The sequence below is a fragment of the Trachypithecus francoisi genome, unplaced genomic scaffold, assembly GCF_009764315.1.
Source record: "Trachypithecus francoisi isolate TF-2019V2 unplaced genomic scaffold, Tfra_2.0 Lachesis_group10, whole genome shotgun sequence".
NCBI lineage: Eukaryota > Metazoa > Chordata > Mammalia > Primates > Cercopithecidae > Trachypithecus > Trachypithecus francoisi.
Window position 1 is genome coordinate 30,149,589 of NW_022681455.1, and position 65,688 is coordinate 30,215,276.

At 45.2% G+C, this 65,688-nt stretch overlaps 2 protein-coding genes and 1 pseudogene across 8 annotated transcripts; all 3 read right to left on the minus strand.

The window, feature by feature from the left end:
• Positions 1–288: 288 nt before the first annotated feature.
• On the minus strand, positions 289–29,653 carry TRIM26 (tripartite motif containing 26). Of its 7 annotated transcripts, none has more exons than XM_033219599.1 (10): positions 29,416–29,548; positions 24,337–24,466; positions 16,925–17,028; positions 14,586–15,070; positions 14,349–14,444; positions 12,117–12,347; positions 5,466–5,488; positions 4,872–4,987; positions 4,621–4,653; positions 289–2,348 (listed from the first exon to the last, which is right to left on the minus strand). In XM_033219599.1, the coding sequence occupies exons 4-10, from the start codon at positions 15,021–15,023 to the stop codon at positions 1,666–1,668; spliced, it is 1,620 nt and encodes a 539-aa protein (XP_033075490.1). In that variant the 5' UTR covers positions 15,024–15,070; positions 16,925–17,028; positions 24,337–24,466; positions 29,416–29,548; the 3' UTR covers positions 289–1,665. The 7 variants fall into 7 exon arrangements, with proteins under 7 accessions (XP_033075490.1, XP_033075491.1, XP_033075493.1 ...); XM_033219600.1 differs by having other exon boundaries at positions 14,586–15,073; XM_033219602.1 differs by lacking the exon at positions 24,337–24,466 and having other exon boundaries at positions 14,586–15,073; positions 29,416–29,561.
• LOC117088272 lies at positions 2,365–4,606 on the minus strand (annotated as a pseudogene).
• Positions 29,654–48,697: 19,044 nt separating the features above from the next.
• LOC117088375 (keratin, type II cytoskeletal 8-like) lies at positions 48,698–50,472 on the minus strand. Its single transcript, XM_033219615.1, has one exon. The coding sequence runs from the start codon at positions 50,404–50,406 to the stop codon at positions 48,955–48,957; it is 1,452 nt and encodes a 483-aa protein (XP_033075506.1). The 5' UTR covers positions 50,407–50,472; the 3' UTR covers positions 48,698–48,954.
• Positions 50,473–65,688: the final 15,216 nt, after the last annotated feature.

Here is a 65,688-nt window from a genome sequence, read left to right on the forward strand (position 1 = left end):
TTGCTCCAAAACGCTGGACCTCAGCTCAAGGGCACCACTGCAGGAGGAATAACAAGGTGGAGCCACGCAACAAATGGTCTGTGTCCCGCTGTAGGCTCTTTTTGAGGGACTTCCAGAAATGACAGCACGTGTGCAAACAGAGAACAAAAAGCAAAGTTACACAGTTACAGGAGGCACAGAAGGAAAACCTTCGGCTACTGCCATCAGTGGAATTTCTCTGTAGCCAGAATGAGGTCTGGTGGCATTTGAGATACAATATAGATCCTACAGATATACATCTCCAGGCCATTCATTCAACAAGTCTTTATTGAGCACCTACTCTGTGCCCAGCACTGCACTAGGTGCCATCAGAATACAAGAGTAGTATAAGATGTTATCCGCCCTCCAGGAGCTTACAAAACTAGAGGCAGAAATAAGATGTACATGTGACTCAGGTAGCATGTGGCACACACAAAGTGGGCAGCTCTGAGACAATGGTGATCAAGAGACCACTGAGACCCAGAACAGTCTCTTAGAACAGGGTGGAGGACTTAAAACTTGGATGAACAGGGACTGGCAGAGCATTTGGAATGGGTAAGGTCAAGACTGGGAGATCAATTTGGCTGGAGCAGGGGAGCTTGTGTTAAACTGTGGCCATGAGGGGCGCCTGGACAGAGGCTGGGTCCGTGGGCAATGAGAAGACACGTTACTCCCTCTCTTGACGTGAAGACCTGGTGGACTTGTGGCCTCCTGCTGCCTTCCTTTCCCTGTCTTTCCATGTCCACTCTCTCCTAGGAAAGTGGAACCTGGATGCTGTGTAGGGCCAGGGACAGAGGATTAACACCCTGCTGGGGAACGTGGATATTTGTCTTGGTGTTTTTGGATGTGCTAATCAAGAGCAAGATGTTCTGGATTCTTACAACTCCCCCCACAAGGACCAATCCAGAGATAAATTGATCAGTGATCACAGCTGGTACCCCAAAGCTGTGTATGTCTGGATCCTTCTCTAAGACCACAGATAGCTCCAGGGAGTCCCACATCCTTGGCTACGGAAATAGCTCAGTCCTGGTTTCAGAGAAGCCTGGACTCCACTCTGGACCCCATGAGATGATATGCGCTGGTACTCCAGGCCTTAAATGGCTTGGGAAGCCTCAGTGGATTTTCATTGTTTATTTTCAGCATTGCCGTGTATGCTTAACTCTGAGTTGGGGTGGGGTAGGTCTGTTTAAAACGCCAGGGAAGGCGGGCAGCAGAGTGGATTTGTGCAAGAAGGAACCTGTGAGGTTTAAGGACAGCAAAATGATCTTAGGCGTTATCAACTAGTTTTTCCAAGGTCTTGCCACGGTGGGCAAGAAAATGCTGTGTCAGGCCCTTACTCCACAGAGAGTGCAGAGCTGGGGCCAAGGTAGTGGTCAAAAAGGAAAGGAGCCCTCATGGACTCCAGGGTCAGAAGTTCCCTCGGGAAACCAGCAGGTGGTGGAAGAAGAGCCCCATTAGGGCAGTAGATGGAGCAACAGCACTGAGTGAGATCTCAGGGGGCCAGAGTGACAGGGAGGTGGCTGCCAGTGGATATGGGGTCCCCTGCTCCAGGTGCTCAGGCCAGGCATCCCTTCCCCTCATTGGGAGTCCTGAATTCCAAAGAAGTGAAGCATCTTAGGGTGTGGGGCCAGGGGCAGATGTCAGGGTTCAGGGTCTCAGCAGGAGGCGCGTTCCTGGCCACTTAAGCCACAGGAAGGGGACCAGGCGCCGGGTGAAGGTGGCAGTGAAGGTGTAGATGAGTTCCTGTGACTCTGCGTTGGTGAAAGTCACAGTGCCCCCTTCATAATCCAGGGCGATGCCCACTTTCCGGGGCCGCAGTGCTGGGAAAAGCTCAGCCTCGGGGCTGGTGTTGGCCCAGATGCCGGAAGAAGAGAGGCGCAGTGCCCACACGCCATCCTCTGGCCGCAGGGAGAGGTCTCCCTTCCTCTTCATAGAGTCTCTGGCTACCCCCACCATGCAGCTTTCCAGAACTTCCTCCTCTTCCTCCTCCTCTTCTTCCTCTTCATCGCCCAACGATTCCTCATCTTCGTCTGTTTCCCAGTCGTCGTATCCATCCCCATAGCCGGCCTCCTCTTCTTCTTCCTCCTCTTCTCCTTCTTCCTCCTCATCCCCCTCTTCTTCATCCTCAGACCAGCCCTCCCTCTCCACTTCCACTTCCCAGTAGACCTTGCCCCAGGTGAAGCCCTTGCTGCCCAGCACCCCAGGCTCACAGTCAAACTGCTGGGGGTGCAGGTAGGCACTCTTGTACAAGCTGGTGTAGGTCACGCACTTCCAGTCCTCTGACAGCTGCAGGTACCCACTGGCCGACTGTGGGTCCAGGGTGACACTCACTGTGGGGACAAGGGAAAAAAAAAACAAACAACATCATTGTTTTGTTTTGTTTTTTAAGTTAGAGGGAATAAAATTTATTTTGGCAGACAGTGTTAAAATTAAAGTTGCATATATTAGTAACATAACTTAACATCCTTAATTTGGTGTAAGTGTGACACATTTTCTGGCTTTGTATTCTGCTAAATCACCATAACTAAACTGCTTTATAAACATGATATACTGAAATTTAACTTTACTGTTTTCGCTTACGCTCTGACTCCAAACAAAACTTCATAAGCTTCCTCTATCTCTGGATCTCTGGGTCCAACTCATCATCAATATCATCCAAGTGTGGATCACCAGCCCCTGATAAATCTGTTCCACTTTCTTCATAATCTAGAAAAAAAAGTCCTCTTTTTCAAGTAACTCTTGATATGCCTCTTGGGAATCTGGATCAGCTGCAGTGAAACGAACACTATGAGATGTATAAAATGCTGGTTCATTCACATAGCAATTGGGATCTTTTCCGGGTGTTGCATTTCTGTATGATGAAGTTGCATGGACTCTACCCCAGTTCCTGCACTGGAGCTCTACAAGCTTCAAGAGCATCTGCTTCACGTCTCTGCCACAGTTTGCATCTATAACAACATTTTCAGTTTCCTAAATAATTTCTTCCATATCAGTCCCTCCTTTTTCCTCCCAAGCATCTTCCAAAACGGACCCTGTCAACTTCAGCAATTTTATTGCACAAATTAAGCTGTCATCCATGGGATTAGAAAAGAGGGCATTCAGGCATTCGGCAACTCCCAAAGACCAACCTGAAGAATATCTGCCCTTGTAACCTGTCCATTTGTTCCTCTGATCTCCAGGTTACGATAAAGCTCTCCCAGAAAGGGTACAAATGCATGAAATAGTTTTGGAGTAACTTCATCCCCTTTTGCAGCTTGATCTTTAATGTCATATTCAGTCCAACATCCTTGAAGTAGAAATTTGCGGAAGGTGCTACTCTATGTGCTGTCAGATGATGGGCCAGGTCATTACACAGGCGAGCTCCCATGTAAGAGAAATTTGGGGCCGCGCACAGTGGCTCACGCCTGTAATCCTAGCACTTTGGGAGGCCGAGGCAGGTGGATCACAAGGTCAGGAGATCGAGACCATCCTAGCTAACAGGGTGAAACCCCATCTCTACTAAAAATACAAAAATTAGCCAAGCATGGTGGCGGGCGCCTGTAGTCCCAGCTACTTGGGAGGCTGAGGCAGGAGAATGGTGTGAACCTGGGAGGCAGAGCTTGCAGTGAGTCGAGATTGCGCCACTGCACTCCAACCTGGGTGACAGAGCAAGACTCCATCTCAAAAGAAAAAAGAAAAAAAAGAAATTTGGGACAGATGTGTCCTCTGAGTTCCACAAGTTCTTGCAAAGAATCATCTGTTGTAACACAAGCATTCAGGGTCTCTGCAAACTGTTCAGTTTCAGTTTCAAAACCACCAGGCTGCTCTGTAAGATGGTTCAAGAAACCCTGAACATGTACTGACAGAGTGGGATAATCCTCACCATCATCCTCATAGGATTCTCTATAATTAGAATAACCTGATGGGTAGAATTTGATGGTATTCACAGACAGCTTAGACATTAATAAAGAAGCTACAACCACCTAAGGTTTAACCACTGCTAACTCAGTTCTGCTGTGGGATTTTATCCTGTGAACTAGATGGAGCTCTCAGGGCCTCGTTTGCTCCCAGACAGTTCGACATCCTCAGTGGTTCTCAGGAAAGCAAGTGTGAAAGTGGGCCAGGAGGAGACCACCAGTCTTCACAATCCAAGGGGCACCACTCACATCTTGGTCTATGCGGATGGTGCTCCTTGGTGGTTGGTATGCAGTGTACAAACTAACTGCAGGGCTGAGAGGAAGCACAGTAGTGGGGCCTCTGGTGGATATGGCCTCTGCCCTTAGGTTGCCCCTGCTTTTGCTCTGAACATAGGAGCCATGCAGACAGGAAGATGAGAGAAAGCTCGGCCACAGGAAAAGGACTGGTGGTGGGACCTGTGAGGATAGGAAAAGGAAAAGCAAACACAGGGCAGAGAAGGGTCAGACTAGCAAGCAGAGGCCTCAGTAGACTAAAGAGTAGGCCAATTAGAAAGTGCAAGGAGGGAGGGGGGCTTCTACCCTGCAGCTGGGAAATTCTTCCTGTTGCAAAAGGGGCTACCTGGGGAAAATGGGGGCACTCAGAATCTCTGCAGGCAGAGTTTTCTATATTTGATGTACATCTGGGAACCACCCTCTCGACACTCACCTGTCTTATATTCCAAGTCTCTCAGCAGCTTCCCTGGGGAGAAAAAAGGACAGCAATGACTCAAGTCCCGCAAATGCATGAGCCCATTTCTTGCTTGGGCGGTATCAATTTCCTGATAGGGATCCATTTCTAAGGCAGGAGGCCCTCAGAAGAGTGAGACTCGACAAGGTGATGGAAAGGAGCCGCCTGCCCTCTTTCTACGAGGTAGCCCTGCTCTGACTCCCACCCTTTGTGCGCTCCCCAACCCTTACCCTGGAATTCCCTCAGGCCTCGCTGCAGAGAGAGGAGTTTATCTGAGAATTCTCCGGTCTTTTTTTTAACCACTCGAGCGACGGGTTTCCCAACCCAGAACTTCTTCCGTGGATACCTGAGAAGATGACAGACGTAACAACCTGTTACTCAGCTCTTCTTACTTTCCTTCATATTTATCTCTCAATCCTCATGGCAATTACGAAGCGGAGAGGAAAGGTATGATTGTCCCCAGACAAGTGACAGAAAAACAGTGGCCCAAACACACCAGCTGAGCCAGGGCTTCAGACCATCAGTAGACTCCACATCCAGGGTGCTCTGTCTCCTAAGCCATGTTTCTAACCTCTCTGCTCTGTCCCACCTCAAATAAGGCCAGTGGGCCAAGGAGCTGGGGTTACACAGAAAACTCATAAGGAGGAGAGCAAGTCTCCAGTTCTCAAGGATGTGTCCTGCTCCTCAGAAGGGCATCAGGATGAACCATGGGATGTGAGTACTTCTGGCACCATACCACTCCCCATGATTCAAATGGACCTGGTCAGAAGGGGAGGGAACATCAACAAGGGGGATGAGGTACGCCGTGGAGAGGAGACTCTTACCTGTTTAGGAAGTCTCTCGTGTCCTAGAAGGGAAAAAAAAAGCACAAGTATCAATATGAATCAAACAAGACTTCAATGCATCTGCACCCAACACTGTAGCAGAGGTGGGACATATCAGTGAACAAAACAAATGTGGTCCCTTTTTTATGGAGATGACATTCCAGTGGGGTCACTGGATAAAACAACAAGAAAACAAACAAAATCAGCACAATGACAGAAGCCACCATGGCTGGGGAATGACAGGGGCAACCTCTCTGGGAGATACCTGTGCAGAGAACTGAGGGATGAGAAGTACTGGCCAGATGGAGAGAGGTAAGGTAAAACAGGAAAGGGCTTGGTGAAAGCGGCAGGGGCCAGATTGTGCAGGGCTGGATACGCATGGTAAGGAGTTCGAATTTTTCTCCATGTACAGTGAAAAGCCACCAAGGTTATCAAGTAAGGGCATGATATGTGTGATCCGCTCTACATGTGGCTGAGACTGCTGTGTAACCTCCAGAGTCCACTCTCTCCTTCCTCCTTTTAACAACAGAACCCCTGGAGTTACTGCTGGTCAGATGGCCACCTGGGAAGACTACATTTTCCAGATCCCTGATGACAAGGTCTGGTCATAAGACTAAGTTCCAGCCAATGGAATGTGACAGAAAGCAATGACCATAATTCCGGGCACTGTCTTTTAAAAAAAGAAAATTGCTTTCTACTTCCTCTTTCCCCCAACTGAATTTTGGACATGGTGGTGGTGAGCCCAACTTTGACCACACAGCAGAGGACAACATCCCTAGAAGCTGGTAGAAGAACCACATGGAAGTAACCCAGTCAGTCCCCTGGATGAGCTTACGTACAGCTACTGTGATAGCTCTAGACCCTGCACCTCTGACCTGTTACTAAGGCAGAAATAAACTTCTCTTCTGTTTGCGTCACTGTACAGCAGCGAGCCAAAACCCTAAGTGACCACTCACTTGGCTGTCCCACAGAGAAGGGACTAAGGAGGCAACAGGAACACGGGGAGGTTGGTCCGGAGGCTTTTGCTGTGGACCAGGGGAGAGCTAAAGATGGCCTGAACTAAAGTGGTGGCAGTAGGGAGAAAAAGAGAAGCAATATATTCCAGGTATTTTAGACAGATTCAACTGGACATACCGGTAAAGGATAATCAAGAACAGAGCATGGCTTGTACAGGAGGGAGAACGGGGGTGCTATCTCTGTGACAGACAGGTGGTAGGACAGGGTGAGTGGGAAGAGGGTTATTCTGAGATATTCAGATTCCCTTTTGTGAGTCAAAAGCCTCCATAAAACTCTGTATTGATTTTTGCCTTCCTTTCACTCATTCCACAAATATTTATGAAGTGCTTCCTAGGTACCAGGCACTGATCTAGAAGCCTCAGAACAGTTTAAAAAAAAAGAGGCCGGGCGCGGTAGCTCAAGCCTGTAATCCCAGCATTTTGGGAGGTCGAGACGGGCGGATCACGAGGTCAGGAGATCGAGACCATCCTGACTAACATGGTGAAACCCCGTCTCTACTAAAACTACAAAAAACTAGCCGGGCGAGGTGGCGGCGCCTGTAGTCCCAGCTACCCGGGAGGCTGAGGCAGGAGAATGGCGTGAACCCGGGAGGCGGAGCTTGCAGTGCGCTGAGATCTGGCCACAGCACTCCAGCCTGGGTGACAGAGCGAGACTCCGTCTCAAAAAAAAAAAAAAGAGAGAGAGACAAATCCCCACTTCTGTAGAGCTGACATTCTAGCAGGGGGAAGCAGACAATAATCAATGTAGCAAATACATCACACCATGTGAGTGATACGCACCACGGGAAAAGAGAGCAGAGTGAAGAGGGATGGGAGCAGGGGCTGGTGGGGTGCAGGCTGGCTTCCTGGAGAGAGTGAGATTCGGGAAACAAATGGAATTCACAAATTGTGGCTGCTGATGACTGCTTCAGAAAGTTGGGGAAGAGTGGTGAGTTTTACTCCAGAGGAGCAAGACAAGAAATCAGAGGCACATCCTGACCCCGCATTATGAAGCAACTAAGTGCCCAGAGACTGGGGGCAAATTTCTGGCCAAGTCCTCTAACACGCCCCTCAACACATGTAAGTCCAAGGCAGCTTCAGAGGACAGGCAACAAAACAGTGTGTCCTGACAGCTCTGCTGACAAAGGTGGCATAAAAGAGCAAATGAATGGAGCAGTAGCTAGAGTGGGGGCCAGGGGCCCAATTGGGCATATTTCCTAACATGAAAGTCCTACAACAGTAGAAAGGGAGAGAATCACACAGGAGAAAGAAGAGTCCTCTAAAGGTTAAAGGTTGTGAGCAGCCCAGAGAGGGTGGGGTCCCAAGAGCCAGGGCAGGGCTGGCCCTGCCGAGAAGAGGCTGAAAGACTGAGAGGCCCCCATCCACAGCCACATATGGGGCCTCTGGAGGGAAGTGATCAGCCCATGTCTCCTGGAGGACTCTTCTCACCCAAGACATCTGAGGCTGTCATGAAACAGACAGAGCCGAGCAGTGGGGCCACGGCAATGAGTCATGGTAAGCTCCCGGAGGGGATGTGCCCAGTTACTAACAGAGAGTATCAAGAAAGTTCTTCACGGGGGTGTACAGGAGAAGCAAGGTGCAAGCATGCCACCTGATCCTGCAGGGCCTGCCCGGCTTAACCAGGGCAGGATGCAGTGTCCCTCTAGGCCTGTTCTGTCACCCCAATCCCTTTCACGTCTTCTTGATGCTCCCAGTCCATAGGTTTGTCTTTCCTTTACTATCACTTCTACCAAAAGTTCTCTTCTATTTTACACATTTTGTCCTGCTGCTTCTCCCTCTCACCTGTATTTCTATTTTTTTTTTTTTTAATTTTTTTGAGACAGGATCTTACTATGTTGCCCAGGCTGGTCTCAAACTCCTGGGTTTAAGCAATCTGTCTGCCTCAGCCTCCCAAAGTGCTGGAATTATAGGTGTGAGCCACCGCACCAGCCTCACCTGTATTTCTCTATCAGACTTCTGGACCCTATTTTAGGTCTTTTTCTTACTATACTTTGACAGCCAAATAATCTCTGGGAAAATATTAATGCTAATTAGGGAGTTAGCTGTCCAGTTCCCACGCAGTACAATCAACTCAAATAAGCACACAGACAAAATCTACCAATACTATTTTTCTGCATATGGTTGGTTACCCAGTTTTCCCAGCACCATTTATTAAAGAGACTGTCCCTTCCCCCACTGTATGTTCCTGGTGCTTTTGTTGAAAATCAGTTGGCTGTAAATATGTGAATTTATTTCTGAGTTCTCTATACTGTTCCATTGGTCTATGTGTCTGCTTTTATATCAATACATGCTGTTTTGGTTACTACAGCTTTGTTGTGTGTGTGTGTGTGTGCACACACACACACATATATATATATATTTTAAATGGAGTCTCTATTGCCCAGGCTGGAGTGCAGTGGCACAATCTCGGCTCACTGCAACCTCTGCCTCCCAGATTCAAGCAATTCTCCTGCCTCAGCCTCCCGAGTAGCTGGGATTACAGGTGTGCGCCACCACGCCTGGCTAATTTTTGTATTTTTAGTAGGGATGGGGGTTTCACCATGTTGGTCAGGCTGGTCTCAAACTCCTGACCTCGTGATCCGCCTGCCTCGGCCTCACAAAGTGCTGGGATTACAGGTGTGAGCCACCACACCTGGCTGTAGTATATTTTGAAGTAGGATAGTGTGAGGCCTCCAGTTTTGTTCTTTTTGCTTAAGATTGCTTTGGCCATTTGGGGTCTTTTGTGACTCCCCATGAATTTTAGTTTTTTTTCTATTTTTGTGAAGAATGTCATTGGTATTTTGATAACAGGGACTGTATTAAATCTGTAGATTGCTTTGGTTAGGATAGTCATTTTAACAATATTAATTCTAATCCAGGAGCATGGAGTATTTTTCCATTTGTTTGTGTCCTCTTTAATTTCTTTCATCAGTGTTTTGTAGTTTTCATTATAGCAGTCTCTCACCTCCTTGGTTAACTTAATTCCCAGGTATTTTATTTTACTTTTGTAGTTACTGTAAATGGGGTTGCTTTATTGATGTCTTTAGCTAGTTTGTTATTGGTGTATTAAAAATGCAGTAGACTTTTTATGTTGATTTTGTATCCTGCAACTTTACTGAATTTGTTTATTAGTTCTAAGAGTTTTTTGGTGGGGCCTTTAGGTTTTTCTACATATAAGTATAGCCGTTATGGAAAACAGTATGAGAGTTTCTCAAAAAACTAAAAATAGAACTACCATATGATCCAGCAATCTCATTACTAGGTATTTATCCGAAGAAAAGAAAATCAGTATATCAAAGGGATACCTACACACTCATGTTTATCGTGGCACTGTTCACAACAGCTGAGATGTGGACTCAATCTAAGCATCCATCAACATATAAATAAAGAAAATGTAGTATATATATACAATGGAGTACTATTAATCCATAATAAATTTGAGTTCATGGAAGCAGAGAATAGAATAATAAGGATTAGAGGCTGGGAAGGGGGCTGGGGAGAGGAGGGTAGGGAGAAACTAGTTAACGGATACAAAGTTATAGCTACATGGGAAGGATAAATTCTAGTGTTGTGCAGCATTGTAGGGAGAATACCATTAACTATAATTTACTACACATTTTCAAAAAGCTAGAAGAGAGGATTTTGAATGTTCCAACACAAAGATATGGTAAGTGTTTGAGGTGATAGGTATACTAATTACTCTGAGTTGATTATTATATATTATATACATGTATCAAAATAACACTCTAGGCCAGGCACGGTGGCTCATGCCTGTAATCCCAGCACTTTGGGAGGCTGAGGTCAGGAGTTCAAGACCAGCCTGGCCAACATGATGAAACCCTGACTCTACCAAAAATACAAAAATTAGCCAGGTGTGGTGACGCGCACCTGTAATCCCAGCTACTTAGGAGGCTGAGGCAGGAGAATCGCTTGAACCCCGGAGGCAGAGGTTGCAGAGGCAGAAGAATTGCTTCAATCCAGGAGGTGGAGGTTGCAGTGAGCTAAGATTACACCACTGCACTCCAGCCTGGGAGACAGAGCGAGACTCTGTCTCAAAAACAAATAAACAAAAACCTCTATATCCCATATATACATTACATAGCACTAAAAATAAAAGAGAAAACACAAAACAAAAAAAGAAACCAGTACCAATAACATTTCCTATACTAGTTTAAAGCAGACACCATTTTCTCTCTCTTCCCTTAACCTTACCCCACCCCAGGGAGAGCTGCAATTGGAGTGCTCTGAGTCACTGAGGGCCAGGCCTCTGCTCAGAGGGCCACTTCTCTGAGTGCATTAGGAACAGGCACCCCTCTGGGCAGACACAATGGATTTCAGCCCCACCATATCCTTAGCTTTGTGCCTCTGTTCCACACACAATAGGCATCCACACATAGCAGGCGTGTGGGGAGAGGAAGAACAGGGGCAAAAGGAGACGCAGAAAATGACCCAGTCAGAGTATGACGAGAGAAATCTGAGGGAACAGAATGACATCTGGAGGAAAAGAGGGGGCCAGAGAGACATTCTGGACAAAATAAGAACAAGAGCTCAGAGCCCAGGGGTCAGGACATCTGGGCTCGAGCTGTGACCTGCCACCTGTCACATGGCCTGGGACAAACTCCTTCCACTCTCTGGACCTCAGTGACTTCATCAGGAGGGGCTGGACTGGAAGGTCTAAACTCCCTGCCAGTCCTCATTCTGTGCATCTGAATTCACAATGAGGAGCAGGTGGCGGCTTCCTTCTGCACTCTGTCCTGGTGCACACACTGGGGAGTCTGCCTTGCGGTCTCTCCCTCCTGGCCCTGCCATTGGCCTGAGACCCCACCTTCCTAGAAATCCTGGGTGGTTCTGCTGCTGATAGACAGACCCAGCCACCCTAAACAGTGCAAGTGGGGGAATACCATCAGAGAGCCCCTCTCCTCCCAGCCTGTGAGGGCAGGAAGGTTGAGCCCTCTACCCCTCCAAAGGCTGCTGGGCCCTCTTCAGGGTAGTGTGATCCCCAGAGGCTCCCGGGGGAGGAGATGTGGTGCCATTTCAGCTTCACAGCCAGTTTTTCAGCCCCAAAGCCTCCCTTTCTCACTATCAAAGCCCCTTCCCTAGGAGGCGCCCCGAGGCCCCCTTGTCTGCTTTCCATCTTGTTCTCTGTGTGGTAATCCCATGGGCCCAGAGAAAACCTGGCCATCTTTGTCTCCCTTCCCCAGTTTCCCTATCTCTTCCAGATCCTCCAGGTCTTTGAGAGGAGCTGCTGGTCAGCCCTCCCTCAGCCACCCCCAACCACAACACCATAAAAAGCTTCCACCAGCTAAGTGTCTGCCAGTGACTTGTTAGAAGGGCTCGTGATGGCAGTGGTGAGGATGGAGGATGGTAAATGATAATAATTAATGGTATTAATAATCTTCCCTTCCATTTTATGCCATATCATTTAGTTTTTTGAAAAGTTTTGTATAGAAAGTTTACTTTTTGAAGTGACACCATGCCAGTTATTTCATTTTATGCTCATGCAATCTACAGAATAATTGGCAGGGGGAAGGATTATCATCCCCATGTTTCAGATGACGAAACTGAGCCCCCAAGTCTCCTAAGTCCTGCAAGTGAATGGCAGAGCTGGGACCCACCATCCTGGTCCCTGGCTCCCTGCCCAGGGATGGCCTCTCACCTGCATGAGCTCTGCAGCTGGCTGCTGTGCCTTGCCCTCCAGTTCGGAGATGACCAGGGCCAGCCGGGCGAGCTCCCCGACGCCCCGGCTCTTGAACTTCTCCCTGCCCTCTGTGAGCTCCTGCTCCAGCTTCGTCAGCTGTTCCAGCAGGTGTTCCTCCCGCTCCCTCAGGAACTGATGACCCTGCTCAAACTCAGCCACAATGTACTGCCTCTGGTCCTGGAGCTTCTTCTGCAACGGGCAGGAAGGGGAGAAGGGCTGACACCTCTGCTCAGGGTGGAGGGCCCAGCACTGGAGGTGTGCAAGGCTGGTTCATTCACCTCGGTACCCTTGTACAGGATTCTACAGGATCTGGAGTGGGAGGAGCTATAGAGGGCTCCTGGTCCATGCTCTTCTTCTCAAAGAAGACACCAGTAATGAATTAGTTCAGTTCACCCCACCACTATATGATCAAAACCCTGTCTATCTGACTGGTCAGCCACAGTCTGTTCTAGCTAAGCTAGTACACTCTGGGGCCCCTGGAGAAACTCTGTGGGGCTCACTCATGAGCCGGCGCACTTTTCCCTCCTGGACAAAATCTCTGTCACCTCTTCCAGGAAGTTTTGCTTGATTAATGTCATCTAAGCCTGACCAGTCCTCTCTTCAGCACCCCACTGTTCAGTCTAAAATACCTATGTGTACCCCACCCCTGCCACATAAGACTGTATCCTATTTCCTCAGCAAAACTGTGTGACATCTGTGCTTAGGGACCATGTCTTTTCCTGCCTCCAAATCTCCTTCCCAGTTGGGGTGAGGGGAGTCCTCAGTGGCCCTGTTGACTGGTGTTGGGCTGAGGGCAGCCATGCACACTGAGGGCCTGGAGGGGTCCTTGGACTTAGCCGTCTCTAGCTTACTCTCTCCCTCTCCCCAGGCCTAATGACTCATTAGGGGTCAGGGTCACTGGCCCTGACCCCACTACTCCTCCACTGCTCACTTCCTCAACATACATAGTTCCCCAGAAAATCAGAACCATTTGATCAGTTCCCCGCCAACCCCATCTCTAATCAAGCACATAACGTGCTGCCTGTTTCCCAACTACAGTTGTCCCTTGGTATCAGTGGGTTATGGGTTCCAGGATCCCCTCCCCAAGGACACCAAAATCCAAGCATGTTCAAGCTTCTTACGTAAAATGGAATAATATTTACATATAATCTACTATATACTTTAAATTATCTCTAGATTACTTACAATGCCTAATATAATGTAAATGCTATATAAATAGCTGTTACACTGCATTTTTTTTTTTTTTGGGACGGAGTCTCGCTGTGTCGCCCAGGCTGGAGTGCAGTGGCGCGATCTCGGCTCACTGCAAGCTCCGCCTCCCGGGTTCCCGCCATTCTCCCGCCTCAGCCTCCAAGTAGCTGGGACTACAGGCGCCCGCCACCACGCCCGGCTAGTTTTTTGTATTTTTAGTAGAGACAGGGTTTCACCGTGTTAGCCAGGAGGGTCTCGATCTCCTGACCTCGTGATCCACCCGCCTTGGCCTCCCAAAGTGCTGGGATTACAGGCTTGAGCCACCGCGCCCGGCCTACACTGCATTGTTTAGAGAACAATGACAAGAAATAAAATCTGTATATGTTCAGTAGAGATGCTTTTTCTTTTTTCGGAGTATTTCTGATCCATAGTTGGGTAAATCCACCGGTGTGGAGCCCACAGATACGGAAGGGGTCCCACTATACTGGCAACCATTATCCTGGGTCTGGGCCTCACTACGTACAGCACCATCAGAACTGGCAGGCCTGCCTTAGCTGTTCTCTAGCCCTTCCCTCCCAGTTCTTACCCTGGAGCCAGCTCCCTCCTTCTAAACCCTCTCCACTCTCAGGCAACCTTGTCTCTCTCTCTCTCTCTGAAAGGAAGAATGAAGTCACACCTTCTTCAGTCCCCTGGCAGAAGAGAACCAGCAGCTGGACATGGGTCCTGCCATCAAGGTGAGAGTCACAGAAAATAGAAGGGACTCTAGCTGACATCCAGACGACCCACCTGTCTCTCAGACAAGAAAGAAACAGGCCCAAGACCACATAGCTCAGAAAGACAGCACTTGGGCTAAAACCCAGGTCTGCCACTGCCAGGCTGATGCCCGTCCTCCCTATAAACAGTGCTAGAAACACCTCCCAGCTGCCGCCTACTTGCCCAGGCTCACCCTGCCCTACACGGGTGCACCGCCTCAGGGCTTCCTGAAACAGCATCACTTACCAGCGCGGCCAGGATATCAGCTTCTCCCTTTGCCTGGAAGCCCTGAATTTTGTCTCTGTCTCTCCTTAGGGTACTCAGGTGGTTCAGGATTTTTTCCTGTGGAAAAACAAGCAGTAGCAACAGGTGGATGCTCTGGGCTGGGGCAGGAGGGGAGAATCAGGCTAAGTCCTCTGAGGACTACAGGGCAGAGCGTCCAGTGAAGGTGGCAAGCCACCCTCGGGGGTGAGAAGGGCTTACCCTGTGGGGCTGGGCGGCCTTCTCCATGAGGACGGCCGTGTGGGGCCTGTGCTCCCGGGACTCCCGGCACATCACGCACAGCAGCTTCCCGTCATCCTCGCAGTAGTAATGCAGCTTCTCTCGGTGTCGCTCACACAACTTTGCGTCCTGCTGCTCCCGGGTCACCTCTCCCGGCTGCCTGCCCTTGTCCACCTTCAGCCGCTCAATGTTCTCCACCAGGCTGGCCAGCTGCCACACGGGTCGGATGTTCTCCTTCTTAAAAGGCTTCTTGCAGAGTGGGCAGACAGGGCGGCTCCCTGAGATGGGGCGGACGTCTGTGGTGCAGCTGCGGCAGAAGACGTGGCCACAGTCAATGGTCACAGGGTCCCGCAGGTAATCAAGACAGATGGAGCAGGTTACCTCCTCTTCCAGGCTCCGTAGTGGGGCTGACGTGGCCATGGTATCCTCAGTTCAGGGAGGTCCCCGTTCACTGGTGAGGACTTCTTCTCCTTGGAGACGAGACATAGAGTCAGGCGCAAGCACAGTAAAGGGGCAGAGGCGGCAGCCTTGCACAGGGCTGCCAGCGCCAGCACTCAATCTACAGACACCACCAGCTCCCACGAGGCTCACACAATGTCAAAGGGAAGGGACCTTACAGATCTAGTCCAACTCCCTCATTGTACAGATAAGCACATGGAAACCCAGAAAGATTAGCTTGGTAGAGTGAAGAGCAGGACTGCCAATAGCCTATACCTTCCTGCTGGGAGAGCCTCAACACCCTTCCTTCTATCTGTTGGAAAATTGCTGTAATGCACCAACTGTAACAGAAAAATCACTCACTACCTGCTGGGAAACTCATAATGACACATATATAAATCTACAACGTCTGCTGCAGACACAGTGCTCCTTCACTCAACTGTGCAAAGCACAAGACACACAACTGGTCATGGGGGTCCTGATACAGTCAAGAGACCCCCCCCCTTTTTTTTTTTTGAGATGGAGTCTTGCTCTGTCACTCAGGCTGGAGTGCAGTGGCACGATCTTGTCTCACTGCAACCTCCGCCTCCCGGGTTCACGCCATTCTGCCTCAGCCTCCCAAGTAGCTGGAACTACAGGCGCCTGCCACCACGCCTGGCTAATTTTTTGTGTTTTTAGTAGAGACGGGGTTTCACCATGTTAGCCAGGATGGACTCGATCTCCTGATCTCGTGATCCACCCGCCTCGGCCTCCCAAAGTGCTGAGATTACAGGCGTGAGCCACCGCGCCCGGCCAAGAGACCCCTTTTGTTTGCTCCTCAAGGTTTCAGGTTTCAAGAACTAAGAGAGGGCAGCATAACATGGCTCACCCTGTAAACCTAACACTTTGGGTGGCTGAGGCAGGATGATCACCTGAACCCAGGAGTTTGAAACTAGCCTCAGCGACATAGTGAGATCCTGTCTCTACTAAAAAAAATTAAAATTTTAAAAATACCTCAGTGTAGTAGCATACATCTGTAGTTTCAGCTACTGAGGAGGCTGTGGCAGGAGGATTACTTGAATCTGGGAGGTGGAGGCTACAGTGAGACATGACTGTGCCACTACACTCCAGATTGAGCAACAGAATAAGAGACTGTCTCAAAACAAACAAAAAACCAGAAAACATTAAAAAAAAAAAAAAAAACTAAGTTCTTTACCAAAACTCGAGAAGCATCAGGAAGCTTCAGGAGTCTGACTGTCAGCATTTCCCTTCCTAAGTGTTTCCTTGGGCTATTCTATAGCTTGGGCTTAATTTGCTTCCCCTAGAAGGCTGGACTCTAAACTCAGCCCTCCAGAGGGGCACAGCTTAGCCTCAATGGACTTGTTCTTGGCTGTAACTGCCTCATCTAGTGGAAGGAATCCTCAGGTGGCTGTGGCTGCTATGTGCTGTGAGGCCTTGGCTTGTACAGGGAGTGGGGACACACAGAAAGGACTCTGCTTCTGTTTACCTTTGTAGTCCTGGCCCAGTTCCAGTCTGAGGTTATGAGCCTCAGTACGTCTACCCCAAGAGCAGCCTCCTGCCCCTGACTCTGTGTGACAATACAGAAGTCACTTAAGTACTGAGCCTCAGTGTATCCATCTATAAAATGGGAAGAGTGATACTTACCTTCAAGGGTTTCTAAGCAAGTCATGTGAAAGAATTATGGTAAAAGTACTAAGCACAAGCCTGGTACACAGACGAAAATCTAGAAGAGAACCCAGAACCCCTGGTTTCCAAATCTAGTGAGTGTCCAAACCACAAACAAAGAGTTAAATTCAAAAGTGGCAGCAAGAGAGGAAGTGAGCAGAACCAGCCACAGTGACACATGTGCTACAGAGTTCAACAACATCGTCACAGGGCAGTACCTGGAGGACTTGCTCTCCTATAGATCCATGGAAGGCAACTAGGGCAGCGCTGGGAAGACAACCAGCAGGGCACAGAGGTGACTGCGAGGCTGGAATGAAGCAACCTGAATTACGGGCAAATCAATACTATTAATGATTATGTATGGTGAAAAGTCCATCGCAACAGAGTTCAGTGGCCTTGGTCAGTAGTAACATTAATGGGACAGAAATAAAACCCCCAGTCTATAAGACCCAAGAGTAAACAAAACAGGGATATAATGTTTACTCATTGAGGGTCTAGTACAATAATACATAAAAAGCATTTTATAACGTAAAAGGACTACATAAATATAAGAGACTATTATAGTGCTGATCATAATTCCAACTGGAAGCACTAATGGATCTAGGTATGTGTGACTTATTTAAGAGACATAATGAGGGGAAAATCAAGCACCTGCAAAGCTCAAATGAAGGAATCAAGGAATTTAACTGTCAAGTGAAAGTAGTATCAAGTTCCTAGATGTTAGTAACGCTGGTAGAAATACTAGGAATTGGCCAGGCACGGTGGCTCACGCCTGTAATCCCAACACTTTGGGAGGGCGAGGCAGGTGAATTACAATGTCAAGAGATGGAGACCATCCTGGCTAACATGGTGGAACCCCACCTCTACTAAAAATACAAAAATTACCCAGGCGTAGTAGCATGCACCTGTGGTCCCAGCTACTCAGGAGGCTGAGGCAGGAGAATCAATCACCTCAACCCAGGAGGCAGACGTTGCAGTGAGCCTAGATTGTGCCACTGCACTCCAGCCTGGGTGACAGAGTGAGACTCCATTCAAAAAGAAAAAAAAAATGCTAGGAATTGCCTGGTCCAAATCCTTGGCTTTACTGTTGAGGAAATAAGCCTGGGTCAGCACTTTTTCAGTTGTAACATACTGCAAGTGCTTGGAAAGAGGAAAAAGGAATGGTACTGGGTGTGTCTGTGGGCTTTCAAGCCCTTTATCATGCATGCCTCTTTGCCGAATGGCCTAGAATTTTAAAAGCTGAGGTTGTTTTTTTGTCGAAGGATAGCCTGTGCTATCTTTGGGTTGGGAACTTATTTTGCAATTTACTTGCAAAATAAGAAGAATCAAAGGACTATCAAGAGCTCAGCTACAGCTCTTCTTCCGTGCAAAATAAGACACCTCATCACCCAGGCTCCATGCTGGGCTTTGATGGTCTCTAAACTGAAACCGTCTAAAAATTATTGTACATGTACTAGATACCTAAAATTGTCTGGGAATTACAGAAGAATAATCTTCTGCAAGATTAATCAGCGAATAAGTAGAAGAGGGATAACAGAATTAGAAAATCATTTTGTGACTGCCATTATAATAGCACAAGGATCATCAATAGACGCTAAAACTATTAGGTGAAAGGTTCTGGGAGATGAGATAGTCTCCATAGTGCCAAAGCACCAAGAATGGATTACTTCCTGACATACCTTCATAAGGAAGAGATCCAGTGGTTACCTTAACTAAGTGACCAAATCCAGCGTCATCAGCAGACGGGGCAAAGTGGCATGTGCTTCCCGGCATGGCACTATATGAATCACACAACATTACCTATGAGGTTTTTGTGCCAAAAATGTTTGACTTGAATGAATCTAGTCAAGTCTTTAGATCTAACTTCCAGTTTATACAAAATATAAAGGAAAGGAATACTCTGAAGTATGTTACAACTGAAAAAGTACCGATGGCGGAGTTAAACCACACCATGAGGAAAGAATCAGATAAATCCAGAATGCTGGACAGTTCACATGGCAACTGGTCTAGTCTTTTTTTAAAAAGTCAATGTCATAAAAAAACTTCAAAGGAACTGCTCTTGATTTTTAAAGACTAAAGAGAAATAATAAACAAATATAATACGTGAACCTTGATTGGATCCTGCAAAAAAAAAAAAAAAGGTTATAAAAATAGTCTTGGAACTATTGTGGGAAATTTGAAAATAGACTGGGTGTTGGATCATATTAAACAATTATTTCCATTTATTTATTTATTTATTTATTTATTTTGAGACAGGGTCTTACTCTGTCCCCCAGAGTGCAGTGGAACTATCTTGGCTCACTGCAACCTCTCTGCCTCCCTGGCTCAAGCAATCCTCTTATCTTGGCCTCCTGAGCTCCTGCAACAACAGGTGCATGCTACCACACTTGGCTAATTTTTAAAGGTTTTTGTAGAGAAGAGTTCCCACTACATTGCCCAGGCTGGTCTAGAACTCCTAGGCTCAAGCCATCCTCCCACCTTAGCCTCCCAAAGTGCTGGGATTATAGGCATGCGCGACTGCACCCTGTCTAAAATTATTTTCTTAATGGTATTTATTGAGGTTATGTATGAGAATGCCTATACTTATTTATTTATTTACATATTTATTTATTTTTGAGATGGAGTTTTTCTCTTGTTGCCCAGGCTGGAGTGCAATGGCGCAATCTGGCTCACTACAACCTTTTCTTCCCAGGTTCAAGTGATTCTCCTGCCTCAGCCTCCCTAGTAGCTGGGATTACAGGCGCCCACCACCACATCCGGCTAATTTTTGTATTTTTAGTAGAGATGGGATTTCATCAGGTTGGCCAGGCTGGTCTCAAACTCCTGACCTCAGGTGATCCACCTGCCTTGGCCTCCCAAAGTGCTGGGATTACAGGTGTGAGCCACCACGCCCGGCTGAGAATACCTGTATTTCAAGGCAGTGGATGCTGTAGTATTTAGAGCCTCATGTCTCCCACCCAATTTGAAATGGTTCGGCAAAGCAAAATAAAAAGCTAGAAAAGTTTTCTGTGGAGACGGAGCTATAGTTTTCTATCACATTCTTAAAGGGGTCTGTAGTAACCATCAAAAATGGTTAAATCACTGACACAGAGATCATGGTGCTTGACACCTTGTAGAAGCTCAATACACATTTACTGAACAAGTGAATGGATTCAGGGGAACTGCAGACAAGGTTAATTGTATACAACCATTTGTTTTTGAGAGTCTGCCGTAACTAGATAAATGAAACACAGTACCACTTCTACGACCAATCCCTTCCCTTGCTTATACAGACTCCTTCTGAGGAAACTGAGGCTCAGCAGGGTTAAGCAACTTGCCCAAGAGCACATGGCTAGGAAGCAGTGTCTGGTGCCAAAGCCTCCGCTCAATCCACTACACTCTCTTCCCTACCCAAGCACACTGTAAAATGGGGTCTAATACCAGCTCCTTTGTTAGGAAGCTCAGATGAGGTCATCTACATGGAAGGGCTTTGTAAGCTGAGTAATGCTGACAAAAGAAAAGGGGCATATATTCTGCTGATACTGACCAAAAGCACCCTAGCCTTAGCTATGACTAACTTTCACATATGGAGTGAGCAATAAAGGGTCCCTGTTGGACAGCAGTTTTCTTTCTTAGTGATGGAGGATCTCAAGATTTCAGAATTAGGAGAAATGAGGTTGAGTATGAGAGATGTGAGCAGACCAGAATAACCGCTCCCCTTCCCCATACACAATTCTGTCAGGTCCGATGCAAAATTCACCCTCTCCAAAAACTCTTCCCCAACTTGCCACACACTGCTATGGTTCTGCCTTATTTTTCATGCCTTCAGTATATTCTCTGTGATTATCTCAACAGGTTTCCACAAGAAGAAGTAAAACCATTACCCTTCTCTCCATTCCTGGCTCCTGGACAGACAGAAACCAAAATTAGAGCCAAAAAAAAAAAACCTCAGAGATGACCCACTCCACCCCCACTCCCTTTACCCAGATGAGAATTCTGAACCTGAGGAAGTCTCTTCATGAACTGCCTTGCACCAGAGGTCACACATCCCTGCTGGGGGCAAGGGGGCATTCTTTTGTCTCTTCAATAAAACAGAAGCGGTCAGGCACAGTGGCTTCCGCCTGTAATCCCAGCACTCTGAGAGGCAGAGGCAGGTGGATCACCTGAGATCAGAAGTTTGAGACCAGCCTGACCAACATGGAGAAACCCCGTCTCTACTATAAAATACCAAATTAGCTGGGCACAGTGGCACATGCCGTAATCCCAGCTACTCGGCAGGCTGAGGCAGGAGAATCGCTTGAACCCAGGAGGCGGAGGTTGCAGTGACCTGAGATCGTGCCAACTGCACTGCAGCCTGGGCAACAAAAGCGAAACTCCATCTCAAAAAATAAAAAATAAAAAAAAACCCAGAAGCTAGCTGCAATTCTACAGAACCAGGAAGATGCTGGCCAGGCACGGTGGCTCACGCCTGTAATCCCAGCACTTTGGGAGGCCGAGGTGGGTGGATCACGAGGTCAGGAGATCAAGACCTTCCTGGCTAATGGTGAAACCCCATCTCTACTAAAAACACACACAAAAAAAGCCGGGCGTCGTGGCGGGTGCCTGTAGTCCCAGCTACTTGGGAGGCTGAGGCAGGAGAATGGCCTGAACCCGGAAGGCAGAGCTTACAGTGAGTCGAGATCTTGCCACTGCACTCCAGCCTGGGTGACAGAGCAAGATTCCGTCTCAAAAAAAAAAAAAAAAAGAACCAGGAAGATGCAACAAACAAGCCCTGCAATGTCCTGGTACCCTCCTCATAGGCAGAACTAGAGACACTCCGTATCTTTCTCTAAGAGGTTCCCCTTTCCCTGAAATCCACCCCTCCCCGTTAAGTCTCTGGATCTCATAAATACCTAATCTGCATATGTCAACAGACTGGCCAAGGTGACACTACATAATTTCAAGATGTGGATGCATGCACGATTATTGGCTCCAAGAATAATCATTATGAGCCACAAAAACTAGCTGAGAGCCGAGCATGGGGACTTGTGCCTGTAATTCCAGCACTGTGGGAGGCTAAGGCGGGAGGATTGCCTCAGCCCAGGAGTTTGAGACCAGCCTGGGTAACACAGTGAGACGCTGTCTCTAAAAAAAGAAATTAGCTGAATTAACTGGGCATGATGGCGCATGCCTATAGTTCCAGCTACTTAGGAAGTTGAGGCAGGAGGATCTCCTGAGCCTGGGAAGTTGAGGCTGCAGACAGCCATGACTGTGCCACTGCACTCCAAGGGTGAAACTCTGGCCTGCCTCTGGCTCCCAGATGCCACCCAGAGACGTGCCCTGGTAGACACTGAATCCCAGATGTGGACTCTGGGGTCCAAGAAAGTGAATAGAGAGGCCTGGGTTTGTACCCTGGCCTCCAGGGTACCAGTTCAGGACTCTCTTGAGTATCCCAAGCCACTTCTCAAGCGTATGTCTGGACCTCCAAACAAGAGCAAAGCACCTGTAATCCCAAAGCACTTAGCCTAGAGCTCCACTCCTTGTGGGTACTCCATTTAAGGGCTCTGGGGTCCCAGATTAATGCCTGTATTTTAATCTGAGATAAGCAAACTCTCCATGAGGTAAACTTCCGTGAGACACCTCTAACAAACCCGGAGAAGCCAGAATTCAGGGCAAAAAGCAAGTGATCTGGATGTGCATACTAGAGGAGTGACTGCACCCCTACTGGCCATGTCAAATGCCTGGATCCCAGGCTGTCCCAGGAGATCCCAGTGACTGCATGACACGTTCCTGTGGTCGCACTTGGCTGACTTTCCCCACGGAGCTGAGCATCAGTGGTGCTCTGAAGCACAGTGCAGGCCACAAAAACCACCAGGGCTCTGAATGCCAGAAATCCCCACAGGGCTCAAAGAGGGGCAGGAGGTAGCAGCCAGCTGGCAGGTGGATGAGACAAGGCTTCAAAGTGCCCTGGTCTCGCGGCTGACCCACAGGGGAAAATTGGGAGTTCCTCATATTTGTGCCTGAATATCTGTCTAATGTTGAATCAAGAACCAGGCTCTCTCTTGTCTAAAATATTCCTAAGTATCACTTGGTGCTTTGCACCAAATATAGGAAGGAATCCTTTATCATCTTGTGGGATGGTTCAAACCCTAACTACACATCAGATTTGCAGTCTTCAAACTGGTGAGTCTTCAAAACATACCCAGATCAACTGAATTAGAATCTCCAGAGGTGGCCCAGGTTCTGGTATTAAAAAAAAAAACTTCCCAGGAGATTCTAAAGTCTATCCAGGACTGTGAATCACTAGAACCCCCTTATTTACAGAGGAGGAAAGTGAGTGCCAGAGCCTCGGACTAATTTGCCCAGCAGCAGAGCTGGCTGGCAGCAAGGCCAGTGCTAGCACGAGGTGCGGTGAGGTGCACCTCCCAGCTCTGGGCTCCTTCCACTCCACCATACACTGCACTTTGGTGCCTGGAAAATGAACTCTCCCCTGCCCATTTGCAGTGCTGTGGAGGGTGAGCCTCACAGGCAGAGGAAATCAACTGCTGGAGAAAGGGTAGCGGTGAGTTTGAGGAGCTGATAATTGGCCACAGGTGGAGTGCAGTGAGGAGCGCAGAGGGAGGGTGGAGAAACAGGAGGGAACAGATTATGCAAGACTCTGTGACCCAGGTTAAGAATTTTGGACTTTATCCTAACAGCCCTGGGAAGCCTTTGAGGGTTTAGCAGCAAGATGTTAAAATTTATTCAACAGCTAGCAGATGTTTATTAGGTGCCTACTATGTGTCAGGCACTGAGGTTACAGCAGAGAACAAAAATGGCAAACTCCCTGTCCTACCAGAACTTATATCCAGTGACCTAACTGAGGAATCCTTTAGAAGCTGAAATCAGATCCAACTGTGGGGTCATCAAATCCTCAAGGGTTTCCTGATTTACATAAATCTCTTCTCTCCTTTGCTGCCCCAGTGCTGCAGCCACTCTGGTCTTTTGTTCCTCAAACACACTCGGTCCCATGTTAAACTGCCAATCTGCCCGGGTGACCAACCTGGTTAAACCCCTCAATGGCTTTCTGGCGCTCCAGGAATAAAGTCAAAACTCCTGCCCTTCCTTTCTTCTGTGAGGAGGCTGTCTCAGGAGATCCTAGCTGGATCTCAGATAATCATGGCCCAGGCTCATTTCCTGCCACTTCCCACCTCACAGCCAAGCCAAACCAAACCGCTCTCCATGCCTCAAAGTGCCATGCTCTTTCCTGGCTAAGCCCTTTGACAATGTAATTCCTTCTGCCTAGAACACCATCCCTTTCCCACTTAGCAAATGCCTTTTCTAGCTTGAAGTCTCAGCTGAAAGCCACCTCCTCTGGCAATTCTTTCCTGACCTGTCAGATTGGGTCCACATGTAGTCTAGTAAGACAGCCCCAAAACACCCCATGCTGCACCCTGTACTTCTCTGCAATTTTAAATCCTGACTTACTAGTGTAATTACTCGCTTAACACCAGCTTTTCCCACCAAACAAGGAGAGAGACTGTGTCTGTCTCATCCCCAGAATCTACATAGTACTTGGCACAAAGTAGACAACAAAAATTGAGAAAACAAAGCACAAGCACAGAGTATCTGACACAAGGAAGATGCTTCCTACATGTCTGCTGAAGGAATGTGAACAATCTTAGTCACCTACCCGTTCTCTCCAGCAAGATGGTAGTAAATTGGTAGAGAGAGAAGCAATTTCTTTGTATTCCCTGTAGCAGCAAGAACAGTGGGCTGCACGTCACCATCAAATCATCGTATTCAAGGTTTCGCTCCAGGAACTTACAGAAACCAGAAGAAAAAGCTGTGTCTGAGAAAATGGTTGTTGTGGAGTAAGTTGTAATAGTGAGAATCACTCCTTCCCTTTTCTTTAGTTTTAGACCTAGGTATACACCCCATAAACGACAGAGTTTATTTTCTCAGGTTTTGAGCCTCTAATGAATGGAATTTTTTCCTTTTTTTTTTGCATGGTTTTTTTTGGGGGGGGCTGTCAACATGTTTGTGAGGCTCACTCATGTGATTATGAGCTGATTTTATTTAATTGCTGCTCTATAGCTATACAATTTTTAACGCAGTCTACTGATAGCCATATGAGTTGTTTCCAGTTTGGGACAATGACAAACACTGCTTCTGTGAATATTTCTGCATACATGTCCTAGCACACATGGGTACGATGTATCCTCAGTTTGACTAATCAGGTCAAACTGTTTCCAAAGTGACTGTAGTGCTGTGTAGTATGCCCAGCAGGCTACGAGCACTCATGCTGCCCCACAGCCTCACCAACACCTGATATTATCAGCTTTAATTTTTGCCACTCTGGAGGATGGGATATAGAATGTGTGTGTGTGTGTGTGTGTGTGTGTGTGTGTGTGTGTGTGTATGTATTTAACTTCCCAAAAGGAAAGAGCATGAGAGAGGCCCAGTAACAGGCCAAGGAACCCTATAGCAGTAGACCAGATATTGTGCTCCTCGACCCAACCAGTAAATGTTGTAAATGTTTATCTTTGGGGAGAGACATTTACAAACTCTCTGGGCCCTGGGAAGGGCCAGCCCAGCTTCTGTTCTTCTTTCCCTTGGTAACTTACCATCTATGAGTCAGTGAGATGGAGATATTCTAACCATTAATCCAGGGAAAGGGAGGAATCCAAGCCATCAGCTAGGGAGTTACTGCTTTTCATCAAATTTGAGACACCTGTGACATCACATTTTGGCATCTCTGAAATGTGATCAATGGCATGTCATAATTTAACTGGTAAAATATTTTTTTGATGTGGAGCATAAAATAAGGGCACACAAAAGATTTGGTGGTGCTGTGGTTTGAACATGTCCCCCAAAAGTTCACGTGTTGGAAACTTAATTGCCAGTGTAACAGTATTAAGAGGTGGGGTTTTAAAAACGTGACTGGGTCATGAGGGTTGAACTCTCATGAATGGATTAATGCCATTCTTGCTAGAGACCATTGGCCTCCAGAACCGTGAGCTGAATAAATATGTTATTTACAATTTATCCAGTCTATGGTATTCTGTTATGGCAAGAGAAAATGGATTAAGACAAACAGCATCTTAGATTTGGTGAGATGTGGCATATTTCCTAAAAAGTGCTGCCAGGATCATCCTTCTAGCACACAGGATCTCATCCTGTTATTCTCCTGTTTCAAATCTCCCAGCTGAGGCTGGGTTTGGTGCCTCAAGCCTGTAATCCTAGCACTTTGGGAGGCTGAGGCAGGAGGATCCCTTGAACCCAGGGGTTCAAGACTCTGTCTCTAAAAAAAAATAAATAAAAATAACAATAAATTAAAAACAAACCAAAAAAACTCCTACTAGCTGAGGTCAAAACTGCACAGGTGGCCCAGGAGTGGTGGCTCATGCCTGTAATCCCAGCACTTTGGGAGGCTGAGGCAGGCGGATCATGAGGTCAAGAGATCGAGACCATCCTGGCCAACATGGTGAAACCCAGCCTCTACTAAAAATATAAAAATTAGCTGGGCATGGTAGCATTCCCCTGCAGTCTCAGGTACTCGGGAGGCTGAGACAGGAGAATTGCTTGAACCTGGGAGGCGGAGGTTGCAGTGAGCCGAGATCGTGCCACTGCACTCTAGCCTGGTGACAGAGTGAGACTCTGTCTCAAAACAAAAACAAAAACAAAAACAAAACTGTACAGGCATCCTCCCCTGCCCTGCATCCGGCTGGCCCCAACTTACCCATCCAGCCCCAAATCCCTCCTCATCCTACGTAATTCTCTGGCCATTAGATACACTGAACCAGGAAGACAGCCCCTTCTTCACTCCCCATTCTCCGCCCATTCCCTTGTACGTGCTCTTCTCTCCAGGCAGCTCGTCCTTGAAAGCTTGAATACAATTTGTCCCCTTATCTGTGAGGAGTTTCCTGTGCCCATCCCATCTCTGAGTTGAATGTATCCCTCCTCTGGAGAGCTCCTGCAGCTTTGCATATACTGTATTTCTACGATAGCACTATCACACTGCTTCAGACAGTAGCACCCCCCATTTGCTAAAGACCCATTCGTACAGGAGTCCCCTCAATCCTCAGGAGATGCATTCCAGAAACCCCAGTGGATGTGTGAAACCTATGTTTCTCCTACACATATACACTTGTAATAAAGTTTATAAAGCAGGCACAGAAATAGATTAACAATAATAACACAACAAAATATATATACTGTAATAAAAGTTATATGCATGTGGTCTCTCTCTCAAAATATCTTGTACTGTACTCACCCTTCTTGTGATGAAGGAACAGTGGGAGGGCAAGAGATTTCATCATGCTACTCAGAACAATGCACATATAAAACTTATGAATTGTTTACTTCTGGAATTTTCTGTTCACTGTCTTTGGGCTGAGGTTGACCACGGGTAACGGAAACCACGGAAAACTAAGCCATGGATAAGTGGCTGTAATTGAAATTTTTATCTCTCTCCCACCAGAATGTGAACCCAAAGGTCATGCCTCACTGACCTTTTTATCTCCAATATCTGGCACAAAGCAGGGGGTCTGCAAATGTTTGTGAAATTAATGACCTCCTCTAATTCCAGAGCCCTGCCATCTCCATTCTGCTCCCTTTCACCACACACCCTCCCTTTCCCACATTAAAATTCTGCTTCAGCAGCAGGCTTCCAGGGCTCTCCTTAGACATTCTTGGCCGCATACATTACCTAGATCTCTGCTGGCCTCCCTCCACACACACACAATTTTGGGGGGAAGAACAAAATTCCATTTCTATCAAGCTGGCAAAATCTAATTCATCCTGATGCCAGCCAAATTATGTTTTTGTTTTCTAAAACCAACTTCCCATTCTCCGTGTCTTTTCTATTCTGATCCTGGGGGGTCCAAGTCTGAAGTCCTCCCAAGAAGCCTCAATTCAGACCATGGACTCTCTTCGGGGGTTTGCAGTGTCTTCTGTGGTGGTCACACACAATCTGAGTCCAACCTGTTACTCCCCTGCAGGAAGTGATATCTAAGAAGTCACCCACTGCCTTGGGCCTTCAGTCTCCTTACCTCTTAACAAGGGGGAAATTATTTTGCCAAGTTTACCAGGCTATTTGAGGTTCAGGCAAGGTCACATAAGTACAAGCGTCTCATTAGCAAAAAGCTCTATAAAAATACTATGAAGGAGCACAGGAGCCAAAGTGAAAAGAGCTCCCAACAGCCAAAGCCGCAGCAATTTGAGCAACAAAAGAAAGTAGTATTGGATTATAAACCAAAGTATAAAATAAATGTCCCTGAGTCTACACTGAAATTAATCACTGAATAAATTAATAAGTGGGGGAGAAGAAAGAAACAAATCTTCCAGGCAGAATAACTGCAAATAATAATATGTAGGTCCTTGCCCTCAAGAAGGGGGAATATAACTCTCGTCTCCCTAGGTATGGGCTGCACTTGGTGACTTCCTTCTAAAGATGACAGTACATGCAAAGAGTGGAAAAGAGGGTAACTGTACAGTGGAGAAACCTGAAAAACACTATCTCAGCCAAATCAACATTAAGTTATAAATCATGTTAGTACATGCCCTTGACACGATGGGACGAAAATGGCAATCCACCTCTGTGGTCTTCCTCCCAGTTACGCATAAGCCCAGTCTTAGGAGAAAAACATCAAATTCCAACAGAGGGGCATCCTACAACATATACGACCAGTATTCTTCAGTATTGCCAAGGTCATCAAAACAAGTCTGAGAAACTTCCACAGCCAAGAGGAGCATCAGGAGACATGACAACTAAATGTAATGTGGTAACCTGCATGGGATCATGAAATAGAAAAAGTACTGAGGTAAAAACTAAGGAAATCTGAACACATTATGGACTTTGGTCAATAATAATGTATTGATATTGGTTCATTAATTGCAACAAATGTACCACACTGAGGTAAGATGTTAATAACTGGGGACCCAGCTTGGAGCATATGGGAACTTTGTACTATCTTCTCAATTTTTCTGTAAATCTAAGTGTCGTAAAAAATAAAGTCCACTTAAACAATAAAATTGCAATTTTTGAAACATAAAAAGCCTATTTTTTCAAGGTAATTTTTTTGAACTTGGGGAAAAACAGGGATTGCGATTTCAGCTAAATTTCAGCTAACAGTTAAAAACAGGAGGGTAAGGCATGCATAAACGAATGTCATTCTCCTCTCTTTTGAAGTACACACAAACCGTGGTGTCAAAATTTGAAATCTACTAGAGATTTGGAAGTGTGTCCCTACCATTTACTCCACAAAGTTAAATTTACACTTTTTTTTCTAAGGCCAAATAGAAAATCAGTAAGAAAAATGCTAATGGGCTGGAAGGAGTGAAAGCACAGCTCCAAGTATTTGTGGCTAAACCGGTTTACTCCGAACAAAAAAAAAAAAAAAGAAAAAGAAAGAAAGCATGACACTTTGGTCAGGGAGCTGGATTAGTCGCCTATCTACCAGGCTCCAAGCAACCGGACGGTCATCCAGGCCCTGCTTACTTCTGGTTCCGCAGACTAGAATGGACGGGAGTCTGAGCAGGATACCAGAAAGCGAGAAAGACCCAAGAGGAGTGGGAGAATGGAAGGATAAGCAAACAGAAGGGATCCGGCTGGCAGAGAGGACACAGCGAACTTGACCCCCTCCTGAGCCCGCCCGGGGGCCTGGCCCGGTTTTGAACAGGGGCCCGGAGGCCGCGCTGGGTCGCCCCAAACCCGGGGCGCGTGCGAGACTGTTGCTTCGCTGTACCTCATTTGACACCCCCTACTCACCGGTCCCGAGCTCCGGGCCGCGAATCCCGGCCCGGGCCCCTCCTCTCTCGCGGCGGTCGGTTCCGGGTCCCGCTCCTCCACGAACAACCAGCGCGACAGCTCGTCCCCGCCCCGTAATCTCCCGGCTATTCGGGGCCCTACGCCGAGATTTCTCCCGGACCAGCCCCGGGATTGGCTCCTGCCGAACTCCGCCTTCCAATAGGAACCTTAGTTTCTTTTACGTCACTGATCACCGGGCAAATCCCCAGCCAGCCGCGGGCGGCGGGGCACCAACGGCAGCGAAATGGAAACTGAAATCAGGCGGGACAGAGGCTGCGCCAAGAGCCGCAGCCTGAGTTTGGCGCGTAATCGGGGTGGCCTGTTACACGGTATAAGGGATCAAATCCTAAGGCTTAGGAGGCCCCTACGTAGGACTCTTGAGAGTGCAATAATCCCCTTTCCACCTCTCGAGACCCCTCACTGCCCAACTCTGACCTTGTGCTGGATCAGAGTCCAAGGGCAATTTGAGGCGAAGGTGGCGCTCGCCAGGTGCTCAACATTAAATACGAAGTCCCTTCCCCTAACGTGGCCTAAAGTTGCATCCAGGACAAAGCAGGATTTTAGCAAGCTAATACTCTGAGACTTATTTACTAAAATTATCACTTCCTAGGTAAAATAACGTTCAACCAGCCATTGTCGCCATTCGACGGAAGGAAAAAACTGAGGTTCCAGGAGCTTAAGGGTCTGGGCCCAGTTCAGGGGGGTTGTTTCCGCTCCTTGACGCTGAATTTAGAAACCAGAGGCTGCAAAGCGGGCCGAGACACGGGTTCCCGGGGTCCTTGGTGGGGAGGTTTCCAGGAGGCTCGGGCGCGCCCCGGCCCACGGCCCCGGAAGCTGACGCCGCCAAAGCGTACGCCGCTGCCCAGCCTGCCCTCGTTTCCTGCTCTGCCTGCAGCCGCCGCGTCCAGTCCAGCTGCAGGGCCATGCCCTGTGCTGCCGTTGCTGTGTACCAGGCACCGCTGCGTCAAGATCCCCGTCTTCCCCGGCCAGCCAGGCGGCAGCGGCGTTCAACTCGTGCACTGGGCTGGCAGCGGCTGGTAAGAGGCGGCGCAGGTTCTCCGGTTCAGCCAGTGCCCTGCTCCTAAGGGTGGAGATCTAGCTGAGGACGCTGTTCGCCCGCCTAGGCAGTGGTGAGAGGGTGGGCTACAGTTGTTTGGGTATTCATGAATGGAGGAGCTCAGGGTCCTAGACCCTAAAACCTGCCGAATCTTCACCCCTCCTTCGCTGGGGGTAGGGAAATTTGCACTGCATTTAAGCAAAGTGTGGTGGAGTGGGTGGGACATTCAGAAGAAACCACGCCCATATTTAACATCCCGCGTCCTTCCCTTCTCCCTCAGCCCTGCATTTTGTCTTTTTCCCCTTGGTCCAGCAGTATAACTCACGCTGCCTCTCCGGGCTGGCAGTAGTGTAGACCTCACCTGCTGAGCACAACTCTGGCGGGCCTGTGCTCTGGAGGTGGTCTCAGCACATCCTACCTAGACCCTCTTGATACCTGCTTTTTTAGTTGGTGTTGTAGGAAGAAAGTGTGTTTAAGATGCTCCTTAAATAATGCTGTGCCGCCGGGCGCGGTGGCTCACGCCTGTAATCCCAGCACTTTGGGAGGCCGAGGTCGGCGGATCACGAGGTCAGGAGATCGAGACCATCCTGGCCAACATAGTGAAACCCCGTCTCTACTAAAAATACAAAAATTAGCCGGTTGTGGTGGCACGCGCCTGTAGTCCCAGCTACTCAGGAGAGGCTGAGGCAGGAGAATCGCTTGAAGCCGGGAGGTGGAGGTTACAGTGAGCCGAGATCTCCCCACTGCCCTCCAGCCTGGGGACGGAGCAAGACTCCGTCTCAAAAAAAAGTAGTAATAAAATTTTAAAAATTGCTGTGCCACTAAGCATTCCTCCCTGTTCCGAGGTCTTTGGCCCATTCACAGGCCATTCTGGGCAGATTCCAGCCACAAATCCACCACCCCCCTCAAAATTCTCTATCCTCTCAGCACACTTAGAGGGGCATGGAAGACCCTTGGAAGGGCTGGAGCTCCTGACATAACAGCCCCGCTTAACTCTCTCTGACCTCCCTCAGGCCACTTCTCCCTTGGTACCTGTGCTTTCACCTTTCACCTGGTCTTGAAACTCCCTGCCCCAGCCCCTTTCATGGCTGCCCGCTTCTTGTCAGTCATGTCTCTGTTTAATTGGCATCTCAGAAAGGTCTTCCTCCCTCACCCAGTTGAAACCAGTTCCCCACCATGCATTATTCTGTTTCCCTTTCTTCATGCATTTGTTACCACTTGAAAGCATCTTGTTCATTTCTTTGTAAATGTGTTTATTTTCCATCTTCCTCCCACTCAATGTAAGCCCCAAGAGAGCTGAGACGTCACCTGTCTTCCACTCACATGGCTTCCATGTAAATAAATGTATGTTAAATGAAATGTGGGCATTTCTAAAGCTGCCTGGCCCTGCTTGGCTGGGTATCAGTCATGCACTGAGTCCCTCTCCCACCACACTACATCATGATTGGCGCAGCTTCTCAAGTCCAAGTAAGGGTAACAACAGTGGACACTGGGAACACAATTTCTGCTTTGTGGTGGAAGAGACAGCTTTGTAGCAGCTTCGTAGCTTTGTGCCCCTCTACAGCTTCCTGCTTCATTTAAGGTTCTGAAGCAGAGTTGAAATTCCTTCCTCTGGCCGGGCGCGGTGGCTCAAGCCTGTAATCCCAGCACTTTGGAAGGCCGAGACGGGCGGATCACAAGGTCGGGAGATCCAGACCATCCTGGCTAATACGGTGAAACCCCGTCTCTACTAAAGAATACAAAAAACTAGCCGGGCGACGAGGCGGGCGCCTGTAGTCTCAGCTACTTGGGAGGCGGAGGCAGGACAATGGCGTAAACCTGGGAGGCGGAGCTTGCAGTGAGCTGAGATCCGGCCACCGCACTCCAGCCTGGGCGACAGAGCCAGACTCCGTCTCAAAAAAAAAAAAGAAATTCCTTCCTCTAGCTCTCCAGTTATGTGGTCATGCCAGATGGAGGCCAGGGCAGCATATGGGGCTGGGTAAGAGCGAGCTAAACTACATGGGGTTGAATTCTCCAGTCTGCCACCTTCTGTGAGGCTTTGGGGCAGTTGCTCAACCTCTGTGTGCCACAAGTTCTTCTTCTGTAACATGGAAGTAACTAGATCTGCTTCGTACGGTTGTTATGAGGCTTAAATGTAAAGCTTTGAAATAGTGAATCAGTGCTGACTAGGCCAAAGGGTATGGTATAATTATTTGCATTTGAAATAAATATCTTAAATGGAGCAAGATGATTTAGTAGTTACATTCCTTGAGCAGCTCTGGTTTAAGGAGGAACTAAAGGCTGCTGTCTGAAAATGGGTTTGTATATGACAGGGTACAGGAAGTGCTACCCCAAAATATGGCACCTTGGAAATTGAGAAAACAGCAGAAACACGAAGGTTTCTCTGACCTTCTCTTCCTCCTTTCTCCCCCAAAGCAGGCCATAGAAACTAGAGTTCCCCTCGCCCCTTATTCCCTGAAGCAGGCCACAAAATCTAGGAAGGTCACTCTCTGACCTACTCCCTCCTCCCTCCTTAATCTGAAGGCCCTCATATGACAGGCATCCTCTCCTATGCCCTGAGGGAGGGACTGTCACACAGGTATGCCAAGAAGAAACTGAATAGACAGGCCTTGCTAACTTTTCAGTTTATCACCGTTAGCTCATACACTTTTGTCCATGCAATCATACATCTGCCTGACTGTCCATACCACTACACAAATGTCCCCATTTCTTTGGGTTTTTGTTTCTGAAAGTTCCCATGTCATGTAAAACTTGAATAAAATAAATGTGCATGCTTCTCTCTTGTTAGTCTCTTCTTTTTTATTGGAGTCTCCACATAGACCTTGTGATGGGTAAGGAAAACATATTATTTTTTTCCCCTACGTTTAATATAAATATATTGAGCTAAAATACAGCATTCAGAATCTCAGGATTTTAAGAATACTAGAGTGCTTGGAAAGAGGCCTCCAAACAAAAAACAAGCAAACAAAAAACTTGAAAACATGAAACTTCCATTGGTAAAGATGCAAAGAATGTGTTTGAATCTTTTGTGTGAAGGATACCTTGGTATTAGGGCCAGAATGAATAAATGAATATCTGTAAAGGAAAAAGTAAAAGTTACATCAATGAAACAATTTTAAGCCAACATTTCTGTTTTCTGGTAGAGGCATAAGCTAATAAATAACTTTTGTGCTGCTAAAATCTGCCTGCTTTATGCTAAGAGTTGGCTGCAGGGTAAAAAATAACAGGTTTAACTATCCTTTTTAAAAGAAAAAAAGGCATTTTGAATGCTAATAGCATTAACTACTGGGTTTTGAACAGAAAGCGTAGGCTGAACCAATCTCTTATATGACTTGGAATGTCATTTAAAATACTTTGTATTCCAAATTTGGTGACTTTTAAATGTCTTATTAGCTCAAAAGTTAGTGAAAATATATTGTATAATATATAATGACAAATTCAACTTAAAAAAAATTTTTTTTTTGTTTTTTTTGAAACAGGGTCTCACTCTGTCACCCAGGTTAGAGTGCAGTGGTGCAATCATGGCTCACTGAGCCTCTACCTCCTGAACTAATGTAATTCTCCCACCTCAGCCTCCTGAGTATTTGGGACAGGTTTGTGCCACCATGCCTGGCTAATTTTTGTATTTTTTGTAGAGACAAGTTCTGGCCATGTTGCCCAGGCTGGTCTCAAACTCCTGGACCCAAGCAATCCTCCTGCCTTGGCCTCCCAAAGTGCTGGCATTACAGGCTTGATCCACCGCCCCTGAACGACACTGTAGCATTTTCTAATAGGCCTACATAAAAATTATCTAATTCTCTAGGGTAGTTTAACTTTAATTTAGTATTTTAGGGTATTTAGAGTACTCTTTAGGGGTAGACATGAACTTGTCGAAAAGTGATATCAATGCAAATGATTCTTGATCAATAGCAATGTCAATGAATTTTGTTCAGTGGAGGTATAGAAGATGTATGTCCAGTGTATGTATATTCAATCTTCTAAATTCTCTTTGAACTAGTTCTTTTTTACTAGTCTCTTGTTAGTACATCTTTGAAACATGCTCACTTTTTCTTTGTATAGGATACTGTCATTGACTCTTAAAGATTATACTTTGGCAATACATTACATTTTATTATTATGTCTCTTAATCTTATTACAACAATCTACCCTTCCCTTATTTTCATTCCATTAATTTGCTGGAGAAGCCAGTTCATTTATCCTGTAGAATGTTCCCCATACTGGATTTAGTTGACTGCTTCCTCATGGTATCAATTAACTTGTTCCTCTATTTCCTGTGTATCTTAGATTAAGATTCATAAGATAATAAAGGATGCTATGTAGTCATCTCTCATTCTAAGCAATCAAACATTTTCAATATCTTTCACTGTGTGTCCCTAACCCAGATACTACTAGTCTCTCTCTCTGCTGTAGAAGTAAGCGTCAATCTGCATTTTTGTGATAATCATTCCTTAGCTCTTATTTTTATTTACTTAAGAGGCTTTATCAGATTTGAGTTTTGTGTGTGTATGTTTTTTTTTAGATGGAGTCTCGCTCTGTCACCCAGGCTGGAGTCCAGTGACGTGATCTTGGCTCACTGCAATCTCCACCTCCTGGGTTCAAGTCATTCTCCCACTTCAGCCTCCTGAATAGCTAAGATTACTGGCGCCTACCACTACGCCAGGCTAATTTTTGTATTTTTAGTAGAAATGGGATTTCACAACGTTGGACCAGGCTGGTCTCAAACTCCTGACCTCAAGTGACTTGCCCATTTCGGCACCCCAAAGTGCTAGGATTACAGGTGTAAGCCACCGCTCCCGGCTGGGTTCAATTTTTTAAGGAGAATACTTCAAAAGCAGTGCTGTGTACCTATTGTATCACATTTAGAGGTATATGATCTCATCCCACTTTTAGTTATGGTAGATTTGATGGAAGATTCAGGTATTGTCAGCCTGATCCTTCCATTCCCCAGTTTGTCAGTTATGGATTTACTGCCTCTCAGCTCCAAAAATGATCCTGAATATTTTAAATATGTTTTCTTTGCAAACTGGCCCTGACGCTTTGTCAGTAGAGGGCACTGGAGAGTCACTGCAGGGAAAAACGATTTTGCTTCCTGGTTCTGGTGTGCTGTTTGCCAGATTCCTGCAGTGAGTACATGGTTTCCCAGCACCTGCTCCTGCAGCACCCAAAACTTACCTAGTGTCCAGTTACTTCAGTCACAGTCAGCAACACCCAGCAGCAAGCAACTTCCTTAGGCACCCCTCCTAAAGGGGTTTTATACTGGAGTGTGTCTGGTATGAACAGCTTTTGCCTGCACCCTAGAGAGTAGGTTTCCAGCAAGTTCTGCCATAGTAGAACCACCTTGATGTCTCTACTCTCCCTGATGAGGTTAGATCCCATCCTCTCTTGTTTTCTCAAAAAACTAACCATTTATAAATATCTACTCTCCTGCTTCAGCAATTTTTTTTACCGTTTCACTGAATTATTCTCATGAGCATACAAACATGTTATAATATATCGTATTAAAAAACAAAACCAAACAAACTCCTTGATACCATACTTTTTTTTTTTTTTAATGGAGTTTTGCTCTTGTTATCCAGGCTGGAAAGCAATGGCACCATCTCAGTTCATTGCAACCTCCGCCTCTGGGTTTCAAGGGATTCTCCTGCCTCAGCCTTCCCGGTAGCTGGGATTGCAGGCGCCACTCGCCCCCGTCACTCCCACCCCCACCCCCACCCCTGCCTCCACCACTCCCGGCTAATTTTGTATTTTTGGTAGAGACGGAGTTTCACCATGTTGGCCAGGCTGGTCTTGAACTCCTGACCTCAGGTGATCCGCCCCGCCACCCACCTCCCAAAGTGCTGGGATTACAGGCGTGAGCCACTGCGCCTGGCCAGTAACATCAGTTTTTAAAAGGATTTTGCTTCAGGTACTCTCCTACTTTCCTGCTCCACATTTACAGCAAAATTAGAAAATACTGTCTGTACCTGTTCTCTGTTTCCCTTTCTGTCCTTCTTTACTCAAAAACTATGAAATATGTGTTCAAAAGTGTACATATAATCCATATATACATTTTAAAATATTGAGATAATAAAGGATATTATGTAATCATCTCTCACTCTAAGCAATAAAATATTTCCAGTATCTTTTATTATGTTCCCCTAACCAATAGATCACTCTCCCTCTCTCTTTGCTAGAGCTGCATTTTTTCATAATAATCATTCCCTAGCTTTTATTTTTATTTTTATTTTTATTTTTTGAGAAAGAGTCTTGCTCCCTCACCCAGGCTGGAGTGCAGTGGCGCGATCTTAGCTCATGGCAACCTCTGCCTCCTGGGTTCAAGCAATTCTCTTGCCTCAGCCTCCTAAGTAGCTGGGACTACAGGCACGTGCCACCACACCCAGTTAATTTTTTGTATTTTTAGTAGAGACCGGGTTTCACCGTGTTAGCCAGGATGGTCTCAATCTCCTGACTTCGTGATCTGCCCCATCGGCCTCCCAAAGTGCTGGGATTACAGGCATGAGCCACCACGCCCAGCTTTTATTTTTATTTTTAAGAGATTGGGTCTCACTTAGTCATCCAGGCTGGAGTGTAGTGGCACAATTATAGCTCACTGCAGCATGTGAACTCCCGAGCCCAAGGGATCTTCCCACCTCAGCCTCCAGAGTAGCTGGGACTACAGGCTCATACCACCATGCCTAGTGAGCTTTTCTTTTCCTTTCGTTTCCTTTCTTCTTTTCTTTTCTTTCTTTTTTTTTTTTTTTTTGAGATAGAATTTCGCTCTTGTCACCCAGGCTGGAGTGCAATGGTGCCATCTCTGTTCACTGTAACCTCCACCTCCCAGGTTCAAGCAATTCTCCTGCCTCAGCCTACCAAAGTAGCTGGGATTACAGGTGCCCGCCACCAAGCCCAGCTATTTTTTTTTTTTGTATTTTTAGTTAAGACGGAGTTTCACCATGTTGGCCAGGCTGGTCTTGAACTCCTGACCACAGGTGATCCACCTGCCTCAGCTTCCCAAAGTGCTGGGATTACAGGTGTGAGCCACCACGCCTGGCCCCAGTGAGCTTTTTTTTATTGTTTTTTTTTTTTTTTTTTTTTTTTTTTGAGACGGAGTCTCGCTCTGTCGCCCAGGCTGGAGTGCAGTGGCCAGATCTCAGCTCACTGCAAGCTCCGCTTCCCAGGTTTACGCCATTCTCCTGCCTCAGCCTCCCGAGCAGCTGGGACTACAGGCGCCCGCCACCTCGCCCGGCTAGTTTTTTGTATTTTTTAGTAGAGACGGGGTTTCACCATGTTAGCCAGGATAGTCTCGATCTCCTGACCTCGTGATCTGCCCGTCTCGGCCTCCCAAAGTGCTGGGATTACAGGCTTGAGCCACCGCGCCCGGCCTTTTTTATTGTTATTATTATTGTAGAGATGGTGTCTAGCTGTGTCACCCAGGCTTGTCTCAAACTCCTGGCCTCAAGCAATCCTACTGCCTCAACCTCCCACAGTGCTAGTATTAAAGACATGAGCCACCACACCGACCATCCTAGCTTTTCTTTATATTTCCTTGATACATGTATGTATCCCTAAACAGGATATTGTCTAGTTTTGCCTATTTTTAAACTTTGTATACATGGAATTGTAATGTACGTGTTCTTCTGTGACTTGTCTTTATTTTTGAGATTCACCATCTTGATGCATATAGCTTTGGCTTGTCATTTTCACTGCTGTGTAGTATTCCAAATTTGAAAGTCCCATGTTTTTTTCTTCTCCGTTTTACTACTCTTAGAACTTGGTTTATCTTCATAGTTTTGCTGTTATAATCAATGATGCTACGAACATTCTCCTACATGTACCCTGGCACATACCTGTAAGACTTTTTAGAATATGTAACTAGTAGTGAAATTTCTGAGTCTTAGAATGTGGTTGCAATATATATAGTGTTATTTTGTGAGGGGAGACTATTTCCCAGTGGTTGTATAATCTACATTTCCTTTACTGGCAGATGAAATTCCCATTAAATCACATCTGCAACTTCACTTGGAATTGTCAGACTTTTGACTTTTGCCATTTTGATGTGTGTGAAATGTTATTGCATTTTCCTAATTATTAATGAAGCTGAGCATTTTTCTTTTCTTTCTTTTCCCTTTTTTTTTTTTTTTTTTTGAGACGGAGTCTCGCTCTGTCACCCGGGCTGGAGTGCAGTGGCCGGATCGCAGCTCACTGCAAGCTCCGCCTCCCGGGTTTACGCCATTCTCCTGCCTCAGCCTCCTGAGTAGCTGGGACTACAGGCACCAGCCACCTCGCCCGGCTAGCTTTTTGTATTTTTTAGTAGAGACGGGGTTTCACCGTGTTAGCCAGGATGGTCTCGAACTCCTGACCTCATGATCCGCCTGTCTCGGCCTCCCAAAGTGCTGGGATTACAGGCTTGAGCCGCCGCGCCCGGCCGTATTTCTCTTTCTATATAATGTCTTTTATGCTTTTTATACTTTCTTCTATTGGCTATTTTTAGTTTTCTTTTGGATTTGTTACCAAAATGCCAAGGATTTGGTCTAGGTTGCTCACTGCACAGTAAGCCAATCACTGAGATGACAAGTATTGTGAGGGAAGAAGGCTTTATTTGGGTGTTGCAACTGAGGAGCTCAGAGATCACTCTTAACTCTGTCTCCTCTTATCAACTGATTAAAATTAACGGTTTATATAGCTGGGAAGAAATGTAACTACATATGGGAAAACAGGAATTAGGGAGGGGTAAAGAAGGGGAGTTGGTCAACAGGCAGCCTGGGGTCAGTTAGGCAATCATGAAGGGTGAGGGGTCTGGTGTCTTACCAGATGGCAGTGATCTGGTAAGTTTCAGTTTCCTGATACTACCAGGGAGCCCTGATGGTCAATTTCCTGAGAAAGGAACTCAGATAAGACAAATGTGAGTTTCTCAAGTTTTAAGACTTGTAGGGTAAATTTCTATGTTTATTTAAAAAAAAAAAATCAGTCCTATGGAACAAATGAGTTAGTTTCAGATTTATGGGAAGTATTTGTGTTTTGTATATTTTGGACACTAACTCCTTGTTGGTTATATGTGTAACAAACATCTTCTTGGAGTTTCTGGCTTGTCTTTTCTTTCTCTTTATGTCATCTTTTGAGAAGAGAGAAGCATTTTTTTTTTCACTCTAAAGTGACTAAATGTATCAATCTTTATGTTTTGGACTCTTAGTCTAGTTTAATAAGTCCTACCTTGTCTCGAGATTACAAAGATAATCTGTATTATTGACTAAACATTTTTCAGTTTAGCTGCTATAGACTGAATGCTTGTGTCCCTCCCAAAATTCATATGTTAAAACCTAATCCTCAGTGTGATGGTATTTGGAGGTGGGGCCTTTGGGAGGTGATTAGATCATGAGATCAGAGCACTACTGAATGGGATTTGTGCCCTTATGAAAGAGACCCCAGAAAGCTCCCTTGTCTCTTCTATCATGTGAAGACACAATGAGAAGTTAGCAGTCTGCGACCCAGAAGAGAACCTTCATCTGAAACTGACTGTGCTGGCACCCTGAGCTCAGACTTCCCCTACCTCTAGCACTATGAGAACTAAGCGGTTGTTATTTAAGCCACCCAGTCTATGGTATTTTTGTTATAAAGGCCTGAACAACTAAGATATTTGCCTTTCATATGTAAATCGTTATAGATCTGGAATTAATTTTTGTGTTTAGAGCAAAATATATATGTTTCCCCCTTTTTCCATATGGTTGACTTATTATCTCAGTGTCATCTAATGCACAGTCTCTAATTTTCTCCACTGTTTTGCACTGCCAGCTCTGTCATATGTTATGTATTCATCCATGCCCTCACCAATACTCACTGAGCATCTACTTTATGCTAAGTGCTCTTCTGGGTGCTGGGAATAACGCAGTGACAAAACAGACAAAACACAAAAAAGCTTGTGTTCTGTTGGAGGAAGGCAAACCATGAACAAAGTAATAAAAAATTTGTAATATGCCGGACACAGTGGCTCATGCCTGTAATCCCAGCACTTTGGGAGGCCGAGGCAGGTGGATCATGAGGTCAGGAGATCAAGACCATCCTGGCTAACATGGTGAAACCCTGTCTCTACTAAAAATACAAAAAATTGGCAGGGCATGGTGGCACACACCTATAATCTCAGCTATTTGGGAGGCTGAGGCAGGAGAATCGCTTGAACCTGGGAGGCAGAGGTTGCAGTGAGCCAAGATTCTGCCACTGCACTCCAGCCTGAGCAACAGAGCAAGACTCGGTCTCAAAAAGAAAAAAAAAATTGTAATATTAGATGGTGACAGGTACTATGAATTAACACAAACCAAGAAGGGGAATAGGGAGTGGGGAGAAAATGTCACAATTTTAAATAGAGAGGTTAGAGAAGTCCTTACAGAGAAAGTTATATTTCAGCAAACACCTGAAAGAGGTAAGAGAGCCAGCTTTGAGAATATCTGAGAGAAATGTGTTCTAGGCAATGGGAAGAGTCTGCACAAAGGCCTTGAGGCAGAAGCATGCCTAGCAAGTATAAGGAGCAGTAGAGATGCCAGTGTCTGGACCAGAGTGAAGGAGGGGTGAAGTGCAGGACATGAGGTCATCAGCTCAACAGAAGTGAGTGGGTCCAGACTGGGTAGGACTATGTGGACCATTCTAAGGACTTTGATTCTACTTTGAGTGAGATGGATGGCACTAAAACGACAAAGGACTCATAGGCTCTGACTATAGGCTTTAACTCATGTTTTAATTTCTCTGGCTCCTCTGTTGAAAATGGAACCAAGAAACAAGAATGGAGGCAGCAACACTTCTCAGAAGGCCATTGAAATAAACTAGGCAAGTGATGATGGGGGTTGTGGGAAATAGTCAAGTTCAGAATACATTTGAAGATAGAATCTACACGATTAGGTATGGTGTGATAGGAACAATAAAGACAAGGATGATGCCCAGGTGTCTGGCTTGAGCAACTGGAAGGACGCTGAGATGGGAAAGACTTGACAGAGGGTAGGGGCATGGGCAGGGACAGACCAGGGAAGAGGATTTGGATCTGATTTTGGATATGCTAATTTTGAGATGTCTGTTAGACGTGCAAAACGTAGACGAGACTCTCAACTCATTTAATCTACTATTAGTGTCTACCCTTTTATCTTACCTTCCAGATTTCTGGGCAACACTCCACTCTTCCTGATGCACACTCTTGCGTTGCAACCTGGGACTCTACATTTCAAGCGAGATATTCTTACACATAGCAAAACTTGAAAAACATTGCTTTAGGCTTTCCTTTTTCTCTCCAAGTACCTCCAAATGTGAATTTAATGCTTTTATAATCAGAAAAGTGTTACAAAATCAAATACCCAATACAAATTCCCTATTTTCACAGCATACTGTACAAGTACTTTATACAGAGTTTCCAACATTTTGCAATAAAATCATTGTTCACAATTTTTTGGGATCACAGTCTTTGACAAATGAAGCATGGTATAGGATGCCTGGGACTGCGGAGTTTCCCAGGACACAGGACTTTCCATGCAAAACCAGGAAGTTTCCAGACAAACCAAGAAGAGTTCTTCACCTCAGATGTGTGAAACCAGTGGCAAAGTGCCTGGTTTAGGCACTTTAGGGAGGGCGGAATGGGACAGTGAATCAGAGTGGACACTGAACCTGGGTCCATTTGTGGAAGGTGGTCCTGTTACAGGAAAGAGGTCCCTATCCAGACCCCAAGAGAGGGTTCTTGGATCTCGTGCAAGAAATAATTCAGGGCAAGTCCGCTGGAGTGCACAGCAAAAGCAAGTTCATTAAGAAAGTAAAGTGGTGAAAAGTAAAGCTACTCCATAGACAGAGTGGAGCGTTCCAGAAAGTAAGAGGAGGAACGTGCTCACCCTAGGTACAATGCTTAAATATATATATTGGATAAAAGAAGATCATGGGAAGATGTGCTCTGCTACAAGAGTTTGTGATAAAGGATTGATTTCCTTAATTACTATATTTTGCAAGAATCAATATTATTATCTTTAAAGCAAAATTAGGAATGCCTTTGTTCTCCAGATATCAGGATTATCTGGACATTGCTAAATCTGGGTCAGTGTAGTAAACTTTTTTTTTTTTTGAGACAGAGTCGCCCTCTGTTGCCCAGACCAGAGTGCAATAATGGCACGATCTCAGCTCACTGCAACCTCTGCCTCCTGGGTTCAGGTGATTCTTCTGCCTCAGTTTCCCCAGTAGCTGGGACAGGCATGTGCCACTACACCCAGCTAATTTTTGTATTTTTAGTAGAGACGGGTTTCACGATATTGGCCAGGCTGGTCTCGAACTCCTGACCTTGTGATCCATCCACCTCGGCCTCCTGAAGTTCTGGGATTACAGGTGTGAGCCACCTTGCCTGGCCTAGTAAACATTATTAATCTATTCCCTTAACCATAAACGTTTAGAGGCTAGGAATACCTATGTTTCTGGAAAAGCAGCCCAGCAAGTTGCAGCCTCATTTTCCTAGCCCTCACTCAAGATGGAGTCGCTCTGGTTCCAATGCCACTGACAGTCTCTATATGAATGATAAAAGAGTGTAGTCAATCATAAAGCTCTGACTCACTCCCAGTTTGCCCTTTCCTTCCTAGAGAACGTCTTTCAGGCCCCTCCTCCCCTCAGAAGCTTTCAACATCCACCCCATTCCCCTAAACTGGGGACCCAGTACATTGCAGCCTCTTTGGTGCTTCTAGGGACCGGAACAGGGCTTCTTTTAGTTGTGGATTAGATTTTTATTGCTGCTCTAACAAATTACCACAAACTTAGCTGTTTAAACAACACGAATTTATTCTCTTACACTTCTGCAGTGTTGTGGGTGGGCCAGATTCAAATTCTGGGCCACACAAAAGAATTTGAGAGTGAGTCCAAAATAAGACTAGGCTAGGCCGGGCGCGGTGGCTCAAGCCTGTAATCCCAGCACTTTGGGAGGCCGAGACGGGCGAATCACGAGGTCAGGAGATCGAGACCATCCTGGCTAACACGGTGAAACCCCGTCTCTACTAAAAAATACAAAAAACTAGCCGGGTGAGGTGGCGGGCGCCTGTAGTCCCAGCTACTCGGGAGGCTGAGGCAGGAGAATGGTGTAAACCCGGGAGGCGGAGCTTGCAGTGAGCTGAGATCTGGCCACTGCACTCCAGCCCGGGCGACAGAGCGAGACTCCATCTCAAAAAAAAAAACAAAAAAAAAAAAAAAACAAAATAAGACTAGGCAAAGGAGTTTATTGCAAAGTGAAAATACACTCTGAGAGGCAGAATGGGCTGCTCAAAGCTAGCTCAAAGCTAGAGGCAGCAGTTAGTGCCTTAAGGGGAATTTCCTTTGTGGAAACTGTACATGCATATTAATAAAATACTGGTGAGGTCAAAGTAAGCAAAGGCAGACCTGTGGTTGGCACATGAGCTACATGCTCTAACACGCATCCCATGTATCATTAGAATATAAAATCCCCACCTGGTGGTGTGTTTTTTCCTATTACAATGAGGAAAAGGTCACCATAAGCTAAACCTTGAGTCTAGCTGTGTATGCAAGACCCTGGAGAAGTTCCCAGTCACGCCTCCGCCCCCACAATCAAGGCAGGAATTTGTAGCTAATAGCTTCTTGGGCTTTTGGTGCTGATTGGCTGGAGATGGGGTAGCTACCTCACGAAAAAAGGGCTTTTTTTCTCTTTTTCAGGCTGTATAGGGTATCAAGAACTTGTAACCACCTGGCACAATCCTGTAGGACTGCTTATCTTTTAAAACACTTAAGTGCGGATGCGGGAGGGTGCAAGTGAAAATAATTCACTGTAAAAAGGAGCTCTGGGGCTTCACACGTGGGACAAGGTAGTATGGCCTCCTAACCTTACTTATCTTGCCTCGGTCGGTCAGAAGTCTGAAATAAGTCTCAACGGGCTAAAAACAAGTTGTTAGTGTGGTTGCATGCTTTTTTTTTTTTTTTTTTGAGACGGAGTGTCGCTCGGCTCACTGCAAGCTCCGCCTCCTGGGTTCACGCCATTCTCTTGCCTCAGCCTTTCTGAGTAGCTGGGACAACAGGCGCCCGCCACCACGCCCGGCTAATTTTTTTTTTTTTTTTTTTTTTTTTTGTATTTTTAGTAGAGACAGGGTTTCACCGTGTTCTCGATCTCCTGACTTCGTGATCCGCCCACCTCGGTGTCCCAAAGTGCTGGGATTACAAGCGTGAACCTCCGCGCCCGGCTGGTTGCATCTCTTTTTGAAGGCTTTAGGGGAAAATCTGTTTTCTGTTCATTCTGATTGTTTGCAGAACTCAATTCCTTATAGTTGGAAGACTGAGGTTCATGTCTTTTTATTGACTTTAAACAGCTCTGTTAACAGCTCAAAGGGCTGTAGAATTCCTTGGCTCATAGCCTCTTTTCTCTGTATTCAAATCCAGCAACAGCTGGTTATGTCCATTTCATATCCTATCTCTGAGCTACTTTCTGCTGCTTCTTCCTTCCATGTTTGTTAAAGACTGGTGTGATTAGGTTGGACCTCATAGGACCTAATGACCTCCCTTTTTAAAAAGTCAACTGATTAGCAACCTTAATTCTCTTTTGCCATATGACATAATTTAGTCAGTTTCTAGGGATTAGGACATGGACATCTTGGGGAGAGGGACATTCTTCTGCCTTCTACAAGTTATGTGGGATATATTGAACCTGTAATATGTGCCAGGTGCTATCACAGGTTCTGCGGATACAGTAATGAATCAAACAAAGGCCCCAAACTTCATGAGCTTATGTCTCAGTGAAATTCCATATGCAAAACTATGAGTATATCTCTTTGTTTTTTAGTACACCTTTAAAAATAGCTTTATTGAGTCCAACTGATATTCAATAAACTGCACATATTTATGTTTTTCATGCTGTCTCAAGATGTGGAACAAAAAAATAGCACACATATTTTTGTACCTGCCTGGCAAAAATTCCCAAAGCTTTGCTTAATTCTGGTCAGGTTGTTGAACAAAATTTACATTAGCAATAAATACCAGGGAATGAAAATAATGCACTTTTGTTGATAAAGTAACAGATTTTGCCTGGTTGTCTTTGGAGCTGTCACTCTTTGTGTGTGTTTCTGCTTCCAGAATTCTTTTTTTTTTCTGTCCAACTTTTATTGTAGGTTCAGGGGGTACGTATGCAGGTTTGTTACATGAGTACGTTGTGTGTCACAGGGGTTTGTTGTACAGATTATTTCATCACCCAGGTAATAAGCATAGTACCTGATGGGTAGTTTTTTGATCCTCATCCTCCTTCCACCCTCCATCCTCAAATAGACCTCAATGTCTATTTTTCCCTTCATTGAGTCCTTGTGTACTCAATGTTTAGCTCCCACTAATAAGTGAGAATATGTGATGTTTGGTTTTCTGTTCCTACATTAATTTACTTAGGATAATGACCCTCTAGGTTCATATTGCTGCAAAGGATATGATCTTATTCTTTTTTATGGCTGCATAGTATTCCATGGTGTGTATGTACTACATTTTCTTTATTCAGTCTACAGTTGATGGGCAGTTAGGTTGGTTCCATGTCTTTGCTATTGTGACTAGTAAACTGCATGCATTTAAAGTATATAATTTGATGAGTTTTGACATAGGAATCCACCTGTGAAACTATCACCACAATTAAAATAATGAATATATCTGTCACTCCCCCACAGCTTTTCTCTGCTCATTTGAATTCAACCCATCCTGTAACCCATCCCCAGGCAAATACCGGTCTGCTTTCTGTTACTAGAGGTTGGCTTCCTTTCTTAGAATTTTACATAAATGAACTCATAGTATGTACTCTATTTTTGTCTAGATTCTTTCATCCAGCATAATTATTTTGTGATTAATCCATGTTGTTGAGTGTATAAATAGTCCATTCCTTTTTATTGCCATATAGTAGCTTATTGTATGGATATATGACAATATGTCTTTCATTCAAACGTTGATGGAAATTTAGATTGTTTCCAGTGTTGCCTGCTTCTTGTTGCATTTAGCAAAATATTATAAGAAAGTGCAAACTCAGGCAAGAAATGACCAGATTGCAAGCAGAGATTGAAGGAAATAGAGTCCAGAGATGTGAGTCCTTACAAGATTGAGAAATGCTTTTATATGTCAGATAACAGGAAATACGGATTTAGTTGCTTGTGGTAGGCCAAATAATGACTGTCCCCCAACAAAATGTCCACATTCTAGTCCCCAGGATCTGTGAATATGTTACTGTACATGGCAAAAGGGACTTTGCAAACGCGATTAAGGATCTTGAGATGAGGAGATCTTCCTGCATTATTCCAGTGGGCCCAATTTAATCACATGAGACCTTAAAAGCAGATCTTTCCCAGCTGCAGTGAGAGACATATGATGATGGGTCAAAGGGTCAGAGGAATGTGTGATATTGCCGATTTTGAAGGTGGAGGAACAGGACCGTAAGCCACAGAATGCTGACAGCCTCTAGAAGCTGAAAAAGGCAAGAACACAGATTGTCCCTGTGAGTCTCTAGAAGTAACGCAGTCCTACTGATACCTTGATTTTAGCTTAGTGAGACTAGTGTTGGATTTCTGACTTACAGAACTGTAGGATGATAAATTTATATTGTTTTAAGCAACTAAGTTTGTGGTAATTTGTTAAGTCAGTGATAAAAAACTAATACCTTCCTCTAAGCTTTTCCCAAAGGCCTTGTATTAAGGCAAACAGCAGGACAGAGGCCTAAGGAAACAATTAGATTAAAGGAGTTTTCTTCCCACTCAAAGTTGTTACCATTAAATTAAGAGTGGCATGAATCATTCAAGAGAGCTTAGAAGAAAAGATTTAAGAATCAGGCCTAGAAAAGAATGTTGGTTGTGGTCATTGATGCATGAAACAAATAAACAAGAAGCCCTTTTAGTTTTTGAAGAAATTGTATTCCCAAGGAAGCCATAAAGCCTAAAATAAAGAAGTCTGTGGTTAAGCTTAAAATAACTCATAGGCCCCCAAATTGCAACCAGAGAAGTCAGGCTGCAAAATCTGTACAGGGCAGTCCTAAGAAATGGATACTCCTCATTTCTTCTTATATTGGCTGTGGTAGATAATGGAGAATAAAGAATCTTCCAGAAAGCAAAGCCAGTGGTCAGACAGGATGACAAACAAAGGAGTTCCTCCCACTGAGAGGACCAGTGATAGCCAGATGGACTAACCTTGGAACTTACTCCATTGAGAGGGCAAGGATTATTTAGCATTCCCACTTAGTAACATTTAATCATTGCTATGGGCCAATGATTGTGTGTTTCTGTTTTTTAAATAAGAGTTTCTATTATCCTGTTCTCACTTCACCATTGTATATTATCTGTGTTTACGTGGTAGGGGGGTAATAATTTGGATTTTATTACTTTACAGGTCACTGGGCCATGAGGACTCATGTGTGTATCCAATAGAGAACTTCATGTCACCTAAAGATCCTGGATTTTGAGCTGGATGTCATAACTTGAAGAGATATTTCCCTAGTGGGTGGGATGAGTTTTTTTAAAATGTGAAAATTAGAGTATATGTGGATTGTTGGTGACCATTGGTGGTCTGTGTAATGACTTCTAACTGACCACAAAATCCATTTTCCTTCTTTCAAACAAATGGAGTATAGCTGAGACCTGGCTGGACGACATTTCCTAGCCCTCTTTGCAGTTAGATGTAGCTATGTGACTAGGGTCTTGACAAAAGAATATAAGTTGTGGTAAATGAAACAGTCATCTCACAGATTAAAGAGACCTTGAACTTCAGCCCTTCTTGACACCCTTCATCATTGATTGAAAGCAAATTGATCTTGTAATCACATTTTGAAGATGGAAGAACTTCTAATAGCATGCGTCCCTAAGTGACTTCATAGAGTACAACCACTGACCATCTTGATAAACCTACCCTAGACTGTGAAGATGGAAAGAAACTATTTTGTTTGAGTCATCTCATTTTTAGTTTTCTCCATTATTATAGTTTTGTTTTCTACCTAACATACAGGATAAAATATCTATAAGAAGAAGTAAATAGTTTTCATGTATCTAAATCAACATATAGGTAGAAGATATAACAGAAGAAAAGATACTATTTACAGTATCAACAAAAAGATAAAATACTCAGGAATGAACTCACTTTGAAATGTGTGATATGTATATGTAACAAACATTTAAATAGTTTAAAAACCTAAAATAGTTATTGAATACATATAGTGATCATCATAAAGTTATCTATCATCCCTCCAGGCTAATCTTTTTTTTTTTTTTTTTTTTTTTTTTTGTTGGCAGAGCTAGCTGAGGTTTTATTTTGGACCAAAAAAAGAAGCAATTGAATTGTTTTATAGCTGGAGGCATGGGCAAGGGGGGTCCCCACGTAGTAAACTCCCCTGTGGGTGGGCTGAGGGCCCTCAGGTGGGTCTTCTGTTCCCAGTGGTACCCTACATAGTGGTCTCCCTCCCAGGCTCTGGGGCAGCACAGGAGGGGCAGGCTGGGAGCGGGTGCCGCAGCTGTTCACTTGGGCAGGACGTCAGAGGACTCGGACACCAGCTTCCCATCGCGTGTCTCGATCTTCTTCACAACCACGGCCCTGGAGGAGCTGGTGCGGCTGAAGGAGCTGGAGCCTGCGCCAGAGCCAAAGCTGGAGCCCAGGCCGTAGCTGAGGCCGGGGCTTGTGAGGCCCCCATAGGCCGAGCTCAGACCACCTGCATAGCCGCTGGTGGTCTTCGTATGAATACTCATGTTCTGCATCCCGGACTCCAGCCGGCTCTCCTCGCCCTCCAGCAGCTTCCTGTAGGTGGCGATCTCAATGTCCAGGGCCAGCTTGACGTTCATCAGCTCCTGGTACTCACGCAGCTGCCGCGCCATGTCTTGCTTGGCCCGCTGCAGGGCGGCCTCCAGCTCGGACAACTTGGCGTTGGCATCCTTAATGGCCAGCTCTCCACGCTGCTCGGCATCTGCAATGGCGGCCTCCAGGGAAGCCCTCTGGCCTTTGAGGCTCTCAATCTCAGCCTGAAGCCAGCTGATGTTCCGGTTCATCTCGGAGATCTCAGTCTTGGTGCGTCGCAGGTCATCCCCGTGCTTCCCAGCCAGGCTCTGCAGCTCCTCATACTTGATCTGGTACATGCTCTCAGCCTCAGCCCGGCTGCGGTTGGCGATCTCCTCGTACTGTGCCTTGACCTCAGCGATGACGCTGTCCATGTCCAGGGAGCGGCTGTTGTCCATGGACAGCACCACAGATGTGTCCGAGATCTGGGACTGCAGCTCCCGGATCTCCTCTTCGTACAGTTGCCTGAGGAAGTTGATCTCATCAGTCAGCCCTTCCAGGCGAGACTCCAGCTCTACCTTGTTCATGTAAGCTTCATCCACATCCTTCTTGATGAGGACAAATTCATTCTCCATCTCTGTACGTTTATTGATCTCATCCTCATACTTGTTCTTGAAGTCCTCCACCAGCCCCTGCATGTTGCCAAGCTCCGCCTCCAGCTTCAGCTTCTCCTGGCCCAGAGTCTCCAGCTGCCGCCTAAGGTTGTTGAGGTAACTCTCGAACATGTTGTCCATGTTGCTCCGAGCCGTCTTCTGCTGCTGCAGGAGGCTCCACTTGGTCTCCAGCATCTTGTTCTGCTGCTCCAGGAACCGTACCTTGTCTATGAAGGAGGCAAACTTGTTGTTGAGGGTCTTGATCTGCTCCTTCTCCTGGGTACGCACGGCCTGGATGTTGGGGTCCACCTCCAGGTTAAGGGGGCTCAGCAGGCTCTGGTTGACCGTGACTGCGGTGATGCCTCCCATGCCGCTGGCCCCACCATAGCCGCCGCCCAGGCCACCCCGAAAGCTGCTGCTTCCCACCCGGGAGAAGCTGGAGGAGCTGATGCGGGCACCAGGCCCACTCGTGTAGGAGCGGCTGCTGAAGGCCCGGGGGCCAGAGGTGGACACCTTGTAGGACTTCTGGGTCACCCTGATGGACATGGTGGAGGCAGGAGTGGAGGCAGGTGGGCCGAACCAGGAGGAGATCCTAGAAGGAGCGGAGATCCCTCCAGGCTAATCTTAATTTAACTTGTAAAAAATAAAATACCAGAGGTGTTCTTTTTTTTTTTTTTCTTTTTGAGACAGAGTTTCGCTCTTGTTGCCCAGGCTAGAGTGCAATGGCACAATTTCAGCTCACTGCAACCTCTGTCTCCTGGGCTCAAGTGATTCTCATGCCTCAGCCTCCTGAGTAGCTGGGATTACAGGCATGCACCACCACCACAGCTATTTTTTTGTATTTTTAGTAAAGACGGGGTTTCACCGTGTTGACCAAGCTGGTCTCGAACTCATGACCTCAGGTGATCCTCCCGCCTCAGCCTCCCAAAGTGCTGGGGTTACAGGCATGAGCCACCGCGCCTGGTCGGATGTTCTTTTTAACTAAATAAACTGATTCAAAGATTCATGTGAAAAATAAAGAAAGAATACCAACTAAACCTCAGGCAAGAGGAGCTTGAGAAAAACTGGCTTTGCCAGATATGAAAACATTCTAAAGCCTCAATAATGAAAAGAATGTGATGCTGGTACATAAACAGACAGATCAATGAAAAAGAAAAGAAAGCCTAGAAATAGACCCAAGCATACAGTAATTTGGTGGACGATAAAAATGGGATCTCAGATCAGTGGAAAAGATAGATGACGATTCAATAAATGCTTTTGGGATAACTGGATAACTACATGGGAAATAATATTTAAAGTTGGGCACAACTCCAACTGTATAGCATGATAAACTCCAAATGAGTCAAAGTTTTCAATGGAAAAAAAAGGAAATATTCCTTTATAACTTTGGAGGAGGGCTATCTAACTGTAACTCCAAATCCTAAAAGCTATAGGACAGAAAATTAATAAATTGAACTACATAAAATAAAAAGCAGTTCTGAGTAGCAGAAAATATCATAAAAAAATCAAAAGACAAATGAAAAACTTATACAAATATTTTCATGCATATCACATCCAAAGAAATGATCTCTTTAGCAATTAAAATGCACCTTAAAACTGAGAAGAAAGAGACTAGCAATCTGAAGAAAAAGTAAAAAGAATTTCAACAGACAATTGTTGAAATTCTGTCTGCTGAAATCTTTTTTCCTTTGTCTAGGGAACTGTGAAGAAACTCAGAAAAGGAAACAAAAATAGTTATTAAACACATGAAAAAACACTTAACCTTCCTCTTACTAAAAGAAGAAGAAAAACTACAGGAGATACCATGTCTTTCCTGTCAGATTGGCAAAAAGCTAAAAATTTGGCAACACCCTCTGTTGACAAGGCTATGGAGAAACAAGCACTTTGATTTATTGGTTATAGGAGTCCAGTTTGGGACAAACCTTTTGGAGGACAATTAGGCAATCAAAACCTTTCAAATTGTTTGTGAATACAGCCTTAAACCCTTCAATTTCATTTTTTGAAATTCATCCTACAGGTATAATTTTACACATGCAAAAATATTATGTATAAGTTTATTCAATACAGCTTGCCTTAACAAAAGATTGGAAAAAATTCATGCACCTATCAATTTGACACTAACTAAACACGCACACACACATGAACAATAGAATATTATACAATGAAAAGCTAATCACAATGCAGGAGGTCTCTGTGTGCTTTTGGTAAGATCTCCAAGATATATTGTGAAGTGAGAGAATAAGGTGAAGAACATTGTACAACAGGCTACCGCTGTGTTAAAAAAGAGGAGGGAATGAAGAGTCATTATTCATATTATCATGAAAAAACTGGAAGATACCCAAGCAACTTATAAAAGGGATTACCTCTTTGGGGATAAGGTGTAAACTAGACAGATGGTGGACAGGACTGGGAGTGAGATCCTTCACTGTTTAGTCTCCCTTGCATCATAAGTGTCTCTTAAAGTAAATGGACAAGTGGAGGAATGGTGTCAGCATAATGTGGAAGCTGCATTGTGTAATATACAATTTCCCCCTTATGTTAATGTTCTGCACTGAGTAATAGCAGCTGTACCAAAATAGCAGCCAAGTCCCAAACATGATTTAAGGGAGCAAGCTATGAATACAATGCTGTGCACAATGCCTTTGACTCCTTCTCCACTTTACTCATTTTGGCTACATTCTCTATCTCGAAGTGCTTACTAAGTAGTTCCCCCAATTTTCATGCACTTTTTCTGAACTATTTTGAGCATGGGAATATTTTTTTTTTTTTTTTGAGACGGAGTCTCGCTCTGTCGCCCAGGCTGGAGTGCAGTGGCCGGATCTCAGCTCACTGCAAGCTCCGCCTCCCGGGTTCACGCCATTCTCCTGCCTCAGCCTCCCGAGTAGCTGGGACTACAGGCGCCCGCCACCTCGCCCGGCTAGTTTTTTTTTTGTATTTTTTAGTAGAGACGGGGTTTCACTGTGTTAGCCAGGATGGTCTCGATCTCCTGACCTCGTGATCCGCCCGTCTCGGCCTCCCAAAGTGCTGGGATTACAGGCTTGAGCCACCGCGCCCGGCCGCATGGGAATATTAAGATGCTGCCACAGTTCCATAACAACTTGTTGCTGAGATACCCCTTGAGAGTGGGGAAGAAAAATTCCATTAGGCTTTAGAGTAATTCCACAAGAGCTTTCTTTTTCTGCTTTAGGTGTGATTGACATGCATTTGTAGATGCGTTAGTGCAGATTGCACTTCATGGCACAAGGTTCTGTTTGGAGCCATAACAGCAGCTTCTTAATGAAAGAAGGAAGGTGGCAATACAGAAAAAAAAAAAAAAAATCAGGTTTTTTTTTAAGCAGGTGCAAAACAAACAAGCAGAAAATAACCATCCAGAGCTACCCATCTTTGTCATCCACATTTTGTGCAAAGCTTTAACTGCTTATCCTCCTACAGCTTCTTATGGTGATGTCCCTCTACCTTTTCTCCATAAAGCAGCAGCTTCCATCTTTCCTCATCCCCTTGTATCTTTAGTTCCCCCTTTATTTTATTTTATTTTTTCATTTTTTTAATTTTTATTTTTTTTTTAGATGGAGGCTCGCTCTGTCACCCAGGTTGGAGTACAGTGTGGTACAATCTCGGCTCACTGCAACCTCCGCCTCCCGGGTTCAAGCCATCCTCCTGCCTCAGCCTCCTGGGTAGCTGGGACTACAGGCACGTGCCACCATGCCTGGCTAATTTTTTGTATTTTTAGTAGAGACAAGGTTTTACCGTGTTAGCCAGGATGGTCTTGATCTCCTGACCTCGTGATCCACCCACCTCGGCCTCCCAGTGTGCTGGGACTACAGGTGCGTGCCACCATGCCCAGGTAATTTTTGTATTTTTAGTAGAGATGGGAGTTTCACCATCTTGGCCAGTATGGTCTCTATCTCTGGACCTCGTGATCTAACCACCTCGGCCTCCCAAAGTGCTGGGATTACAGGCGTGAGCCACCACCCAGCCTAGTTCCCCCTTTAAAAAGTCTTTCATCTATTTAGAGTTTAACAAGTCTTTTTTTTTTTCTTTTTAAAAACTATGCTAGTATTTTTATTCGGATTGTGATTGTTTTGCTAGTGTTAGGGGTATGAAGATGAATAGATTTTGAGTAGCCTATCAAAACCCTGTTTTTCCTACAAACACTGTTGTTTTTTGTGAACATTTCCATATGAATTCAAGGACCTGCTTTTCCATATCTGTTTAAAAGGCTGTTGAAATTTTTTTAGAGATTAATTGAGTCTGTAGATCACTTTGGATATTATTGACAACAATTTTAAGTCTTTCTACCCATCAACACAAGAAGTCTTTCCATTTATTTAGATTTTCAATTTCAGCAATGTTTTTTAGTTTTCAGTGTACATTCTCACTTCAGTGTACAACCTCACTTCTCCCTCTCCTTCTCAGTCTCTGGTAACCACTATTCTCCTCTTTCCTTCTACGAGACCAGCTTTTACAGTTCCACATATGAGTGAAATAATGTGCCATTTGTCCTTCAGTGCTTGGCTTATTTAATATAATGTCCTCTAGGTTCATCCACGTTGTTACAAATGACAGGATTTCATTCTTTTTATGGCTGAAAAGTATTCCATTGTGTATATAAGCCACATTTTAAAAAATCTATTCATCCTTTGATAGCCACTTAGGTTAATTTCACATCTTGGATATCGTGAATAGCGCTGCAGTGAACATGGGAGTGCATGTATCTCTTTGATGTACCAATTTCATTTCCTTTGGATATGTAACCATTAGTGAGACTGATGGATCATATAGTAGTTCTACTTTTAATTTTTCGAGAAACCTCCTTACTATTGTCTGTAATGGCTTGGATAATGGGGTGGCTGTTGGTACTTGTTCCTGAGGAACAGGAAGAATGAGAGAGACCGTGGATTTGGATGTGTGAGTTTAAGATGCAAGTAGTACATTCAAGTGGTGGTTCATTAGGCCTTGGTAGCTCCCCAGAGTTTGCATCTGTAGATAGAGGTCAGTGTTAGTGATAAAGTCGTGGTTTGATTTGTTTTTCAAAGTGTAGGTGATACTATCATGAAACCAATTTTGCAGGTTATAACCTGCATTTTTAAAACAGACTGCAATTTAAAAATCAGAATATATTACAAATAATAAAGAAAAAATGGTAGCCAACAAAATTTGTATGTGTGTGTGCGTGCGTGTGTGTGTCTGTGTGTGCATATGCATGTATATTAGACTGGGACATGAGTGCCTTTTTTACTGTGATGTTTCAAAACATGTTTGAAAAAAATAAACCATGATGATGAGATTTCTCAGGCAGAGTATGAATAACAGACCTGTGGATGAACCTAGTGGTTTCTAATATGTAGGTCTCATGTTTTCAGATGAGTTTTAAGACATAGACCCAAATTTTGTTAATTCTTATTCTTTACTTTTGAATTATTTACAGCAAATATATTACTGAGTTGATCTACTGAGAGGTGGGCACAAATCCTTTAGACTTTATTGAGAAATTACTTGTCCAAAATCTTCTAGGATACTCCGACTTAATTACATGTATGAGGCCAGGCGCTACGGCTCACACCTGTAATCCCAGCACTTGGGGAGGCCAAGGAGGGTGGATCACGAGGTCAGGAGATCGAAACCATCCTGGCTAAGACGGTGAAACCCCGTCTCTACTAAAAACACAAAAAATTAGCCGGATATGGTGGCGGGTGCCTGTAGTCCCAGCTACTCGGGAGGCTGAGGCAGAAGAATGGCATGAACCCAGGAGGTGGAGCTTGCAGTGAGCCGAGATTGCACCACTGCACTCCAGCCCGGGCGACAGAACGAGACAGAGTATGTCTTTTATTACATTTATGTAATAAAAAATTACATATATAAACACCCTTTGAAATGCTTACAGCAGAGCTAGCTGCCTAAAATTAACATTCATCTAACACTGCAAGCCAGAACCTGTTCTGAGCAGTGCTCTGGAAGGGACTTCGGATTTTGAGAAAAAAGGTTGGGAGCAGTTTGAACATAGAAACTATTTTCTCATGGGTTCCATTTTGATGTTTATTAAACTCACAACTTCTTTGTTTTCTTCATGTCTTCTTAGAAAGTGATTTCTCACTTTGAGAGTGAACTCTTTGCAGGACTTGAGCATATTGATCACGACTGCTGCCTCCCCTCTGAGAAATCTGGAGGATGAGATAATGTGCTCCATCTGTCTTGACAACTTGAGAGACCCAGTGACCATTGACTGTGGTCATGTCTTTTGCTACCACTGCATCATTAAGGTCTGTGAATCTACTAGGCAGCCATTATATTGTTCTCTGTGCAAGACAGCTTTTAAGAAAAAATATCTGCCATGTGTGGCAGATGGCCAGCCTGGTGGAGAACATTTGGAGGATGAAGGTAGATGAGGAGAGACAACCCAGAGAGGAAAGACCACCTGAGCAAAAAGCAGAGAAGCTGTGTAGGCGACATCTGGAGAAACTCCATTACGACTTCAAAGGATGACCAAGAGATGTTGTGTTTGATGTGTTGGGAGTCCTGAGAACACAAGCACCATTCTGCTGTTCTTCTAGAAAAGGCTGCACAATCTTGTCAGGTAAGAATTGTGTTGGAGCCCAGCTCTGTTCTTTTAGCCAGAAAGTTCTATGGTACCTTCAGGATAAGGTGCAGTTTTTTTGCATTACTTTATTGAGGTATAATTGACATGTAAAAGCTATACATATTTAATGTATACCAATTAATGAGTTTGTAGATAAGTATACACCTCTGAAACCATCATCACAGCAAAAACACGTATCTATCACTTTCCAAACTTTCCACACACCCTCTTGTTATTATCATTATTTATTTGTGTGTGTGATAAGAACACTTAGCCAAAGATCTACTCTTTTAGTAAATTTGAAGTATATAATACAGTGTTTTCAGCTATAGGCATTATACTATATAGTAGGTCTCTAGAACTTCTTTATCTTGTATAACTGAAACTTTGTAACTTTGACCATCAACCCTCCATTCCCTGCCCCCACCAGCCCCTGGCAACCACCATTCTACTTTCTGTTTATATAAGTTTGACTGTTTTAGATTCCACATATAAGTGAGGTCGCACAGTATGTGTCTGGCATATTCACTTAGCATAATGTTCTCAAGGTCCATCCATGTTGTCACAAATGGCAGAATTTCCTTCTTTTTAAGGCTGAATAATATTCCATTGTATGTATATACCACGTTTTCTTTATTCATCCATCAATGAACATTTTGATTGTTTTTATATCTTGGTTATTGTGAATAGTGCTGCAAAGAACATGGGGAATATATGGACTATAAATACCCAGAAGTGAGATTGCTGGATCATATGGTAGTTCTGTTTTTATTCTTTGAGGAACTTCTTACTGTTTTTATAATGGCTGTACCAGTTTACATTTACACCAACAGTGTATCAGGGTTCCCCTTTCTCCACATCCCCACCAACACTTTTTATCTTTTAAAAAATATAATAGCATTTCTAAGAGGTATAAGTGACAGTTCAAGTTATTTAGCATGGAAGATTCTTGGTAAAGTACTACCCTTTGCATTTGGATAATAAAGCTGGTTTGGTTTTATATCTTTTATGGAAGAAGGTCTATCACATTGCCTTGATGGTTTCATCTCTGAGGTTCAGATCAAGTCTTTTTTTTTTTTGAGATGGAGTCTTGCTCCGTTGCCCGGGCTGGAGTGCAGTGGCCGGATCTCAGCTCACTGCAAGCTCCGCCTCCCGGGTTCACGCCATTCTCCTGCCTCAGCCTCCCGAGTAGCTGGGACTACAGGCGCCCGCCACCTCGCCCGGCTAGTTTTTTGTATTTTTTAGTAGAGACGGGGTTTCACCGTGTTAGCCAGGATGGTCTCGATCTCCTGACCTCGTGATCCACCCGTCTCGGCCTCCCAAAGTGCTGGGATTACAGGCTTGAGCCACCACGCCCGGCCAGATCAAGTCTTATCAGTGATACAGAACACCAGCACTCCTGATAGCTCTTGTAGTATATAGATTCAAGTGGTATGTACATAGTCGTTGTAAAAATATTTTTGAGAATATTTCACCCTGTATGAAATCTATATAATTTTTCTTTCAGAATTTAGTAACAAGGAAAATATTATTTCCTCTGGGGTCCTATTATGTTTCTTCTTATCTGCTAAAGAAACATCAGGCTGGGCGTAGTGGTTCACACCTGTAATCTAGCACTTTGGGAGGCTAAGGCAGGTGAATCACTTGAGGTCAGGGACTTAAGACCAGCCTGGTCAACATTAAACCTCATCTCTACTAAAAATTCAAAAATTAGTCAGGCATGGTGGCATGCACCTGTAATCCTAGCTACTTGGGAGGCTGAGGCGGGAGAATCTCTTGAACCCAGGAGGCAGAGGTTGCAGTGAGCCAAGATTGTGCCATTGCACTCCAGCCTGGGCAACAGTGTGAGACTCTGTCTCAAAAAAAAAAAAGAAAAGAAAAAAGAAACATCAGGCAGTTCATTATTTCCCTTTTCTCTTTGCCTGCCAACTTAGTCATCCTCTTAATAATTTGGAGTTGCTGCCAGGTGTGGTGGCTCATGCCTGTAATCCCAACACGGGGAAGCCAAGGCGGGAGGATAGCTCCCGAACAGGAGAACGGCCTGGGCTATAGCAAGACTCCATCTCTACAATAATAACTATTATTATAGTTATTATTTATATATTAATAATATATAGTTATTACTAATATATAGTTATTAATAATATTATTATTGATAATAACTAATAATAGTTATTATTATTATTATTTGGAGTTGGCATATGTGCTTTCCTTGACTTTTCGTGTTAATTTTTTGTTTCTTTTTTTTTCTTTTTACGAGACAGGGTCTCACTACGTGGCCAAGGTATGCCCTCGAAGTCTTGGGCTCAAGAGATATTTCACCCTCAGTTTCCCAAATAGCTGGGACTATAGGCACATACCCCTGCACCCATCTTCTATTTCTGTTTTATTAATTAATTTTCATTTTAATTGTCTGATTTTTGGTAGAAAAGGACAGTGTAAATATAAATTAGAAACTATACCATAAGTCTTGTTAGTTGTAATCATAATACAATATTATTTTATCTTACTTCTAAGAAATTGCTGTAGGCCAATTTATCACTCAATGTATCTTCCTTATTTACTAGAATGGAAATTGTTCCACACGACCATTATTAAACTACATAGGGTCAAATGCAGTCTGATTTCACTCTGGAATCACTTTGCCTCTCCCTTTCTTCATTGAGGCCATTTTCATCTTGATTTTGAGACTATCCATGTTTATTTTCTTTTTCCTTTTCTTTTTTTTTTTTCTTGAGACAGAGTTTTGCTCTTGTCACCTAGGCTGGAGTGCAGTGGCGCAATCTTGACTCACTGCAACCTCTGCCTCCTGGGTTCAAGTGATTCTCCTGCCTCAGCCTCCCAAATAGCCGGAATTACAGGCGCTCACCACCAGGCCCGGCTAATTTTTGTATTTTTTAGTAAAGACAGGGTTTCACCACGTTGGCCAGGCTGGTCTTTAACTCCTGACCTCAGATGATCCACCTGTCTCGACCTCCCAAAGTACTGGGATTACAGGCGTGAATGACCACGCCCTGAGACTATGTTTATTTTCATAGGGCAAAATTCTAAACCATCTGAAGATTCTGAAGAGAAACAAGGATAGGATTCAGAATTCTCAATCTATGGGAGAAGATGAGATTCAGGCCTTGCTGGTAAGAGAGGTCTCTAGTAAATGTTCTGTATGAATGTGTGTGTATAGGGGCAGGGGTGTGTGTGTAGGCAGTAGTGGGGCATAGGTTAGGGAGAGGAAGGGGTATGTGTTTTGGGGGAGTGTTGAGGAATGGGGAGGGGGAGAGTGATCAAAGAGATTTCTGTTCTGAACTCATCCTCAGAAGATCTCACACGTGTTCTGGTGTTTCCTAGCCTCTCAAAGAAGTCACTTTTCTCTTTCTGCATTTACTGTAGACATTTCAGAACCACAGGCAAGACATTGTGTCAGTGTTTGAACAGGGCCATCAGTTTTTGAGAAAAAGGGAACAGTACCTGCTGGAGCAGCTGGTAGGGCTAGAGCAGGAACTCACCGAAAGGAGGAATAGCCATCCCATCAAGGGTTCTGAGGAGGTGGGTCCAGCTGGGACCCTGATCTCTGAGTTGGAGAAGTCTTGGCAGCCAGCACTTGAACTTTTGAAGGTAAGGGACCCACCAAACTGTACCTGAGTCCTCTTGCTCCAGACTATGGTGTGGCCTATTTGCAAGAGATTTGGACCAGGAGTCAAGAGAGACAAGGTGTTATTCTCATTTACTGAGTTCTTTAATAAGTGAATTAGCCAACCAATAGGTTTTAAGACCCAAAGTGCAGTGGGCAGGGGTCTATAATATGCACAGACCATATAATGGAATATTAAGATCTGTACATTTATAATAAATAATCTGATGTTAAATCTTTTAGTCAGATTGGAGGCCACAAGAATTCTGGAAACAGCTAGTGTTTAGTCAGAGAAGGCTTCAAAGAAGAGGCTTTTGATGTTGGCCTTGAAGGAAATATAAAGATTTATTTTATTTATTTATTTATTTATTTATTTATTTATTTATTTGAGATGGAGTCTCCCTCTGTCACCCAGGCTGGAGTGCAGTGGCGCGATCTCAGCTCACTGCAACCTTCACCTCCTGGGTTCAAGTGATTCTCCTGCCTCAGTCTCCTGAGTAGCTGGGACTACAGGCACCCACCACCACACCCAGCTAATTAAGATTTAGATTGTCAGAAAGGAGCTAAACATTCCACTTGGTAGGGGATGGGGATACTCTAGTTACAATTAGATAAATAAATGTGATAATAAACTTGGTATATGTGTGGGCAGGTGGGCGTAAGCGCTGGGGAAGATAGTAATAGGAAGATAGATAAGATGATAGGAAGGGGACATAGAATGAAGGTAGCTACCTCTCTGGAAGAGTCAGATTAAGTGAGGGAGAAATGAAAAGTACGATGGGGCCAACTGAGTTGAGGCCTTCCAAAGCCCCATGGAAGAGCTGGTTGTTCAAAAGAGCATGGCATTTCTCTTGCTCTTGCTCTCACTGTGTTAACAGGCCGGCTCCCCCTTTGCCTTCTGCCATAAGTTTAAGCTTCCTGAGATCTCACCAGAAACTGAGCAGACGCTGGTGTTATTCTTCTTGTACAGCCTGCAGAAATATGAGTCAGATAAACCTCTTTTCTTTACAAATGTCCCAGCCTTGGGTATTCCTTTATAGTAATGGAAACAGACTAATATACTAGCTTTTCCCAGGTCACAAGCCCCACACTCAGCAAGTCTTGCAGGGTCCCCTGGCACTCTGGATTTGGCAACCAGCCCCATGTTGAAGAGACAAAATCTGACCACCAGCTGCCACCATGGCCTCTTAGACTCTGGAAGGGGAGTCCTGGCCAGGTCACAGGATGCCGAGATGGTAAAAAGTCTTCCTCATCCCAGTTTTAGCTCCAGAATTTGATGATGCTCCCCATTTCTCCCTGGCTCAGCTTGTGGAGTCCCTGGGGCCTCTCCTGGCCCACAACCCCCAAACTCTGTAGCCAGGTGGCAGGGCCCAAAATTAGATTTGAGTTCAGGACCACAGAACCATTAATCTCAGGGATTTGAGGTGGCAGAGGGGCAAGGTCTGAGGAATCTGAACAACAGGCCTTTATCTGCTTAGGTCCCCAGAAGGGAAGAAAAGAGCAAGACACCAGGGTCCTGGAATCTCAGAGTAGGAGGGGCACCTTCCAGGCTCTCTGAGGGTGGGTGATCTGACGCCCTGGAGAAGGGTTCATCCTTGGTGTCCAGGGTGATGGTGGTTGGACACCTGGGTCCTTGAGGTCTGGGGAGGTGGAGAGAAACCTCCCTTGGGATATTGAGAAGATGCCTGGGCTTGAACTCATCATCGATCTCACTGTAAACTGATACAGTCTTCAGCTCCTATGCCACACCCACCCTTGACCCTACAGGAACTGTGTCCCCATCACTGCCAGCAGCCCTGTGGTCACTGCAGCAGTTCCTACTGACTCAAAAGATGTACGTAGTCAACAGTTGTGACTACAGGTTGCTGGGGCTGGACTTGGAAAGGATCATTAGGTTGTGGCATGGAGAAGTGCCTGGAAACACTGCAATCAGGAACCAAGGCTGGCCACTTTGTGGTGGCACAGACCTTACTCTCCTCTCCTCTCCTGATTCTCCGTGACACCCAGCATTTGGGGGTTCTGGCTCTGGAAAAGGGGGAATGCCTTTCATCACCTCCTCTCTCTCATCTTCTCTTCTTTTCCCATTTCTTCCATGTGTGTTTCTGACTTACAGTATTCCTCTCAGTACAGAAAACTTCCTAAAACTTAAGTGTGGCCTACCGATGAGTTATAGAGCTAACACCCATGCAATTACCATCCAGCTGAAAAAACAGAGACCTCTGCCAAATCCCCCAGCCGGAAGCCCGTGTGCCTCCCTGGAAACAGAACCCATCCCTCTTGCACAGGTGTCCACTAAACTGACCCCTTCCCATCTGACTCCTCTCCCTCCACTACACTGGCCTCTGTTCCCTTCATGTCATGATTTCCTCACTATTTTGGCTTCTCCAGGAGCTTCCCTCATCTTCCTCGGCCAAACCTCCAGGGCCTCTCCTCTCCTCCCCTCCCCCACCCCAGGATTAGAGAATCCAGAGTTAATTCCTGGGATAAGGCCATTTCATCCTGAGGGCAGTAGGATACCATCTAGGATACCACATTACATTTATTTTATTTTTTTTTTTTTTGAGGCGGAGTCTCGCTCTGTCGCCCGGACTGCAGTGCAGTGGCCAGATCTCAGCTCACTGCAAGCTCCGCCTCCCGGGTTTACGCCATTCTCCTGCCTCAGCCTCCCGGGTAGCTGGGACTACAGGTGCCCGCCACCTCACCTGGCTAGTTTTTGTATTTTTTTAGTAGAGACGGGGTTTCACCGTGTTAGCCAGGATGGTCTCGATCTCCTGACCTCGTGATCCGCCCGTCTCAGCCTCCCAAAATGCTGGGATTACAGGCTTGAGCCACCGCGCCCGGCACCACATTACATTTAATCCCATTATGTCTCTTAAGGTTCCTTTGGCTGTGAGGATTTCTCAGACGTTCCTTGTTTTTGATGACCTTGACATTTTTTGAGGAGTATTGGTCAGGCATATTGTGGAATGTCCTTTGACTTGAATGTGGTTGGGGTTATGGGTGTTGAGGAGGAACAGCACAGAGGTAAAATGCCACTCTCAGCACATCAGGGGTACACGCCACCCACTTGATTTATCACTGATGATGTCAACCTTCATCACCTGCCTAAGGTAGTGTTTCCCAGTTTCTCCCCTGTCAAGTCCCTTTTCTAGCTTTCCCTTTTCCATAATGGAGTCTTTGGAAGGTAGTCGCTATGTGCAGTCCATGGATAAGGGGTGTTCTTCTACAAACATTCACATGCAGGTTTTTATGCAAAGTAAGTTTTCAAATTCATTGTCAGGAGTGTGATCATGGTGTTGTATGGCAAGTCTTATGTTTAGCGTTATAAGAAACTGCTCATATTGGCCAGGTGTGGTGGCTCACGCCTGTAATCCCAGCACTTTGGGGGGCCGAGGTGGGTGGATCATGAGGTCAGGAGATCGAGACCATCCTGGCTAACACGGTGAAACCCCGTCTCTACTAAAAATACAAAAAAATTAGCCGAGAATGGTGACGGGCACCTGTAGTCCCAGCTACTCGGGAGGCTGAGGCAGGAGAATGGCATGAAACCGAGAGGCAGAACTTGCAGTAAGCTGAGATCCTGCCACTGCACTCCAGTCTGGGTGACAGAGCCAGACTCTGTCTCAAAAAAAAAAGAAAAAGAAAAAGAAAATGCTCATACCTTGTGAGCAGCTGTGTCATTTCCATTCCTGCCAGCAGTGGGTGACGGTTCCTGTCATTTGGCATCCTCGTAGCACTTGGTACTACTAGATTTTTGGGTTTTAGTTATTCTAGTAGATGTCAAATGGTATATCATTGTTGTTTTCATTTGCATTTCCCTAATGACAAATGACATTGAGCATCTCCTCACTTGCCATCTGTAGATCTTTGGAGAGGCATCTGTTCGGATGTTTGCCCATTTTTAAATTGGGTAAATGTTTTCTTATTGTTCAGTTTTGAGGGTTCTTTCTATATTCCAAATACAAGTCTTTCATCAGATATGTGGTTTGAAAATATTTTCTCCTAGTCTGTGTCCTTTACTGACATAGTAACACACAGTAATGCATAGGTATATTTTTCTAGAAGAAATAAGAAGTTTCTAATTGCGAAGGTTTCTGGGTAGATGACCTGAGGGACAAGCAAAGGTGGTGGGGGTGCAAGGGGAATAACTTATCTTTGTATATTTTTGAATATCTTTTGAATTTTCTTGTGTGTGCATTAATGTTTTCAAAAATAAATTACATAAAAATCCCTTACACTTGTCCCACCTTTGACAGATCATGTCCAGAGCATGTGTTAAGACTCAGATATTGATCCTTTATTCTAGGACCAAAATGGTTCTCACTGAACTATTTTGCCTTAAAATTTCCATTTCTGGAAAAGGTGGTTAGAGTATATGAATAAATCCTTTCACCAAAAAAGCTAAAAATGCCATGTATAACAAAATTCAAAAAGCATCTTCTTAAAAGCATCAAATTGCTGACAAGATGGTAATAAATGACCACACCCCACAAGGAAAGGAAAGATACTGCTTGGCCTCATAGACAGCAGTGGCCTGAGGAATGCAGAAAAGGCTCAAGTTCATTGCCCAGGGCCGAGACACAGGGGCCCCGCACTTCCAGCTCTTTTCTCCGAACACCTCACTTTGTACCCCTGTGCCTTCCTTTTAAAAACTTTAGTTTTTCTTTTTCTGATATAGTATTATGTAAGTGTATAATATATGACATAACGTATATTCACTGTAGAAGCATTATAAAATTCTGGGAAGAATAAATGACAAATTAAAAATAACCCCTAACCCTTACACCTATATTTGGTTGCATTTCCTCCTAGTCTGTTTATATTCTCCGACTGCTGCATGAGTGCTAGATCTCTCTCTCCCTGCCACTCTCTGTCCCCCTGCCCCTCCCCCCGAGTTGATGAGCACAGACCTCAGTGTCCACCCCACAAAGCCCTGCACTCTCCAGATGCCATTTCCTGGATCACTTTACTCTCACATCTCCTGAGAGGGGTATTTCCTACTTTCTTCTCCACTCTTTCCGCACTCCCACCTTGAGGTGATGAATTTATTTCTCTTTGACTTAGGAAAAAAGAACTCAGGTGAGAACTGCATTATCATCCCACTACTATCCTCACATTGCACCTGTCTCCTCAGCCTTCCCACCAGCACCAGTGATGATGGATGGCCAGGCCCTTCCTCTTCTGTATCAATTTCTACTCTATTGATTCATTCATTCCTGCATACAAACATGCTGTAATATTTCCCATTAAGACAACAAAACTAAAATAAAACAAAATCTTACCATAAAAATCCACTGCCTGATCCCCTATCTCCCTCTAACTACTACCCCATCTTCCTGACACTCTTTATAGAAAAATTAGTGAGTCAGTCTTCTCCTGTCTTTGTAAACATCAGATGGATATATAGACAGTATTTAAAAATTTTAAAAATATCTACAAGGCTTGTTATGAAGAAACACATCTCCAGTGTTCATGCATGCCATTTCCTGAACCCCAGAGGCAACCTGCTTGACTTTTTTTTTTTTTTTTTTGCCTAATTCTTTTATTGTGACTTCTGTTCCTCTAAATAGTGTGCTTATAGTGCGCCTTTGTTTTTTGTTTTCAATATTTTTTGAGATGGAGT

Excerpts from the sequence above, each read along its gene's own strand:
- TRIM26 (XM_033219604.1), bottom strand. The coding sequence starts at position 15,023 with ATGGCCACGTCAGCCCCACTACGGAGCCTGGAAGAGGAGGTAACCTGC. Across the intron at positions 12,348-14,348 it reads CTGATATCCTGGCCGCGCTG|AAGAAGCTCCAGGACCAGAG; the intron begins GTAAGTGATGCT and ends TGCCCGTTGCAG. Across the intron at positions 4,988-5,465 it reads ACGAGAGACTTCCTAAACAG|GTATCCACGGAAGAAGTTCT; the intron begins GTAAGAGTCTCC and ends TCATCTTCTCAG.
- LOC117088375 (XM_033219615.1), bottom strand. The coding sequence starts at position 50,406 with ATGTCCATCAGGGTGACCCAGAAGTCCTACAAGGTGTCCACCTCTGGC.